A 72089-nucleotide genomic window follows, 5' to 3' on the forward strand; every position below is an offset into this window, starting at 1 on the left:
CGTCGTCAGGGTAGCGGGTTATATCCGAGTCATTCCAGTACTGCTTAAAGAGCACGTACGGGATGGTGGTGACCTGTGACCCGGTGTCAAGTAGGGCACTCATAGGAATGCCATCCAGTACTACAGGCAAGACTGGACGTCCTCCCACGTATTTGTCACGCCAGTTCGATGGGCCTGGTGATCTTATTCCTAGGGGTTGGCCCTCTACCCCAGGTTGTGCCAGTTTAAAGGACAGTACCTTGCCATATGTCCGGGTTGATTGCAGCGGCGGCAGATGGGTTGTCCGTCCTCGTTGTATCGGTCGCTGGGTCTTCCTCTGGCCGGTGGGGTCCTCCTTGGTCGACGCCACGGGATGTCCTCCGGTCCGGATGCTAGCTGGATCTTCCCTGGAGCAGCAACCTGTAAAGACTGCACAGTTCGGGTTAGCGCAGCTACGCTTTCAGCTAGCTCTTGGACCTGATGGTGCAGGTCTGGAGCCGGGTCATTGTTCAAAGCCTGCGCGTCAGCTCCCACAGGCCCTGCCGACAAGGGCGCCGCCTCCTGGTGGTAAGCGGTAGTAGGGCGCCTGTGGGTCACAACGCCACCCGGTGCCGGTTCTCGGAGCACCCGGATGGCTCTGTCCTTGAACTGTGCAAAGTCCAGATGAGGATCCTGTAAGGCCATTGCCCGCAACTGGGTTCGGTGGGCATTGCAATATAGTCCCTCTATAAATTGTTCGGTCAACAGCCTGTCCTCGTTTCCCACGCCGTCAGGGTCGGCCTGCTTAATGGCTCTCAGGGCCTCTTGTAGGTTTAGTGCATAGTCCCTTATATTCTCATGTGCTCGCTGTTTGCACCCGTAGAATATAAGCTTAATCTCAGCTGAGGTGCGGGTATCAAAGGTGTCCTTCAGCCGGGCTAGTATCTCTGCGACAGTCCTCCTCCCAGGTGGCCAGGACTTTACCTCCCTTTGGGCTGCCCCGGTTAGTTGGGCCACCAGGATGCTCACTTTTTGCTCTTCTGTGAGGGGGTACACCTGGAAGAGGCTATCCAGCTTTTCTCTAAAGTCATTCAGGGTATGTGACTCCCCTGAGTACTGGGGTAGCCAGGCTGCCCCCGGGATATAGGGCATCGTGAAAGGCATGACCGCTGCAGCGGTGGCGCTGGCGGTGGCTGTGGCAGTGAAGCTCTCCTCCGTATCCGACATCCTCCTCCCCCCTAGTGGACCGTGGCCTACCTTGCGATGATCCTCTTCCGTAGGCCGCGGCTCCGCAGTGGATCGTCAGGGTCGAGGACCTTCCGTCGCGCTCCTGTGACGTCGGCGTCTGCTGGGCTCCTTCCAGGACCTTACGCAACGTCCGGACGTGAGGCGGAGCTCCAGCTCTCGCGCGCTTTCGGAGTCCACGCCCCTCTTCTTCCCGCGCGGCGTCTTCAAGATGGCGTCCAACGGCGGGAAAACTCCACGGATGGCGGGAAGAAGGCAGAAGATGGCGTCCAACGGCGGGAAAACTCCACGGATGGCAGGAAGAAGGTAGAAGATGGCGTCGGATGGCGGGAATCTTCACCACAGGTAAGTTTAAAAGTCTCTTTTTCAGGCACGCAGTACCCGGTGGTTGCGGGCACGAAATCCTGCCGACTAAACCAAAAGTTGACGCGCCCCCTGGGCCTGTGCTGTGGTGCAGCGTTGCGCACGCGGGGAAATACCCGGAGCCGGATCTGTTGGGGGTAGTAGTCCTCGTGGCGGTGACCCGGTCCGTGCCCATGGTGTCAAACTAAATGGCAGTCTTTAGCAGTAGATGTTAGAGTGTTCGACTACGCCACCCGTTGAATGCGGCTATGAAGCCGCCGCTGCAGGGCAGACCGCTGAGGCCGGTGGTACGGATGTGCAGCGTGGAGGGTATAACCCCCAACGGGAGGGGTATGGCCTCAGGGCAGCCGACGTGAATGATGGGGTTAGCAGAGTTGCACGCAGGCACCAGGAACCACTCAGAGACGGTGCGGTGTAGTTCAGGGTCTTTACTGGTGGCAAAGGTAGACCCTCCCGGAGTACTGGCTAGCGATCGGGGCCTGGTCAGTCTGTGAGCAGATAGGATCTCCCCTGGCCAGGCGGAGTTGTAGGCCTCCCCAACTAATTGTACTCTTCTGGCTACCTTGCTAGAGGCGGGTAAAAGTAGCCCACGTCCCTGAGTGTACCGTGTGGTGCTCACCCGTATGGCCGGTGACTCGGGGCCTTCTGGTAGCTTCCGCTCCACGACGGCGGTGCTGGTCCCTTGCGTGTGACCGTGCCTTCGGGTTTCTGGGCCAGAGGACCTGAAATCCCCTGCCGGTCGGTTTCTGCTGCTGGGTAAGGATTAGTCCCCACAGCCTCGGACTCCGGGTCCGGTGAGAACTCTTCAATCAGGGCGAGCTCTACAGCTTCCAGCCCCTGACTCCTTTTAGCACTGCTCCCACTGAGCTCCTGATCTTTCTTTCCTTGCTTTTGCTACACTCCAGACCAGACTGTGTCTCTGTCTGGGACTCCTCTTCTTCTCCCTAACCCTGCCTCAGCCCTAGTTTTATATAGGGGAAGTTCTTCCCCTCCCAGGACTGGGCAGGAGGTGTGGCATGCATAGGATTCCTGACCAGGAGACCTCCCACCTCCCACCTGCTCACAGACGTAATATTGCTATTACTGTGGAAACCAGACCCCTGGGGTGCCACATTCCCCCCTAGTGAAATTTAGTACTCCCGGACTAAACATAACAGGGTATAAACAATAACAATTAAATACATGAGATGGTCACGGCGTGTCCGTAACCGGGAAGCAACAAGGGTGTCCATTTCACCAAAGAACAGGGAGCCGTAACCAGGTAGGGGTCTGTCCTGCCCCGAGTCTTTAACAGTCTGTAGTCCATTCCTGGGTTACGTTCCAAACATATTTACAACAGAGTTCCGGTTACTCACTGTCCATAACCTGTCAGTCCATATAAAGAAACCTGTAACTGAAAAACATAATTAGCAACGGCTACAACAAAACAGGTAAACATAAAATAGTTAAAGCAACTAGCCAACTTAGATTCTCCAACGTACGGGCATCTGGCCTCTGGTGGCCCTAGTAGACCTACGGAGCTTACTGACTGGTCCTGAGCTACAGGGTGTAGGAGCTGTCAAAGGTAAACTGGGCAGCTGTCTACGGGCTCTTTGGCTCACTAGGGGTATGGCAGGCTCACTATAAGCAGAGGGTTGATTCTCCTGGTCTGCTTGTGTGGGGTCTTCTGCCTCCTGGACCGGCTGCTCTTCCAGCTCTACCTGTTTTTCCGTAGGCACTTGGGATGCTGGCTGGAGGAAGGTGAGGACGGGTACCACAACAGCGCCATTTACCTGTGTCCAAGACCGAGGGAAGTCTCCGAGTACAGTACTGATCATCTCTTCCCTTTTCTCTGCGGGTCGAGGGTTTTCTTGATCTTCTTCGGGGTTTCGTAGCTGCTCGGGACACTTCTTCAGGTGATCTCGGGAGACAATGGCTGTGGTTTCTCCTCCATCCTTACTGATTGTGCAGACTTTCGGGTTCTCATGGCTTGAGGGCAGTACGGTGTACGGGTCCTTCTCCCACTGGTCGTCCAACTTGTGGAGCCGTCTCTTCCTCTTCAAGACCTGCTCTCCAGGTACCAGGGGAACAGCGGGAGCATACTGGTTGTAAGCCTTCTCCTGTCTTTCTCTAGCTTGACAGAGACTTCGCTCAACGCTCTCCTGTACTTTCCGGTACTGCTGCTGCCTCTCTGTGTCCCAGTCTGCTTCTGGTAAAGTGTCCTCGGGTGTCAGGACTCCCATATCCAGGTCAACAGGCAGCTTACCAGGTCTTGCTCTCATCAGGTAAGCCGGGGTACAGTTGGTAGAACCTACCGGGATGTGGTTGTATAGGTCCACCAGATCAGGCAGTTTCTCAGGCCACAGACTGCGTTCTTCCAGGGGCAATGTTTTCAGAAGATCTATCACCACCTGGTTCATTTTCTCGCAGAGTCCATTGGTTTGTGGATGATAGGGTGTTGTTCTTATCTTCCGGCAGCCATACAGAGTGCAGAACTCCTGGAAGACCTCCGCTTCAAAGGCAGGTCCCTGGTCCGTCAGCACCTGCTCTGGGTATCCGTGTGGACGGCAGAAGTGCTGCTGGAAGGCTCTAGCTGCTGTTTGAGCCCTTAAGTCCTTGACGGGGACGACAACCAAGAACCGGGAGTAGTGATCCACGATGGTTAACGCATAGACGTAGCCACTTCTGCTGGGGGTCAGTTTTACATGATCTAAGGCTACCAGTTCCAACGGCTGCTTGGTGACGATGGACTGCAGGGGAGTCTTCTGGCTAGCACGGTCATTCCTTCTTAGGTTGCATGGGCCACAGTCTCTGCACCACCTCTCGATGGTTCCTCTCATGCCTACCCAATGGAACCGCCCGCGCAGCAGGAACTCCAGCTTCTTCCATCCGAAGTGCCCAGCTCCGTTGTGGTATGCCTCCAGTACCATAGCCGCGTCTCTTCTTGGCACCACTACTTGCCAGATCAGTTCATGCGTCCGGGAGTTAACCATTCTGCGGCACAACTTCCCCTTGTAAAGGAACAGTCGACTCTTCTCAACCCACAGTTGCTTGGCCTCCTCCGGAGCGTCTGGGTCAAGGCGGGCATCCGGCTGAGTCAGCATCTCCTTCACTAGTCGGACGGCGGGGTCACTGTCTTGCGTTTCCGCCCAGTTGTAATGAGGTAAGGGGTTGAACGTAGCAGATTGCTTACCCCTTACACGGTGGGAATACTGGATAGTCCCATGACGGTGGAACGCGGGGAGTTCAACTTCTTCCAGTTCCTCTGGATCTTCCCCTACGTCCGGTAGGTTTGGCATTCTGGACAAGGCATCCGCGTTGGTATTGGAGCGTCCTGCCCGGTATTTGATCGTGAACTCATAGTTGGACAGGCGGGCCATCCATCTCTGCTCCAGGGCACCGAGTCTTGCCGTATCCAGGTGTGTCAACGGGTTGTTATCCGTGTACACGGTGAACCGGGAAGAGGCGAGGTAGTGCCTAAAGCGTTCGGTGACTGCCCACACCACTGCCAGGAACTCTAGCTTGAACGAGCTGTAATTCTCAGGGTTTCTTTCGGTGGGTCGCAGTTTTCGGCTGGCGTAAGCAATTACCCGTTCTTTCCCCTGCTGGATCTGGGACAGTACGGCTCCTAGCCCAACGTTACTCGCGTCGGTGTAGAGGATAAAGGGCTGGCTGTAATCAGGGTACGCCAGGATTTCATCCCCCGTGAGGGCCATCTTCAGCTGGCGGAAGGACTCTTCTTCCAGCTTCTCCCATCTGAAGGGTGGCTTCTGGTTCTTGGTCTTCCTGGACTGGCCTATCAGGAGGTCCTGCATAGGAGCTGCCTTTTTGGTGAAACCGGGAATGAATCTTCGGTAGTAGCCTACCAACCCGAGGAACTGCCGCACTTCCTTTACGCTAGAGGGGCTTGGCCATTCCTTAATTGCGGTGATCTTATCAGGGTCGGGAGCCACTCCGTCAGCACTCACCACGTGTCCCAGGTACTGCACCTTTGGTTTCAGGAGGTGACACTTGGAGGGTTTCACCTTTAGGCCGTAGTTTGCCAGGGCTTCGAACACTTCTGCCAGGTGTTTCAGGTGGTCCTCGTAGGTCTTGGAGTAGACGATGACATCTTCCAGGTATAGCAGGACCGTCTCGAAGTTTCGGTGTCCCAGACAGCATTCCATCAATCGTTGGAAGGTTCCTGGTGCGTTGCAGAGTCCGAACGGCATGCAGGTAAACTCGCTAAGTCCCATCGGGGTGGTGAATGCGGTCTTCTCCCGGTCCGCCTCTGCTACAGGAACCTGCCAGTACCTGCTAGTGAGATCCAAAGTGGAGAAGAAGTTAGCAGATTTTAAAGCAGCCAAAGACTCCTCTATCCTTGGTAAGGGGTACGCATCTTTGTGTGTGATACGGTTGATTTTCCGGTAATCTACACACATTCTCATGGTGTTGTCCTTCTTTTTAACCAAGACTAGTGGAGCTGCCCAGGGGCTACAGCTATCCCTGATTACTCCAGCCTCCTTCATGTCTCTAAGCATCCCCTTGGCGTGTTGGTAGTGTGCAGGGGGTACGGGTCGGTATCTCTCCTTTATGGGAGGATGGTCTCCCGTGGGGATATGATGTTCTACCCCCTTTACTCGCCCGAAGTCTAACGGGTGTTTACTAAACACTCTCTCGTACTCTTGAACCACCCGATAGACTCCCTGTTTCTGGTGTGAGGGAGTGGAGTCAGTACCCAAATGTAGTTGCTGACACCAGTCCTCTATTGTTTTCTTAGAGCCGTTACCTTCCTCTGGATGAGATGGAGGCAAGGGTTCCACGGACTGTACAGAATTTTGATTGATGGTATACAATTTGGCTAGCGTAGCATACCGGGGCAGGTACACTTCCCTTTTCCCGATGTTTATTATGCGAACGGGCTGTCAAAATGGTGGGCCTACTGTCTGAGTAGACGGGTTCTACCATTGCTTGGTAGTCTCTACCTCTTAGACCAATAGCTGCCCGGCACCAAATCATCATTTCACTTTTTGGGGGCATGGCAATAGGGAAAGGGTCACACATTCTCACGCTTCCAATCTCACCACCGGAGAGTTCCACCTGTTGCCGCCGCATTAGTGCCCGGATCTCTTTTTGGAGCACTCGCTGTTGGCCGGAGCTGGCGTTCTTGGCAACCTGCTGTAAAATGAAAATCACCTCTGCAAGACAATTTTCAATCACATTAGTTCCTAGAGTTATCTTTGGGTGACTCTCGCGCTTGTCAATGTCTACAATGATCAGTCCCTGTGCTGCCAGTTCGACTCTACCGACTTTAATGGTCATCTCTTTGAATCCGATCTGTGGCACGGGTTGACCATTGCTGGCGATGATACTCAAGTCGTCGTCAGGGTAGCGGGTTATATCCGAGTCATTCCAGTACTGCTTAAAGAGCACGTACGGGATGGTGGTGACCTGTGACCCGGTGTCAAGTAGGGCACTCATAGGAATGCCATCCAGTACTACAGGCAAGACTGGACGTCCTCCCACGTATTTGTCACGCCAGTTCGATGGGCCTGGTGATCTTATTCCTAGGGTTGGCCCTCTACCCCAGGTTGTGCCAGTTTAAAGGACAGTACCTTGCCATATGTCCGGGTTGATTGCAGCGGCGGCAGATGGGTTGTCCGTCCTCGTTGTATCGGTCGCTGGGTCTTCCTCTGGCCGGTGGGGTCCTCCTTGGTCGACGCCACGGGATGTCCTCCGGTCCGGATGCCAGCTGGATCTTCCCTGGAGCAGCAACCTGTAAAGACTGCACAGTTCGGGTTAGCGCAGCTACGCTTTCAGCTAGCTCTTGGACCTGATGGTGCAGGTCTGGAGCCGGGTCATTGTTCAAAGCCTGCGCGTCAGCTCCCACAGGCCCTGCCGACAAGGGCGCCGCCTCCTGGTGGTAAGCGGTAGTAGGGCGCCTGTGGGTCACAACGCCACCCGGTGCCGGTTCTCGGAGCACCCGGATGGCTCTGTCCTTGAACTGTGCAAAGTCCAGATGAGGATCCTGTAAGGCCATTGCCCGCAACTGGGTTCGGTGGGCATTGCAATATAGTCCCTCTATAAATTGTTCGGTCAACAGCCTGTCCTCGTTTCCCACGCCGTCAGGGTCGGCCTGCTTAATGGCTCTCAGGGCCTCTTGTAGGTTTAGTGCATAGTCCCTTATATTCTCATGTGCTCGCTGTTTGCACCCGTAGAATATAAGCTTAATCTCAGCTGAGGTGCGGGTATCAAAGGTGTCCTTCAGCCGGGCTAGTATCTCTGCGACAGTCCTCCTCCCAGGTGGCCAGGACTTTACCTCCCTTTGGGCTGCCCCGGTTAGTTGGGCCACCAGGATGCTCACTTTTTGCTCTTCTGTGAGGGGGTACACCTGGAAGAGGCTATCCAGCTTTTCTCTAAAGTCATTCAGGGTATGTGACTCCCCTGAGTACTGGGGTAGCCAGGCTGCCCCCGGGATATAGGGCATCGTGAAAGGCATGACCGCTGCAGCGGTGGCGCTGGCGGTGGCTGTGGCAGTGAAGCTCTCCTCCGTATCCGACATCCTCCTCCCCCCTAGTGGACCGTGGCCTACCTTGCGATGATCCTCTTCCGTAGGCCGCGGCTCCGCAGTGGATCGTCAGGGTCGAGGACCTTCCGTCGCGCTCCTGTGACGTCGGCGTCTGCTGGGCTCCTTCCAGGACCTTACGCAACGTCCGGACGTGAGGCGGAGCTCCAGCTCTCGCGCGCTTTCGGAGTCCACGCCCCTCTTCTTCCCGCGCGGCGTCTTCAAGATGGCGTCCAACGGCGGGAAAACTCCACGGATGGCGGGAAGAAGGCAGAAGATGGCGTCCAACGGCGGGAAAACTCCACGGATGGCAGGAAGAAGGTAGAAGATGGCGTCGGATGGCGGGAATCTTCACCACAGGTAAGTTTAAAAGTCTCTTTTTCAGGCACGCAGTACCCGGTGGTTGCGGGCACGAAATCCTGCCGACTAAACCAAAAGTTGACGCGCCCCCTGGGCCTGTGCTGTGGTGCAGCGTTGCACACGCGGGGAAATACCCGGAGCCGGATCTGTTGGGGGTAGTAGTCCTCGTGGCGGTGACCCGGTCCGTGCCCATGGTGTCAAACTAAATGGCAGTCTTTAGCAGTAGATGTTAGAGTGTTCGACTACGCCACCCGTTGAATGCGGCTATGAAGCCGCCGCTGCAGGGCAGACCGCTGAGGCCGGTGGTACGGATGTGCAGCGTGGAGGGTATAACCCCCAACGGGAGGGGTATGGCCTCAGGGCAGCCGACGTGAATGATGGGGTTAGCAGAGTTGCACGCAGGCACCAGGAACCACTCAGAGACGGTGCGGTGTAGTTCAGGGTCTTTACTGGTGGCAAAGGTAGACCCTCCCGGAGTACTGGCTAGCGATCGGGGCCTGGTCAGTCTGTGAGCAGATAGGATCTCCCCTGGCCAGGCGGAGTTGTAGGCCTCCCCAACTAATTGTACTCTTCTGGCTACCTTGCTAGAGGCGGGTAAAAGTAGCCCACGTCCCTGAGTGTACCGTGTGGTGCTCACCCGTATGGCCGGTGACTCGGGGCCTTCTGGTAGCTTCCGCTCCACGACGGCGGTGCTGGTCCCTTGCGTGTGACTGTGCCTTCGGGTTTCTGGGCCAGAGGACCTGAAATCCCCTGCCGGTCGGTTTCTGCTGCTGGGTAAGGATTAGTCCCCACAGCCTCGGACTCCGGGTCCGGTGAGAACTCTTCAATCAGGGCGAGCTCTACAGCTTCCAGCCCCTGACTCCTTTTAGCACTGCTCCCACTGAGCTCCTGATCTTTCTTTCCTTGCTTTTGCTACACTCCAGACCAGACTGTGTCTCTGTCTGGGACTCCTCTTCTTCTCCCTAACCCTGCCTCAGCCCTAGTTTTATATAGGGGAAGTTCTTCCCCTCCCAGGACTGGGCAGGAGGTGTGGCATGCATAGGATTCCTGACCAGGAGACCTCCCACCTCCCACCTGCTCACAGACGTAATATTGCTATTACTGTGGAAACCAGACCCCTGGGGTGCCACATTCCCCCCTAGTGAAATTTAGTACTCCCGGACTAAACATAACAGGGTATAAACAATAACAATTAAATACATGAGATGGTCACGGCGTGTCCGTAACCGGGAAGCAACAAGGGTGTCCATTTCACCAAAGAACAGGGAGCCGTAACCAGGTAGGGGTCTGTCCTGCCCCGAGTCTTTAACAGTCTGTAGTCCATTCCTGGGTTACGTTCCAAACATATTTACAACAGAGTTCCGGTTACTCACTGTCCATAACCTGTCAGTCCATATAAAGAAACCTGTAACTGAAAAACATAATTAGCAACGGCTACAACAAAACAGGTAAACATAAAATAGTTAAAGCAACTAGCCAACTTAGATTCTCCAACGTACGGGCATCTGGCCTCTGGTGGCCCTAGTAGACCTACGGAGCTTACTGACTGGTCCTGAGCTACAGGGTGTAGGAGCTGTCAAAGGTAAACTGGGCAGCTGTCTACGGGCTCTTTGGCTCACTAGGGGTATGGCAGGCTCACTATAAGCAGAGGGTTGATTCTCCTGGTCTGCTTGTGTGGGGTCTTCTGCCTCCTGGACCGGCTGCTCTTCCAGCTCTACCTGTTTTTCCGTAGGCACTTGGGATGCTGGCTGGAGGAAGGTGAGGACGGGTACCACAACAGCGCCATTTACCTGTGTCCAAGACCGAGGGAAGTCTCCGAGTACAGTACTGATCATCTCTTCCCTTTTCTCTGCGGGTCGAGGGTTTTCTTGATCTTCTTCGGGGTTTCGTAGCTGCTCGGGACACTTCTTCAGGTGATCTCGGGAGACAATGGCTGTGGTTTCTCCTCCATCCTTACTGATTGTGCAGACTTTCGGGTTCTCATGGCTTGAGGGCAGTACGGTGTACGGGTCCTTCTCCCACTGGTCGTCCAACTTGTGGAGCCGTCTCTTCCTCTTCAAGACCTGCTCTCCAGGTACCAGGGGAACAGCAGGAGCATACTGGTTGTAAGCCTTCTCCTGTCTTTCTCTAGCTTGACAGAGACTTCGCTCAACGCTCTCCTGTACTTTCCGGTACTGCTGCTGCCTCTCTGTGTCCCAGTCTGCTTCTGGTAAAGTGTCCTCGGGTGTCAGGACTCCCATATCCAGGTCAACAGGCAGCTTACCAGGTCTTGCTCTCATCAGGTAAGCCGGGGTACAGTTGGTAGAACCTACCGGGATGTGGTTGTATAGGTCCACCAGATCAGGCAGTTTCTCAGGCCACAGACTGCGTTCTTCCAGGGGCAATGTTTTCAGAAGATCTATCACCACCTGGTTCATTTTCTCGCAGAGTCCATTGGTTTGTGGATGATAGGGTGTTGTTCTTATCTTCCGGCAGCCATACAGAGTGCAGAACTCCTGGAAGACCTCCGCTTCAAAGGCAGGTCCCTGGTCCGTCAGCACCTGCTCTGGGTATCCGTGTGGACGGCAGAAGTGCTGCTGGAAGGCTCTAGCTGCTGTTTGAGCCGTTAAGTCCTTGACGGGGACGACAACCAAGAACCGGGAGTAGTGATCCACGATGGTTAACGCATAGACGTAGCCACTTCTGCTGGGGGTCAGTTTTACATGATCTAAGGCTACCAGTTCCAACGGCTGCTTGGTGACGATGGACTGCAGGGGAGTCTTCTGGCTAGCACGGTCATTCCTTCTTAGGTTGCATGGGCCACAGTCTCTGCACCACCTCTCGATGGTTCCTCTCATGCCTACCCAATGGAACCGCCCGCGCAGCAGGAACTCCAGCTTCTTCCATCCGAAGTGCCCAGCTCCGTTGTGGTATGCCTCCAGTACCATAGCCGCGTCTCTTCTTGGCACCACTACTTGCCAGATCAGTTCATGCGTCCGGGAGTTAACCATTCTGCGGCACAACTTCCCCTTGTAAAGGAACAGTCGACTCTTCTCAACCCACAGTTGCTTGGCCTCCTCCGGAGCGTCTGGGTCAAGGCGGGCATCCGGCTGAGTCAGCATCTCCTTCACCAGTCGGACGGCGGGGTCACTGTCTTGCGTTTCCGCCCAGTTGTAATGAGGTAAGGGGTTGAACGTAGCAGATTGCTTACCCCTTACACGGTGGGAATACTGGATAGTCCCATGACGGTGGAACGCGGGGAGTTCAACTTCTTCCAGTTCCTCTGGATCTTCCCCTACGTCCGGTAGGTTTGGCATTCTGGACAAGGCATCCGCGTTGGTATTGGAGCGTCCTGCCCGGTATTTGATCGTGAACTCATAGTTGGACAGGCGGGCCATCCATCTCTGCTCCAGGGCACCGAGTCTTGCCGTATCCAGGTGTGTCAACGGGTTGTTATCCGTGTACACGGTGAACCGGGAAGAGGCGAGGTAGTGCCTAAAGCGTTCGGTGACTGCCCACACCACTGCCAGGAACTCTAGCTTGAACGAGCTGTAATTCTCAGGGTTTCTTTCGGTGGGTCGCAGTTTTCGGCTGGCGTAAGCAATTACCCGTTCTTTCCCCTGCTGGATCTGGGACAGTACGGCTCCTAGCCCAACGTTACTCGCGTCGGTGTAGAGGATAAAGGGCTGGCTGTAATCAGGGTACGCCAGGATTTCATCCCCCGTGAGGGCCATCTTCAGCTGGCGGAAGGACTCTTCTTCCAGCTTCTCCCATCTGAAGGGTGGCTTCTGGTTCTTGGCCTTCCTGGACTGGCCTATCAGGAGGTCCTGCATAGGAGCTGCCTTTTTGGTGAAACCGGGAATGAATCTTCGGTAGTAGCCTACCAACCCGAGGAACTGCCGCACTTCCTTTACGCTAGAGGGGCTTGGCCATTCCTTAATTGCGGTGATCTTATCAGGGTCGGGAGCCACTCCGTCAGCACTCACCACGTGTCCCAGGTACTGCACCTTTGGTTTCAGGAGGTGACACTTGGAGGGTTTCACCTTTAGGCCGTAGTTTGCCAGGGCTTCGAACACTTCTGCCAGGTGTTTCAGGTGGTCCTCGTAGGTCTTGGAGTAGACGATGACATCTTCCAGGTATAGCAGGACCGTCTCGAAGTTTCGGTGTCCCAGACAGCATTCCATCAATCGTTGGAAGGTTCCTGGTGCGTTGCAGAGTCCGAACGGCATGCAGGTAAACTCGCTAAGTCCCATCGGGGTGGTGAATGCGGTCTTCTCCCGGTCCGCCTCTGCTACAGGAACCTGCCAGTACCTGCTAGTGAGATCCAAAGTGGAGAAGAAGTTAGCAGATTTTAAAGCAGCCAAAGACTCCTCTATCCTTGGTAAGGGGTACGCATCTTTGTGTGTGATACGGTTGATTTTCCGGTAATCTACACACATTCTCATGGTGTTGTCCTTCTTTTTAACCAAGACTAGTGGAGCTGCCCAGGGGCTACAGCTATCCCTGATTACTCCAGCCTCCTTCATGTCTCTAAGCATCCCCTTGGCGTGTTGGTAGTGTGCAGGGGGTACGGGTCGGTATCTCTCCTTTATGGGAGGATGGTCTCCCGTGGGGATATGATGTTCTACCCCCTTTACTCGCCCGAAGTCTAACGGGTGTTTACTAAACACTCTCTCATACTCTTGAACCACCCGATAGACTCCCTGTTTCTGGTGTGAGGGAGTGGAGTCAGTACCCAAATGTAGTTGCTGACACCAGTCCTCTATTGTTTTCTTAGAGCCGTTACCTTCCTCTGGATGAGATGGAGGCAAGGGTTCCACGGACTGTACAGAATTTTGATTGATGGTATACAATTTGGCTAGCGTAGCATACCGGGGCAGGTACACTTCCCTTTTCCCGATGTTTATTATGCGAACGGGCTGTCAAAATGGTGGGCCTACTGTCTGAGTAGACGGGTTCTACCATTGCTTGGTAGTCTCTACCTCTTAGACCAATAGCTGCCCGGCACCAAATCATCATTTCACTTTTTGGGGGCATGGCAATAGGGAAAGGGTCACACATTCTCACGCTTCCAATCTCACCACCGGAGAGTTCCACCTGTTGCCGCCGCATCAGTGCCCGGATCTCTTTTTGGAGCACTCGCTGTTGGCCGGAGCTGGCGTTCTTGGCAACCTGCTGTAAAATGAAAATCACCTCTGCAAGACAATTTTCAATCACATTAGTTCCTAGAGTTATCTTTGGGTGACTCTCGCGCTTGTCAATGTCTACAATGATCAGTCCCTGTGCTGCCAGTTCGACTCTACCGACTTTAATGGTCATCTCTTTGAATCCGATCTGTGGCACGGGTTGACCATTGCTGGCGATGATACTCAAGTCGTCGTCAGGGTAGCGGGTTATATCCGAGTCATTCCAGTACTGCTTAAAGAGCACGTACGGGATGGTGGTGACCTGTGACCCGGTGTCAAGTAGGGCACTCATAGGAATGCCATCCAGTACTACAGGCAAGACTGGACGTCCTCCCACGTATTTGTCACGCCAGTTCGATGGGCCTGGTGATCTTATTCCTAGGGGTTGGCCCTCTACCCCAGGTTGTGCCAGTTTAAAGGACAGTACCTTGCCATATGTCCGGGTTGATTGCAGCGGCGGCAGATGGGTTGTCCGTCCTCGTTGTATCGGTCGCTGGGTCTTCCTCTGGCCGGTGGGGTCCTCCTTGGTCGACGCCACGGGATGTCCTCCGGTCCGGATGCCAGCTGGATCTTCCCTGGAGCAGCAACCTGTAAAGACTGCACAGTTCGGGTTAGCGCAGCTACGCTTTCAGCTAGCTCTTGGACCTGATGGTGCAGGTCTGGAGCCGGGTCATTGTTCAAAGCCTGCGCGTCAGCTCCCACAGGCCCTGCCGACAAGGGCGCCGCCTCCTGGTGGTAAGCGGTAGTAGGGCGCCTGTGGGTCACAACGCCACCCGGTGCCGGTTCTCGGAGCACCCGGATGGCTCTGTCCTTGAACTGTGCAAAGTCCAGATGAGGATCCTGTAAGGCCATTGCCCGCAACTGGGTTCGGTGGGCATTGCAATATAGTCCCTCTATAAATTGTTCGGTCAACAGCCTGTCCTCGTTTCCCACGCCGTCAGGGTCGGCCTGCTTAATGGCTCTCAGGGCCTCTTGTAGGTTTAGTGCATAGTCCCTTATATTCTCATGTGCTCGCTGTTTGCACCCATAGAATCTAAGCTTAATCTCAGCTGAGGTGCGGGTATCAAACGTGTCCTTCAGCCGGGCTAGTATCTCTGCGACAGTCCTCCTCCCAGGTGGCCAGGACTTTACCTCCCTTTGGGCTGCCCCGGTTAGTTGGGCCACCAGGATGCTCACTTTTTGCTCTTCTGTGAGGGGGTACATCTGGAAGAGGCTATCCAGCTTTTCTCTAAAGTCATTCAGGGTATGTGACTCCCCTGAGTACTGGGGTAGCCAGGCTGCCCCCGGGATATAGGGCATCGTGAAAGGCATGACCGCTGCAGCGGTGGCGCTGGCGGTGGCTATGGCAGTGAAGCTCTCCTCCGTATCCGACATCCTCCTTCCCCCTAGTGGACCGTGGCCTACCTTGCGATGATCCTCTTCCGTAGGCCGCGGCTCCGCAGTGGATCGTCAGGGTCGAGGACCTTCCGTCGCGCTCCTGTGACGTCGGCGTCTGCTGGGCTCCTTCCAGGACCTTACGCAACGTCCGGACGTGAGGCGGAGCTCCAGCTCTCGCGCGCTTTCGGAGTCCACGCCCCTCTTCTTCCCGCGCGGCGTCTTCAAGATGGCGTCCAACGGCGGGAAAACTCCACGGATGGCGGGAAGAAGGCAGAAGATGGCGTCCAACGGCGGGAAAACTCCACGGATGGCGGGAAGAAGGTAGAAGATGGCGTCGGATGGCGGGAATCTTCACCACAGGTAAGTTTAAAAGTCTCTTTTTCAGGCACGCAGTACCCGGTGGTTGCGGGCACGAAATCCTGCCGACTACGCCAAAAGTTGACGCGCCCCCTGGGCCTGTGCTGTGGTGCAGCGTTGCGCACGCGGGGAATACCCGGAGCCGGATCTGTTGGGGGTAGTAGTCCTCGTGGCGGTGACCCGGTCCGTGCCCAGGGTGTCAAACTAAATGGCAGTCTTTAGCAGTAGATGTTAGAGTGTTCGACTACGCCACCCGTTGAATGCGGCTATGAAGCCGCCGCTGCAGGGCAGACCGCTGAGGCCGGTGGTACGGATGTGCAGCGTGGAGGGTATAACCCCCAACGGGAGGGGTATGGCCTCAGGGCAGCCGACGTGAATGATGGGGTTAGCAGAGTTGCACGCAGGCACCAGGAACCACTCAGAGACGGTGCGGTGTAGTTCAGGGTCTTTACTGGTGGCAAAGGTAGACCCTCCCGGAGTACTGGCTAGCGATCGGGGCCTGGTCAGTCTGTGAGCAGATAGGATCTCCCCTGGCCAGGCGGAGTTGTAGGCCTCCCCAACTAATTGTACTCTTCTGGCTACCTTGCTAGAGGCGGGTAAAAGTAGCCCACGTCCCTGAGTGTACCGTGTGGTGCTCACCCGTATGGCCGGTGACTCGGGGCCTTCTGGTAGCTTCCGCTCCACGATGGCGGTGCTGGTCCCTTGCGTGTGACCGTGCCTTCGGGTTTCTGGGCCAGAGGACCTGAAATCCCCTGCCGGTCGGTTTCTGCTGCTGGGTAAGGATTAGTCCCCACAGCCTCGGACTCCGGGTCCGGTGAGAACTCTTCAATCAGGGCGAGCTCTACAGCTTCCAGCCCCTGACTCCTTTTAGCACTGCTCCCACTGAGCTCCTGATCTTTCTTTCCTTGCCTTTGCTACACTCCAGACCAGACTGTGTCTCTGTCTGGGACTCCTCTTCTTCTCCCTAACCCTGCCTTAGCCCTAGTTTTATATAGGGGAAGTTCTTCCCCTCCCAGGACTGGGCAGGAGGTGTGGTATGCATAGGATTCCTGACCAAGAGACCTCCCACCTGCTCACAGACGTAATATTGCTATTACTGTGGAAACCAGACCCCTGGGGTGCCACACACACACGGAGCGAAGTGCTTTTTTTCACACAAGCAAGGGCATGTGTCATTGGCAGTGTATGTCACATGTCCTTGCCCTATAAGACCCAGCCATTTTCCCCGTCGCCACCATTTTCTCACTGCTGCAGCTGCGTGTTAGACGGCACCGCTGTTGCTGTGTGCGCTATACCTTGTTAATTTCAAGCCAATTTTCGCACAAATCTACAGATAGCTTGGGAGTAGGGAATAGTTGTGATTGCAGTCCTTTTAAGGACTAGGTTACAGCATTTCCTACGACTTTTATCAGGCAGGTCTGTGCTCTTAAATAGATAGGTTGTGGGAGTAAAGACTAATTGTAATTGCAGTCCTTTTCAGGACTAGGTTACATCAGTTCCTATCAGTTTTTGCCAGGTAGGTCTGTGCCAGTGCTGTGCAAGTTTTTTCACAGCATTTGGCTGAATCTAGCAAAGCTAATCCTTTTTGGCCTATTGCAGAGTGTGTTAGTCAGTGGAGTAGCCTATCTGTGTTGCAAGATATACTGTACCACCTGTGTATAGAATACCAATTTTTATTGGCTCTGAAAAAATATTTGGGCTTCTAGCAGTGTGTGGGACTTGTTCTATTAGTCCATCTATACTGACCTCCATCAGGTTGCAAACTGAATATAATTTTTTTCTGCATCTAGCTCTGAAAAAATATTTGGCCTTCTAGCAGTGTGTGGGACTTTCTCTATTAATCCATCTATACTGACCTCCATCAGGTTGCAAATTAAAAATAATTTTTTGTCTGCATCTAGCTCTGAAAAAATATTTGGCCTTCTAGCAGTGTGTGGGACTTTCTCTATTAGTCCATCTATACTGACCTCCATCAGGTTGCAAACTGAATATAATTTTTTTCTGCATCTACCTCTGAAAAAATATTTGGGCTTCTAGCTGTGTGTGGGACTTGTTCTATTAGTCCATCTATACTGACCTCCATCAGGTTGCAAACTGAATACAATTTTTTTATGCATCTACCTCTGAAAAAATATTTGGGCTTCTAGCTGTGTGTGGGACTTGTTCTATTAGTCCATCTATACTGACCTCCATCAGGTTGCAAATTGAATATAATTTTTTTCTGCATCTAACCCAGCCAATAGTTTTGGCCTAATACCACAGTTTGGCCACTCAGCTCTGCTCGGTTCCCATCCACTGTTTTTTTGTGCAAACAACTCCAGAGTTGTGAATTAGTTAACCACTAAAATGAGTGGAAAAAGGCCTGCTGCTGGTGGAAAGGGGAATAGGCGTGTTGGGAAGGGGAAAAAAGGTTGTGTCCGTGGGGTAGGTGTTAAAGCAACAGTAACATCTGCAGAAGAAAGACCATCTTCCAGACAAACTAAAATGTCTACTTCTTTTAGCGGTCAATGTGTTAAGATACCTTTCTTACGGCCACGCCAATCGCTACAAATTCCAGATGAGGCACAAAAACAGCAGGTGCTTCAATGGATATCAAGTGCTCCTTCAAGTGGGCTCTCCTCCACATCAACTTCAACATCACAAATACTCCAGTCCTCAAAGGTGTCACCCCAATCGCACTTGCTTCCTCACAGCTCCCAAATCTCCAGCTGCCCGTCTGAGTATGAGGTAGAACAGATGGTTGAGGCTGCAGAGCTGTTTACTCATACTATAGCCTGGGAATCAGAGGTCGACTCCAGCGCTTCTGTGAATCCAGACGAGGAAATGATCTGCACTGATGCCCAGAATCTTTATGAGTCGGATCCAGGACCAGACGCAGAAGGTTCTGACTAGAGATGAGCGTTGTTCTACTCGAACTGTTCGCCAATCTCAAATTCGAGCTGTTTTGGGAGGTGTTCGAGCCGTTCGGCGAACACGAACGATTTGAGAAAAATTCGGCTGTTCGAGGTTATGTTCGATAACTGTTCGTGCACCAAAATCATAACTGGATTTTTTCTCAGTAATGATGAAAATTAATGTTAATACGCAGTTTGAGTGTACAGCGGGGTGGGGGGAGGGGCAGGGGATGGATCTCTGCAGGAATAATGAAGATATCCATTTTTTTTTCTCTTTCCCGCATTTACAGTGGGGAGGTGCAATCTGTCAGCCTATCAGCAGCGCACACACGGAGCGAAGTGCTTTTTTCACACAAGCAAGGGCATGTGTCATTGGCAGTGTATGTCACATGTCCTTGCCCTATAAGACCAAGCCATTTTCCCCGTCGCCACCATTTTCTCACTGCTGCAGCTGCGTGTTAGACGGCACCGCTGTTGCTGTGTGCGCTATACCTTGTTAATTTCAAGCCAATTTTCGCACAAATCTACAGATAGCTTGGGAGTAGGGAATAGTTGTGATTGCAGTCCTTTTAAGGACTAGGTTACAGCATTTCCTACGACTTTTATCAGGCAGGTCTGTGTTCTTAAATAGATAGATTGTGGGAGTAAAGACTAATTGTAATTGCAGTCCTTTTCAGGACTAGGTTACATCAGTTCCTATCAGTTTTTGCCAGGCAGGTCTGTGCCAGTGCTGTGCAAGTTTTTTCACAGCATTTGGCTGAATCTAGCAAAGCTAATCCTTTTTGGCCTATTGCAGAGTGTGTTAGTCAGTGGAGTACCCTATCTGTGTTGCAAGATATACCACCTGTGTATAGAATACCAATTTTTTTACTGCACCTAGTGAAGAAAAATCTTTTGGGCATATCATCAATCTATTAGTCCATCTATACTGACCTCCATTAGGTTGCAAATTGAATATAATTTTTTTCTGCATCTAGCTCTGAAAAAATATTTGGGCTTCTAGCAGTGTGTGGGACTTGTTCTATTAGTCCATCTATACTGACCTCCATGAGGTTGCAAACTGAATATAATTTTTTTCTGCATCTAGCTCTGAAAAAATATTTGGCCTTCTAGCAGTGTGTGGGACTTTCTCTATTAGTCCATCTATACTGACCTCCATCAGGTTGCAAACTGAATATATTTTTTTTCTGCATCTACCTCTGAAAAAATATTGGGCTTCTAGCTGTGTGTGGGACTTGTTCTATTAATCCATCTATACAGACCTCCATCAGGTTGCAAACTGAATATAATTTTTTTCTGCATCTACCTCTGAAAATATATTTGGGCTTCTAGCAGTATGTGGGACTTGTTCTATTAGTCCATCTATACTGACCTCCATCAGGTTGCAAACTGAATATATTTTTTTTCTGCATCTACCTCTGAAAAAATATTGGGCTTCTAGCTGTGTGTGGGACTTGTTCTATTAATCCATCTATACAGACCTCCATCAGGTTGCAAACTGAATATAATTTTTTTCTGCATCTACCTCTGAAAAAATATTTGGCCTTCTAGCAGTGTGTGGGATTTTCTCTATTAGTTCATCTATACTGACCTCCATCAGGTTGCAAATTAAAAATAATTTTTTGTCTGCATCTACCTCTGAAAAAATATTTGGGCTTCTAGCTGTGTGTGGGACTTGTTCTATTAGTCCATCTATACTGACCTCCATCAGGTTGCAAACTGAAAATAATTTTTTGTCTGCATCTAGCTCTGAAAAAATATTTGGCCTTCTAGCAGTGTGTGGGACTTTCTCTATTAGTCCATCTATACTGACCTCCATCAGGTTGCAAATTAAAAATAATTTTTATCTGCATCTACCTCTGAAAAAATATTTGGGCTTCTAGCTGTGTGTGGGACTTGTTCTATTAGTCCATCTATACTGACCTCCATCAGGTTGCAAACTGAATATAATTTTTTTCTGCATCTAGCTCTGAAAAAATATTTGGCCTTCTAGCAGTGTGTGGGACTTTCTCTATTAGTCCATCTATACTGACCTCCATCAGGTTGCAAATTAAAAATAATTTTTATCTGCATCCAGCTCTGAAAAAATATTTGGCCTTCTAGCAGTGTGTGGGACTTTCTCTATTAGTCCATCTATACTGACCTCCATCAGGTTGCAAATTAAAAATAATTTTTATCTGCATCCAGCTCTGAAAAAATATTTGGCCTTCTAGCAGTTTGTGGGACTTTCTCTATTAGTCCATCTATACTGACCTCCATCAGGTTGCAAACTGAATATATTTTTTTTCTGCATCTACCTCTGAAAAAATATTGGGCTTCTAGCTGTGTGTGGGACTTGTTCTATTAATCCATCTATACAGACCTCCATCAGGTTGCAAACTGAATATAATTTTTTTCTGCATCTACCTCTGAAAAAATATTTGGCCTTCTAGCAGTGTGTGGGACTTGTTCTATTAGTCCATCTATACTGACCTCCATCAGGTTGCAAATTAAAAATAATTTTTATCTGCATCCATCTCTGAAAAAATATTTGGCCTTCTAGCAGTGTGTGGGATTTTCTCTATTAGTTCATCTATACTGACCTCCATCAGGTTGCAAATTAAAAATAATTTTTTGTCTGCATCTAGCTCTGAAAAAATATTTGGCCTTCTAGCAGTGTGTGGGACTTTCTCTATTAGTCCATCTATACTGACCTCCATCAGGTTGCAAACTGAATATATTTTTTTTCTGCATCTACCTCTGAAAAAATATTTGGGCTTCTAGCAGTGTGTGGGACTTGTTCTATTATCCATCTATACTGACCTCCACCAGGTTGCAAATTGAATATAATTTTTTTCTGCATCTACCTCTGAAAAAATATTTGGGCTTCTAGCAGTGTGTGGGACTTGTTCTATTAGTCCATCTATACTGACCTCCACCAGGTTGCAAATTGAATATAATTTTTTTCTGCATCTAGCTCTGAAAAAATATTTGGGCTTCTAGCAGTGTGTGGGACTTGTTCTATTAGTCCATCTATACTGACCTCCATCAGGTTGCAAACTGAATATAATTTTTTTCTGCGTCTAGCTCTGAAAAAATATTTGGCCTTCTAGCAGTGTGTGGGACTTTCTCTATTAGTCCATCTATACTGACCTCCATCAGGTTGCAAACTGAATGTATTTTTTTTCTGCATCTACCTCTGAAAAAATATTGGGCTTCTAGCTGTGTGTGGGACTTGTTCTATTAATCCATCTATACAGACCTCCATCAGGTTGCAAACTGAATATAATTTTTTTCTGCATCTACCTCTGAAAAAATATTTGGGCTTCTAGCAGTGTGTGGGACTTGTTCTATTAGTCCATCTATACTGACCTCCATCAGGTTGCAAACTGAAAATAATTTTTTGTCTGCATCTAGCTCTGAAAAAATATTTGGCCTTCTAGCAGTGTGTGGGACTTTCTCTATTAGTCCATCCATACTGACCTCCATCAGGTTGCAAATTGAATATAATTTTTTTCTGCATCTAACCCAGCCAATAGTTTTGGCCTAATACCACAGTTTGGCCACTCAGCTCTGCTCGGTTCCCATCCATTGTTTTTTTGTGCAAACAACTCCAGAGTTGTGAATTAGTTAACCACCAAAATGAGTGGAAAAAGGCCTGCTGCTGGTGGAAAGGGGAATAGGCGTGTTGGGAAGGGGAAAAAAGGTTGTGTCCGTGGGGTAGGTGTTAAAGCAACAGTAACATCTGCAGAAGAAAGACCATCTTCCAGCCAAACTAAAATGTCTACTTCTTTTAGCGGACAATGTGATAAGATCCCTTTCTTACGGCCACGTCAATCGCTACAAATTCCAGATGAGGCACAAAAAAAGCAGGTGCTTCAACGGATATCAAGTGCTCCTTTAAGTGGGCTCTCCTCCACATCAACTTCAACATCACAAATACTCCAGTCCTCAAAGGTGTCACCCCAATCGCACTTGCTTCCTCACAGCTCCTAAATCTCCAGCTGCCCGTCTGAGTATGAGGTAGAACAGATGGTTGAGGCTGCAGAGCTGTTTACTCATACTATAGCCTGGGAATCAGAGGTCGACTCCAGCGCTTCTGTGAATCCAGACGAGGAAATGATCTGCACTGATGCCCAGAATCTTTATGAGTCGGATCCAGGACCAGACGCAGAAGGTTCTGACTAGAGATGAGCGTTGTTCTACTCGAACTGTACGCCAATCTCAAATTCGAGCTGTTTTGGGAGGTGTTCGAGCCGTTCGGCGAACACGAACGATTTGAGAAAAATTCGGCTGTGCGAGGTTATGTTCGATAACTGTTCGTGCACCAAAATCATAACTGGATTTTTTCTCAGTAATGATGAAAATTAATGTTAATACGCAGTTTGAGTGTACAGCGGGGTGGGGGGAGGGGCAGGGGATGGATCTCTGCAGGAATAATGAAGATATCCATTTTTTTTCTCTTTCCCGCATTTACAGTGGGGAGGTGCAATCTGTCAGCCTATCAGCAGCGCACACACGGAGCGAAGTGCTTTTTTCACACAAGCAAGGGCATGTGTCATTGGCAGTGTATGTCACATGTCCTTGCCCTATAAGACCAAGCCATTTTCCCCGTCGCCACCATTTTCTCACTGCTGCAGCTGCGTGTTAGACGGCACCGCTGTTGCTGTGTGCGCTATACCTTGTTAATTTCAAGCCAATTTTCGCACAAATCTACAGATAGCTTGGGAGTAGGGAATAGTTGTGATTGCAGTACTTTTAAGGACTAGGTTACATCATTTCCTACGACTTTTATCAGGAAGGTCTGTGCTCTTAAATAGATAGATTGTGGGAGTAAAGACTAATTGTAATTGCAGTCCTTTTCAGGACTAGGTTACATCAGTTCCTATCAGTTTTTGCCAGGCAGGTCTGTGCCAGTGCTGTGCAAGTTTTTTTCACAGCATTTGGCTGAATCTAGCAAAGCTAATCCTTTTTGGCCTATTGCAGAGTGTGTTAGTCAGTGGAGTACCCTATCTGTGTTGCAAGATATACCACCTGTGTATAGAATACCAATTTTTTTACTGCACCTAGTGAAGAAAAATCTTTTGGGCATAGCATCATTCTATTAGTCCATCTATACTGACCTCCATCAGGTTGCAAATTGAATATAATTTTTTTCTGCATCTAGCTCTGAAAAAATATTTGGGCTTCTAGCAGTGTGTGGGACTTGTTCTATTAGTCCATCTATACTGACCTCCATCAGGTTGCAAACTGAATATAATTTTTTTCTGCATCTAGCTCTGAAAAAATATTTGGCCTTCTAGCAGTGTGTGGGACTTTCTCTATTAGTCCATCTATACTGACCTCCATCAGGTTGCAAACTGAATATATTTTTTTTCTGCATCTACCTCTGAAAAAATATTGGGCTTCTAGCTGTGTGTGGGACTTGTTCTATTAATCCATCTATACAGACCTCCATCAGGTTGCAAACTGAATATAATTTTTTTCAGCAATCAACCTCTGAAAAAATATTTGGGCTTCTAGCAGTGTGTGGGACTTTCTCTATTAGTCCATCTATACTGACCTTCATTAGGTTGCAAACTGAATATAATTTTTTTCTGCATCTAGCTCTGAAAAAATATTTGGCCTTCTAGCAGTGTGTGGGACTTTCTCTATTAGTCCATCTATACTGACCTCCATCAGGTTGCAAATTAAAAATAATTTTTATCTGCATCCAGCTCTGAAAAAATATTTGGCCTTCTAGCAGTGTGTCGGACTTTCTCTATTAGTCTATCTATACTGACCTCCATCAGGTTGCAAATTAAAAATAATTTTTATCTGCATCCAGCTCTGAAAAAATATTTGGCCTTCTAGCAGTTTGTGGGACTTTCTTTATTAGTCCATCTATACTGACCTCCATCAGGTTGCAAATTAAAAATAATTTTTATCTGCATCCAGCTCTGAAAAAATATTTGGCCTTCTAGCAGTGTGTGGGACTTTCTCTATTAGTCCATCTATACTGACCTCCATCAGGTTGCAAATTAAAAATAATTTTTTGTCTGCATCTAGCTCTGAAAAAATATTTGGCCTTCTAGCAGTTTGTGGGACTTTCTCCATTAGTCCATCTATACTGACCTCCATCAGGTTGCAAACTGAATATATTTTTTTTCTGCATCTACCTCTGAAAAAATATTTGGGCTTCTAGCTGTGTGTGGGACTTTCTCTATTAGTCCATCTATACTGACCTCCATCAGGTTGCAAATTGAATATAATTTTTTTCTGCATCTCACCCAGCCAATAGTTTTGGCCTAATACCACAGTTTGGCCGCTCAGCTCTGCTCGGTTCCCATCCATTGTTTTTTTGTGCAACCAACTCCAGAGTTGTGAATTAGTTAACCACCAAAATGAGTGGAAAAAGGCCTGCTGCTGGTGGAAAGGGGAATAGGTGTGTTGGGAAGGGGAAAAAAGGTTGTGTCCGTGGGGTAGGTGTTAAAGCAACAGTAACATCTGCAGAAGAAAGACCATCTTCCAGCCAAACTAAAATGTCTACTTCTTTTAGCGGACAATGTGATAAGATCCCTTTCTTACGGCCACGTCAATCGCTACAAATTCCAGATGAGGCACAAAAAAAGCAGGTGCTTCAACGGATATCAAGTGCTCCTTTAAGTGGGCTCTCCTCCACATCAACTTCAACATCACAAATACTCCAGTCCTCAAAGGTGTCACCCCAATCGCACTTGCTTCCTCACAGCTCCCAAATCTCCAGCTGCCCGTCTGAGTATGAGGTAGAACAGATGGTTGAGTCTGCAGAGCTGTTTACTCATACTATAGCCTGGGAATCAGAGGTCAACTCCAGCGCTTCTGTGAATACAGACGAGGAAATAATCTGCACTGATGCCCAGAATCTTTATGAATCGGATCCAGGACCAGACGCAGAAGGTTCTGACCATAATGTAGACCCTCATTCCCAAACTGTAACTCCTGTTGGTGGAGACAATGAGGAAGACGATGATGAGAATCAAATACCTGATTGTAGCGACAACTTTAGTTTTTTGTCAGGGCAGGAACAGGTTGGCTCTGAGGACGACGGGTGTGATAACGCACAGGGTGATGATGATGAGGTTGGAGATCCCACTTACTGTCAACCCACAATCAGCCAAGAGATGAGGTCAGCAGAGGAGGTGGAGGAAGATGCTAGTGACGACGAGGTCAGGTTGCGCCTTCCTGGACAGAGACGTAGTACTGGAAGCACGTCAACAACTGCATCCTCAAACACAACTCTGCCTCTCACCACAAGTCGTGGTGGCTCTTCAGGTCGCATGGGTGCTAAGCCTTGCATAGCCTGGGCATTTTTTCAGATCGATAAAGATGACCCAACTCATGTTATCTGTAACATTTGTCAGCAAAAGCTAAGTAGAGGCCAAAAAATACATAGTTTGAGTACTTCATGCATGAACCGGCACATGGACATGAAGCATAAGTTGCAGTGGGAAGCTCAGTGTGCTACAATGCGGCCTAGCCGGCCGGGCCAACCACCGTCTGCCATATCTTGTGCATCCGCGGCCTCTTCATCCTCTGTGACTGGAGGGACAGCAGTCACACCTGTTTTGGGGCGCAGACCTGCCACCTCTTTACCCGCAACAGCCAGCGTGATTGGCAGGTCATCATTTTCTTTGGAGGTGGTAACACCAGCTGGTGTTGAGCGCTGTCCGACATCGATAGCACCACCTTTGGATCAAGGCAACCTAACATGTCGCCTGCATCTTCCTCACAGACCGGCAGTTTGCCGGGGACACCCTTATCAACCCCGTCTAAGCACAATAGCCAGCCCTCGGTCCCTCAGATGTGGACAAGTAAAAGACCATTTCCTCCTAGCCATGAGAAAGCTAAGAGGTTGAATTTCACCATCTGCAAGCTCTTGGCTACAGAAATGCTGCCTTTCCGCCTGGTGGACACAGAGGATTTTCGAGACCTTATGTCCGTCGCAGTGCCCCAGTACCAGATGCCCAGTCGGCACTACTTCTCAAAGAAAGGTGTGCCTGCGCTCCACCAGCATGTCGCACACAACATCACCGCTTCTTTGAGGAACTCTGTGTGTGACAGGGTGCATTTCACCACAGACACTTGGACGAGTAGGCATGGACAGGGGCGTTACATGTCGCTGACTGGGCACTGGGTAACTATGGTGACAGCAGGACAAGGGGCTGCTGTCCAAGTCTTGCCGTCCCCACGAGTTGTGCGTCAATCCTCTTTATGTCAAAGTTCCTCCACTGCTTCTGCCTCCTCAACCTCCTCTCGGTCTTCCACCTGCACCCAAAGCCTGTCTGGTCATGCCACAAGCTTTCTAACTGCGCAAAAGGGATCCTGCACACCTCCTTACTATGCTGGCAGTAGGGCTTAACGTCATCAGGCGGTTTTTACTTTGAAATATCTGGGAAATGTGAGTCACACAGCTGAGGAGTTGTGGTCAGCTCTGGAGAACCAATTTCATGAATGGTTGTCTCCACTGGACCTGAAACCAGGGAAGGCCATGTGCGACAATGCTGCAAACCTGGGTGCGGCCCTTCGCCGGGGCAATGTCACACACGTGCCTTGTATGGCTCACGTGTTGAACCTGGTTGTCCAGCAATTTTTAGCCCACTATCCCAGACTAGATGGCCTTCTGCAGAGGGCACGGTCGCTGTGTGCTCACTTCCGCCGTTCGCATCCCGCAGCTCAGCGACTTACATCTCTACAGAAGTCGTTGGGCCTGCCACTTCACCGGCTAAAATGCGATGTGCCTACCCGGTGGAATTCAACTCTGCACATGTTGCAGCGACTGTGGCAGCACCGACAAGCCCTGGTGCAATACGTTCTGACGTATAGCCTGGGCCAACGAGATCCGGAGGTGGGGCAAATCACGCTGGAGGAGTGGTCTCAGATCAGGGACCTATGCACCCTTCTGCACAGTTTTGAAATGGCGACGAAGATGTTTAGTGCTGACGATGCCATTATCAGCATGACTATTCCGGTGATTTACATGCTGGAGCACATGTTAAACAGAATTCGGAGTCAGGTGGTGGCACAAGAGGAGGTGGAGGAAGTAGAGGAGGAGGAGTTGTATGCGGAAGGGCTAACATCTGCAAGGTCCAGACGGTCGGCAGCACCAAGGCGGCAGGCATGTGAGGGTGGGGGAGATGGTTTTACCAGGGCGCATGGTAGCAGCCAAACTAGTGAGGAAGGTGCAGGAGCCCAGGAAGAAGTGGAGGACGAACTGATGGAAGACTCATCAGATGAGGGAGACCTTGATCACATTTCTGTTGTGCGAGGTTGGGGGGAGAGGACAGAGGAAGGAAGCATGATTGTTACCTCGCCACCAACACAACAGGGACTTGGTGCTCCTGGATGCGCAACACACATGAGTGCCTTCTTGCTGCACTACCTGCAACATGACCCTCGAATTGTGAGAATTAGAAATAATCCTGACTACTGGGTTGCCACACTGTTAGATCCCCGGTACAAAAGTAAATTTGCAGAAATTATTCCTGCCATAGAAAGGGATGCACGCATGCAGGAGTATCAGCAGAGACTGTTGCAGAATCTTACATGTGCTTTTCCACAAAACACCAGTGGTGCACGTAGTGAATCTCACAGTTCCAACTTGCCAACCGTGGGACCGTCAAGTGTTCAGCACTCAAACCGTAACAGAACCACAGTATCTGCTGGTATCATCAATTTTGCGGAATCATTTCACCACTTTTTTAGCCCATCCTTTGCAAGGCCACAGGAGACAAGAAGTCTGACACATAGTCAACGCCTAGAGACGATGGTACAGGAGTATCTCCAAGTAAACATTGAAGCCATGACTGTGTCACTGGACCCTTGCTCTTTTTGGGCTTCCAATCTGGATAAATGGCCGGAGCTAGTCACTTACGCCTTGGAGATCTTGTCATGCCCCGCAGCCAGCGTTTTGTCTGAACGTGTGTTCAGCGCTGCTGGTGGTGTGCTGACAGATAAGCGCACGCGGCTCTCCACTGATAATGTAGACAGACTCACGTTCATAAAGATGAACAAATCATGGATCCGAAATGACTTTTCTACCCCTGTGTCATCCTGGGGAGAGTAAAAGCTTGATGATTGGTTAAAATCACCCTACCAACCGTTTTAAGCTTTCAAATTACTAATCATGTTTATCTGTATCTTGGCTGGAAAATAATTTGGGCTTTGTAACAGTGTGCAGCACTGATCCTATTAGCAAATCTATACTAAGCTCCACCAGATTTAAAATTAATAATAATTTTTAGCTGCATCTAGCCCGGAAAATAATTTTGGGGCTCCGAGATGCGCAAGACACATAAGTGCCTTCTTGCTGCACTGCCTGCAACATGACCCTCATATTGTCAGAATTCGAAGTAATCATGACTACTGGGTTGCCACACTCTTAGATCCCCCAAACTTTTCGATCAACCTTTTCATTTTAATAAAGACCAAAAAAATGGTCATTTTTGAAATTATAAGCATTAGCAGGTTATTAGAAACTGAAATCAAACAGTTTTCAACTCAAAACTTTATTCTAGGTGATGTTACATTTTCACATAGGACCCCTTGTTCGAAAGGAGCTTCTGAACTCTCTCGTCCATTGAATTTGTCAGGTTTTGGATGGTTTCTGCTTCAATTGTTTTGCATGAGGACAGAATACCCTCCCAGAGCTGTTGCTTAGATGTGAACTGCCTCCCGCCATCATAGACATTCCTTTTGATGATGCTCCAGAGGTTCTGAATGGGGTAGAGGTCAGGGGAGCATGGGGGTCACACCATAAGTTTGTCCCCTTTTATGCCCATATCAGCCAGAGATGCAGATGTTTTATGTGCAGCATGAGATGGTGCATTATCATGCATAAAAATGATCTTGCTGTGGAATACACGGTTCTTCTTCTTGAACCATGGCAGGAAGTGCTGTTTGAGAAACTCCACATACATTATGGAGTTCATCTTTACCCCTTCAGGGATCCTAAAGGGGCCGACAATCTCTCTCCCCATGATTCCAGCCCAAAACATTACTCCACCTCCTCCTTGTTGGCGCTGTAGCCGTGTTTGCGTGGGGTGTCCATCAACCAGCCATCCTCCACTCCATCCATCTGGACCATCGAGCGTTGCACGGCACTCATCCGTGAACAAAACAGTTTTGAATCAGTCTTCATGTAATGTTTGGCCCACTGGAGCCGTTTCTGCTTGTGTGAAGTGGATAGAGGAGGTCGACAGGATGGCGTATGCACAGCTGCAAACCTCTGAAGGACCCTGCATCTTGTTGTTCGGGGGACGTTGGAGGCACCAGCAGCTTCAAAAACTTGTCTGCTGCTATGACAAGGCTTTTTTGCCGCTGCTCTTTTAACCCGACGTAATTGCCTGTAGGACAGAGTCCTCAATTTGGCCTTATCAGCACGCAAACGTGTGTATTGTGAATCAGCTACATACTTCTTGATTGCCAAGACACTTCATCCTGATCATCGCACAATGTTGATTGTAGTCATGCCTTGACCTAAACACTCCACAATTTGTTGCTTCTCAGCAGCCGACACATCCTTTTTCTTTCCCATTTTGGCAGAAAATGTAGGCTGCTTAATAATGTGGGACAGCCTTCTTAAGTAGTTTTGCCTTTCATTGGACACACCTGCCAAACTAATTAGCACAGGTGTCTGCAATGCTTACAGTGATATAAAGAGCCCTGACACACATCACCATCAATGAGTTTAACTGACAAACAAACAAATTCTTCCCTTATCACTCCTAAACACTTTTTGCATAATAATTTGGAACACAGTGTACATGTGCTTTTCCACAAAACACCAGTGGTTCACGTAGTGAATCTTACAGTTCTATCTTGCCAACCGTGGTCTGTATGGAGTTGTTCAATAAAGGGCCCAAAATTAAGATAACATAGATGGGAGAGGTCTCTATGAATAGGAATTCCTAAGTATTTGATACCCTGTGAGGGCCAGGCAAAGGGAAAGTTGGACTGGATGGAATCCTGTATGGATTTGGGGAGGGAGACATCGAGGGCCTCAGACTTCGCTGCATTGATTTTAAAATTTGACCATGTAACAAAGTGATCTATTTCAGCCATAACAGCATGGATGGATATATGTGATTGAGTGATATATACTAGGACATCATCAGCAAATAGAGAGCACTTGTACTCGGTGCCTCCCACCTCAATCCACCTAATATGGGGGTTATGGCGAATTGATGAGAGCAGGTGCTCCGTCACTAGGATGTATAAGAGAGGGGACAGAGAACATCCCTGCCTTGTCCCATTGGTGATTGTGAAAGGTGATGAAAATGTTCTGATGCACCCCCTGGGCCTTGGGACACCCGGAGCCGGACCCTTTTTGGTGGATGCTGGTGGTTGTAGTCTCCGTGGCAGCGACCCGGTTCCGTGGCTCAGGGCGGTCAAACCAGTGGCAGAACTATTTATGTGGTTTTGATGTTTAAATGTCCGACTACGCCACCCGTGGATTGCGGTCAGAGTGAACCGCCGCTGCAGGGCAGACCGCTGAGGCTGGTGTTGTGGGTGCAGCAGAGCGTAGCATAACTCCCCACGGGAGGAGTATAGCCTCAGGGCAGTGTATGCGGAGGATGGGGGTGATGGTGCCCCTGCTCCCTGCCACTTCTGCTCAGACTTCTCTGCACTGAACTAAGATGGTGCCCACCTTTTATACTCCCTTCTCAATGCACCCAGGAACTGCTTCCTCCCTGCTCCTGCACTACAGGGTTCCCCTTCCTCAGTGTTCCCTCCCCCCACTCCAGCCAGGGACAGGGACTGTCGTGCCCATCTCAGAGGCATATTGGTCGCCCTGCCCCACGGCAATGTGGTGTAATGCATGCAGGTGTCGGGTCCTGATCCACACTCCATCCTTACCTGAGAGTGAGATATCACACCTCTGGGTGGCAATACCTCTGTAGCAACCGAGCCCTCAGGGTGCTACAGTTCCATTTATCTTCAGCCTAGATGACGTATTGTGATACAGGGCCGTGATTTTGGCTATAAAAGGGTCCCCTAGACCCCTACCCCAAGCTTTTTAAGAGAATCATATATGGCGTGCCAGGAGACTCTATGGAATGCTTTCTCAGCATCCAACAAGAGTATCTAATTACAAATTTTTAACTGCATCTAGCCCAGGAAATACTTTGTGCCTAGTAGCAGTGTCTGCTAGTCAGCGGATTATCCCGGCTGTTAAGCAAGCTACACCACCTGTAGTTTGGACACTTAATTTTTTCAAAGGAAATGCTTCGGGGCCACGGGATACTCAGTGAAGAGCATCAGGAGGCACCCCAAGGCATAGGGGCTGGGACTGGCAGTAGGATGCCTTGCGGTGGACAGCCGAGCTCGATCCTTATAAAAGCTTTTTAACTGCAGCAGCTTTAGTAGACGCTACTGGAGCTGGAATTACGCGGCTGCTGGCATTAGACTTGCCCTCCAATAGATCCTTGTAAATGGATTTAAAGTGTATTCATTCAAATTAGAGAGACAATTTAAATTAAAAAGCTTAGAGCTGCCTCCACCACAGGGGGGCTCGCTCGACCCACCAGCGGACAGGCACCTGTATTGGGAGAGGGGGGCTGGCCGTCAGGGTTCACCGCGGCTCTGGCACAAACCCGGCGACACGGAGGTGGCACGGGCAGGAGCGGACTGGCCGTATCGGCTTCTCACTTTTTGGATTTTAGAAGGGCATGACATGCCTATATCTGTGTCTCCCCCTCCTTTTACTCCTCCACCTCTTTTCTTTTCTCATGACTATATGTACTTGTCACTTTTCCATGTGTTAGTTGTGTCTTCTGAGCAGTTTGTCAGCTTTTGGACACCTTTGAAGGTGTTTTCTATGTGTTTCTATGTGTTTTTGTTTGCCTCCCATTGGTTTTAACGGTGTTCGAAGGTGTTCGACTAACAGTTCGACGAACAGTTCGGCGAACACACGGGTGTTCGACAAACCGAACCGAACTCGAACACTACGGGGGTGGCTCTACACTAGGAAGGAGCACTGTTTGACTTTTGAAGCGCAATTTTTGCTAGAGTAGATTGTGGGAGCCATGTCACATTAGGAGAGCCTCTGGCATACCAAAACAGCAAGAATCCCCTGCAAGAGACTCCATTTTGGAAACTACACTCCTCGATCAATTAATTTTAGTGTTTAATGCTTATTTTAACCCTTTCCCGCCAATGCCAGGTTTCACTTTCCTGACCAGGCCAATTTTTTTAAATTTGACATATGTCACTTTATGTGGTAATAACTGAAATACTTCTAAATAGCACAATGATTCATGACACATTGTACTTTATGTTAGATGTAAATGTAGGTTTATATGATTTGCAAAACTGCGATTTATTAAAATATCTGAAATTTTACGAAAAAAATTGAGAAATTCTCAATTGTTGAACTTTGAATATTTATGCCCTTAAAGCAGATAGACATACCGCACAACATAGTTAATATATAACATGTACCATATGACTACTTTACATCCCCATTATTGTTTGAATAACTTTTTTTACTTGTTAGTATGTTAGAATTGTTAAAAGTTTTGCAGTAATTTTTTTCATTTTTTCAATGAAATGTACAAAATGGATAACTTTACTTTTGATGTGACTCTAAGGGGCCTGTATGTCTGAAAACCCCCATGAAAGGTCCCATTTTAAAAACTGCACCCCTCAAGATATTCATAATCTGATTCAGAATGTTTGTTAACCCTTCATAAGCTCCACAGAAATTAATGCAAAGTGAAATGAAAAAAAAAAATGAATTTTTTTTTTCTATGAAAATGTTAATTTAGCCCCAAATTTAAAATATTCATGAGGGTAACAGGAGAAAATATACCACATATGTTGTTGGAAATCTATTCTGAGTACACAGATTCTCCACTACTGTTTGGGCACATGGCAGGGTTTAGAAGGGAAGAAAAGCAATTTGACCTTTGGTTTCAAAAAAGCAGGAACCCAGGACAAGTCACCCCATTTTGGAAAAAACACACCTCAAGTATTTCATCTCAAAATGCGGTGAGCACCTACAAGTGATTCATAGAGTTTTATAACACTTTTTGGTTTAAATGTTGCTTTAGCCTCAAATTTTATATTTTCACAAGGGGTAATAGGAGAAAATGTACTGTTGAATTTGTAACGCAATTTTCTCATGAGTCTGCCCATACCCAATATGTGGTCAGAATCTACTGTTCAGGCACACAGATTTAACTGGAAATGTTTGCGGGTGCCATGTCACATTGGCAGAGTCCCTAAGGTACCAGAACGGCAGAATCCCCGATAAGTGACACCATTTTCAAATTTTACAAACTACACGTCTCAATGAATTTATTTAGGGCTGCAGTGAGTATATTGACACCACAATGGTGTCACAGAACTTGATACCAATGGGCGATGAAGATAAAATTATTTCATTTTTGCCACTAAAATTTTGTTTTAGTCCCAGATTTCACATTTCATTCTTCTAACATTAAATAGGTAAAAAATTGCCTCATTATTTCTTATGCCATTTCTTATAAATGTGGCACTACCTCATATGTGGCTGTACAGTAATATTTGGCCACACAACAGGGCTTGATTGGCTTCCATGGGTGTTTTCCAGAAACAAGCACACAATGGAGGTTGCACAGCTTAGTACATTGTGCCCATTTTTTGCTCCTGGAGCCATGTACTGTATAAGTGTTAAGTGGGATCTTGCAACAGTAGTGCTACACATGTGGATCCTTCCATGTTTATAGAGCAGGTCCTTATAGACGCTACAATGCCGAATATGAGCGGCTTTTTTTAGTTATTTTTTGTTTTGCATAAATATGCATATTTATTATTGTGATATTTTTTGCATTTTTTTGTTCTTTATTATATATTTTTTTATATATATATTTTTTTACTTTTTTTTTACTTTATTACTTAGTCCCTCTATGGGACTTTAAGTTTTATTTGTCTGATCACTGGTCTAATACCCTGCAATACTCATGCACCGCAGGGTATTAGACCTGTCAATGTCACACTGACAGAACGTCTGTTAGACCCTGCTTATAGCAGAGCCTAACTGACCACTATGCTTGGCTGACCCATGACAACCATTAATTTCCCACAATCGAAAGGGTATTGATGAAGTGAAAAATTCAGCCCCCCCCCCTCCAAATTTCTAAATGCTGTGATCTCTATTGATTGCAGTACTTAGATGGTTAAAAGGCCAGTAGTAAAGCTGGCATTGGCCCTTTTTATTACAGCAAGAGCTTGACTATCAGTTGAGCCAAACTCCTGGTGGTGATTGTGGGGGCACAGCCCCTGTGTCCACATAATCACCTGGATGCACTAGTACATGCATTTAGCTGAACTCCCTGCAAAATAGGACATACTGATACGTCCAATATCAGGAAGGGGTTAAAGAGCTGTAAAACATTTTCTCATTTGGATATTTACATAATATTTGCATCTTTTTTATTTTTTTTCCAATATCGAAAATATAAGAAATGTGTCTGTATTTCACATTTTTTTATTTCTTTACATGACAACAAAGAGTCACTAAAATACATCCTAAAATATTGTTCCCCTTTCCATAACAATTATTCTTATATATTAGATACATTTTATTTTATTTTTAACGAGGCAGACCTAGTACCAGTGACCTGAATTGGCAGATCTGGATTTTTATAAATTTATTTTTAAATTACTTTACACATTATTCCCCCCATGATGTTATAAAAGACCTTTGGGGGAATTTTCAACATTTAAATGCTTTTTTATTCCCGATTTTCCCTGTAACTTGTACTGGTATATTAGCCCTAGTTACAGGGGAAACTGCCTCCTGGCTGAATATAATGGCTAACTTGGTCTCTTAGGACTCAGCAGCTCCTGCTCTCTACTTATATTCAACAATCACATGATCACTGGGTCCAGAGGAGGAAGCATTATAAATACTTCCTATACTTTGCCTTCTCTATGGGGAGCATGGCTGTGTTTCACAGCTCACTCCCTGCTCCGGAAGCTACGCAATCTCATTTCAGAACATCACTGCAGAGTATAATGCACTGCATTTGCAAAAATGCAGTCATATTCCAACAAGATGTGCAATCAATGCATGTGAATTGAGCGAGGCCGAGCACGTCTAGTCAGAAAGTAGCCGCAAGTATGCAAATCACATACTTGCATTCACAATTCAGAAGACTGCAGGCACATAGAGTGACTGCAGACTTTTAGCAGAAGACCCGGCAACCCCTTTAAAAGAAAATCTGTCAGAAGAGTCAACCTTTCAATGTCATTTATATTGGTATGCAGGTCATAGAAAGTTGCAAAAACTGAAACTGTCTTGTCTGCGAGCTTTGATTTATTTCAGAAAAATCCACATTTTTGTTAATATGTATATGATGGGTCAAGATCTCTGGGCGAGACAGAGCATTTTCTAGGACTCTGCCTCTAGAGCTTATTTAATTGCTCAGTGTTTTGCCCTTCTATGGGCACTGGCTTCAACTTCCTTATCCGCGGCTGGTTGGTGCCTCCACAAAAGTACGTTGAAGCAAGGACAGTGGCGATCTGCGCACGCCCAATATTCCATGAATGAAGCAGTGAGGGGATCAATTTACATACAGAGGTGTCACTAAGCTTTAAAATAAGCTCTTGGGGCAGACTCTCAGAAAGAGCTCTGTCCCGCCCGAAGATCTTAACACCATATTTACTTTATTAAGGAAAACGTGGATTTCTCTGTATTGGGTCAAGGTATCATTTTATTCAACTTGCTATGACCTGAATGCCCATATAGACGTCTTAGGAGGGTTGATCCTTCTGATAGATTCCCTTTAAAATGTAAAATGCTTAGAAAAGCAACTTTGCAATTTACCGCTTATGAGCATATTAATCCTTTCCATTCTCAAGAACAGAAGGATTTTTGATTCCATAGTGTACTGCTTGTTGTCAAGATTGTGAGCCACCTATGCAACCTTGCAAACGCTTTGCTTTAAAGCTTGCAAGCGCCGCTCTGGCCAACTTCAATGCCCCTGTTCTCCTCCGATGCTGCAGAGGCAAATCTGCCTCTGCTTGAAGTATGAGAGAACACACAGTTTGAACCAGATTTGTGACCATGACACTAGCTCTAATGGTCAATCTTCATGAGAACATCATCCCCTGGCAAACAGGAACCCAGGAGGCAAGGGAACAGCGGACTCCTGAAGAAAGAAGATGAGACAAACCTATTAAAGTTCCCATGTTTTACTTTCTTTTCCATGCAGAAGTTTACACTTTGAACAATTTCAATTTATAATCTCAAATTTATTTTTCTGCCGCTTCACCACAGGAGAAATCAAGCGTTACACAGTGACTATTGAAATCAATGGATTGTCTGTGTATTGTATTAGTATGCTGGTCCTCCAGAGCAAAAAAACACTCTTTATAACCTCTCTCCACTCCGGTAAAGAGGTGGTGATGCTGTAAGGAGGACCCTACTGTATTAACTCGGAATTTCCTTATATATGAAAATGGCTTTTCTGAATTGAACAATCCCTTTACTTTTTATTAAAACACAACACACAAGTAGAAAAAGCTAATTGCTTCTCTCAGAATTCTGCCCAGCAGTTGTCAGGGACGGCTATGTAACTATACTCGACTGATAGACAAGAAACCTAAGTGACAGAAAAAATTAGGCTATGAGCAGTAACATGGCGGATGAGGTGCTCCAGAAGCCAAAGTCTTCAGATGTTGTCTGGGGAACAAACAACCTAGACTGTAGAAAGCAAATGCACATAATCAAGTGACAATTACTTTTTCTTTTTTTCTTTTTAGGTAGTAATGCTTCAATTCCACAAATTTTAACTCAAGTGAAATGCTATACAATGTGAAAAATAAAACTAAGTGCAACTATTATAAAGTACTAGGTTTTTAGATTTTTGTCTGAAAATTTTATTTCTATGCTATTCTCTTATGTTTTATATTCCTTTTTAATGGCTTTTGCAGTTATACAGTTTCAGCGCTCACTGCAGTCACTTCATATGTCGGAGTAGTCAGACAAGAGCTGATTAGTCTGTTCTTTTTGGTACAGTATGCAAAGTGGATTGTAAAGTTTGGTTATGAAATAAAGAATACATTGTTGTTTTATGTGTTTTATGCTTATGGAAAGTCACAATTAAAGGAGTTATCCTAAGCTCTTCGGCAGGAGGGCAACGCTCTCAGCCGCGGCTTCCTGCTTGTTGGATGCAGTGTGCTCCTACTTGATTGACCGTTTGGATCAGTGGCAGCGATGTGCTGCTGGTCTGAACTGTGCAATCTCTAATGCCGCTATGTGAGGCTGCTTTTTTACTGCAGTATTGGTGGAGTGTGATAAATTTGAAGCTGTCCAGGATAAGGAGCTAACACTGCGCTTAGAGCTCAATTGTGAGGAGATGGTAACCATTGGACATGTTTGTCCACTATTGACTGCAGAGTTGGCCGATAACCTAAGAAATGAGTGATACATTTTTCTGCTGCAAACCCTGAACATGTGCACACACCCTAAGGCCATGTGCACATACCCTAAGGCCATGTGCACATACAGTAAGGCCACGTGCACACATTGTATAATTGGTTAGTATTTTACATTAGTATTTGTAAGCCAAAACCAGGAGTGGGTGAGAAATGCAGTAGTGGTGACGTGTTTCCATTACACTTTGCCTCTGATTGTTCCACTTCTGAAAAAATGAGCCATACTGGCAGTCAGCTGATCACTATGGCAATGTCTTTTTTAATCTCTGGCCACATTTGGGCCGACATTTCTTTTGCAGAGGCTGCTGGAGGTAACACGTAATTGTATTTCTTATATTGTATCACTTTTTGTAAGTGTCTCTCTGCTCTAGATCATAGAAGTGGGGGAAAGCTAAACACTGGAGCCTGTGACGTCCATATATATAACATGATAGGGCACATGGACAGGGATTGTCCTTATGAGACAACACTTATACCTTATTAAACACTGCAGTTAATGCTAATTCCCTATTATTGTTAAGTAAGGGAGGAGACTTTTTGATGCTTCACCATAAACTCACTATCACAATCAGCGGGGTTCACCTGAGATATAACTAGGCTTTTCACCAACATTTCAGTTACCCATATTGATTCATTAAAACCCTGCCCAAGGAATGATAAAGGATCACCCCGAGAATGCTCATGAATACCCACTTTTGAGCAATATTTGCATGTACCATCACCCCTACCATTTGTCATTTATTTGGTAAGATTGCCCTAGCAAGAACATGACCTTATGTTTCCTTCATCATGGACAAGATTAATCTCCCATTGGCAAATTTTGTTTCTAAGTATTTTCACTGCCATCACAATATGAGGCGCCTTTGAGACGTCCAGATATTTCCGGTACTGGAAAAAACAGTACCGGAGACATTCATGTCCACCTGTGTGGCAATCGTGTGCCGCATCAGGATCACACGCATCAGCGCTTGGGAATCAGCGGTACAGATAGTGCTGTTCCCAAGCGCCGGGTGCTGAACGCTACCCTCATCATTGTCCCCTGCTTGCGATGCGAACAGCACCAGCAGGTGACAATGTTGGGAGTAGTATTCTGCTCCCGCTATGTCCTGGTGTAAAAATAAGAATAAAATAAAAAAATCATTATACTCACCTGTCCGAAGGTGTCCCCCGCTGTAATCCATCTGGGAAGAATGACTGCCTTTTGGTTAATGTTATACATTGTTCACCATCTACATCCCTAAAATAAATAAATAAATAATAAACAAGGTCTCAAAATCGCAGTTTTAAAATACAACTCATCCAAAGGAAAAAAAAGGCCACATGTATTTGACTAAAAAAAAGTTTAGGCCCTCAGAATGCAAAGCCAAAAAGAAAAATAACATGTCATGTTCTTAAAAGAAATCTGTCACCAGGTTTTTGTCACCTAATCTGAGAGTAGCAAAATGTAGAGACAGAGACCATGATTACAGCGATGTGTCAATTACTGGGCTGCTTACTGTAGTTTTGATAAATCAGTGTTCAGCAGGAGATTATCACAAGAGGATTAGTAAACCTGCTGCAATGTAGTCCTCCATATTCATGAGCTCTGTATAATCCTCCCCATCACTGGCAGCTTTCTGCCTATTATGGTAGATCACTCAGTCAGCTGCACATGGAGGTAGACACAGGTACGCTGTCTCTTTAAATCTCTTGCTGGTTTATTAGAATGTGGCATAAACCAACATTGAGTCCATGAAAATAAACACAGCCCTTTGAGCAAAAACCGGAAACATACAAAAACAAAGCGATCACGCATAACACAGTCCATGTGTTAGCAGGGGTTTGCCTGCTCAAAGTTTAGCAACTCCACATGGTTCAGGTCAGCTCAACACAAACATGTCTGGAGTTTGCCTCCCCAGACTCACTGAACACTAATGCCTCAGCATGCCATGTATTTAAATCCCAGACCACACCCTGAGGTGGAGATATGGAGAACAACCTCCTGCCCGCTCTATGGTTGTTCTCATAAAAACATGCCCTTTTACAAATGGTGGATTAAACCCTCTCAGGAAATAACATGCTGGAGGAAATTTAACGTTTTTAAATCACTGAAGCCAATACCCTCAGGGAAATATATCTCCCTTTACCAGTGACTTTGTCACACTATGCATAGTGGCGTGGGTTGGGATATACAGAGCTCAGCGTTCAGAGAACTGGTAGATTTTCAGCACATAAAATTGTGATTTTATCAAAGCTGCAGGAAGCAGCACAGTAAGTGATACATCGCTGTAATTAGGGTCTCAGTCGATATATCATGCTGATCTCCTGCAGGTGATAGATTCCCTTTAAAATGTTGAAAGCATATGTCCGTTGTCCATATTCCCTTATTTGTACATATCCACATATTTTCCCTTCTAACTTCCTGGTAATTATCCTTCCATTCTTACCTTGTGTAAAAGCTGTATCACTGTTCAAGTATTTTTTATGCATTTTGCTTCATTAAAAAGACCTGTCTGCAGAGTTTAACATTGAGATTTGATCATGCAGTAAAGTCAGCCTTTCTATCGTATTGGTATTTGATCATTTGCATTTCCTAGCAGCCAGTGCAGTAGGTTGTTTCTTTAAACATTCAGAAAATGTGAGTAAAGATGACAAGACTTTCTATTTAATTACATGTAATTCAGGCATTTCTTGTAAAATAATTTGTGCAAGGGCAGACATATTTTTCAGAATTTTAGAATGAAAGGACGCATAGAATGTGTTTCATGCATTGCCAAGTTACATTTCAATCATATTAGTTCAAACAGCGCTTTCTTTATCTATGTTACAAGTCTCTCATGAATTCAAGGTACTTCACGCAGCCGAAATTCCAAAATGTGACTTTATATTATTCAATTTAATGCAAAAGTGAGTAAACTGAACCCAATCTAACAGCGCCATTTACTAGTGCTTTAAAATGAAAAAAATCTGGACTTGACATTGAGTCTGCCAACGTTCACCCTGGTAAATCTAAACATTAAAGATGTGATCTATTATTGTATTTGCATATTTTTTAATAATTTTTTATGTTTTTCACCTGTTTTTTTATTTTTGACTTTTTTTCCTATTTCACACTGCCTGCTTATGATTGATTACAATCATGCAGGAGAAAAATAAAATCCTCCATCCCCTTTGTAAATAATCTGTGCAAATGCCCAATTGGTTATAGTCGAAATTAGCATATAAACTTTACAAGCTAAAATCTCCACAACAGAGATGATAAATTACAGAAAATAAAAACTAATCTTTATTCAGCTCTGCAGCCACTATTTTGTGATGTGGCCAGTTTCACTAGCTCAAACTGGTGAAAGGTTCTCTAGAACGGATTCAAAATGCATTTTGAGAAATTAAACATTGTTACCTATGACAAACGGTTTTCATACTATTCTCAAAAAGTTATGTTTGACTGATCCTATGGTCACATGCGCAAAGCCATGATAGGGCTCCAATTGTAATGCTTGAGGCCTATACAGGTGTATGTGACGCGCCCCTGGGCCTGCTGTGTCGCGCAGTGTCTCGCGCACGGGGGGTTACCCGGAACCGGATCAGATGAGGGTTGTAGTCTCCGAGTGGCGGGGACCCGGTCCGTGCCCAGGGGGTCAGACTCAGTGTGTGGCAGTCTTGATAGATGTTATTTGAGTGTCGACTACGCCACCCGTTGATTTGCAGCTATGGAGCTGCCGCTGCAGGGCAGACCGCTGGGGCCGGTGTAGAATTGTGCAGCGTGATAGTATAACCCCCAACGGGAGGGGTATGGCCTCAGGGCAGCCGACGTGGAAGATGGGGGTAGCAGGAACCACTCAGAGACGGTGCGGTGTAATTCAGGGTCTTTACTGGTAACAACGATAGACCCTCCCGGAGTACTTGCTAGCGAACGGGGCCTGGTCAGTCCTTGAGCAGATGGGATCTCCCCTGGCCAGGCGGAGTTGTAGGCCTCCCAAACTGACTGTACTCTTCTGGCTACCTTGCTAGAAGCGGATATAAGTAGCCCACGTCCCTGAGCCTCGGACGCCGGGTCCGGTAAGAAAGCTTCTCAGTCAGGGCGAGCTCTGCAGCTGCCAGCCCCTGACTCGTAGTAGTATTGCTCCCACTGAGCTCCAGCTGTTTCTTCCTATGACTGTCTCTTGTCTCTACTCTCCTAGACTCCTAACCCTGCTTCAGCCCCGGGTTTATATAGGGGAAGTTCTTCCCCTCCCAAGACTGGGCAGGAGGTGTGGCATGCACAGGATCCCTGACCAAAGGACCTCCCACCTGCTCTCAGACATAACATCTCTATCACTGTGGCAACCAGACCCCTGGGGTGTCACATTCCCCCCTAGTGAAATTTAGTACTCCGGGACTAAACATATTTTAGAAAAACATAACAAGATAAAAACAATAATAATACAATAAGAAAAACATATAAAGATGGTTACGGCATGTCCGTAACCGGGTGCAGTCTTTGAAGAAAAGCAAGGTGTCCATTTCACCAAAACAGGGAGACGTAACCAGGTAGGGGTTTGTCCTACCCCGAGTCCTTAACAGTCTTTAGTCCGTCCTGGGTTACGCTCCAACTATGTACAAGGATTCCCGGTAAATCCACCAAGGACTCCTACAAATAACTAGAAACACAAAATTATACACAAGCAACAATACACAGGTAAACATAAATAAAACAATTTATACACTTCAAATCCTCCACCGTGCGGGTAACTGGCCTCTAGTGGCCCTAGTGGACCTACGGAGCTGACTGCCTAGCCCTGAACTACAGGGTGTAGGAGCTGTCAAGGGTAAACTGGGCAGCTGTCTACCGGCTCTTTGGCTCCCTAGGGATATGGCAGGCTCACTGCAAGCAGAGGGTTGATCCTCCTGGTCTGCGGGTGTGGGGTCTTCTGCCTCCTGGACCGGCTGTTCTTCCAGCTCTACCTGTTGCTCCGTAGGTGCTTGGGATGCTGGTTGGAGGAAGGTGAGTACGGGTACCACAACTGCACCATTGACTTGAGTCCAAGACCGAGGGAAGTCCCCGAGCACAGTACTAACCATATCTTCCCTTTCCTCTACGGGTCGATGGTCTTCTTGTTCCTCTTCAGGATTCCTCAGTTGTTCGGGACACTTCTTCAGGTGGTCCCGGGATACAATAGCTGTGGTTTCCCCTCCGTCTTTACTGATGGTACAAACCTTCGGGTTCTCATGGCTTGAGGGCAGTACGGTGTACGGGTCCTTTTCCCACTGGTCGTCCAACTTGTGGAGCCGTCTCTTCCTCTTCAAGACCTGCTCTCCGGGTACCAGGGGAACAGCGGGAGCATACTGGTTGTAAGTTTTCTCTTGTCTTTCCCTAGCCTGACAGAGACTTCGCTCCACGCTCTCCTGTACTCTCTGGTACTGCTGCTGCCTCTCCGTGTCCCAGTCTGTTTCTGGTGAAGTGTCCTCGGGTGTCAGGACTCCCATTTCCAGGTCAACAGGTAACTTACCAGGTCTTGCCCTCATTAGGTAAGCCGGGGTACAGTTGGTGGAACCTACCGGGATGTGGTTGTATAGGTCCACCAGATCGGGCAGCTTCTCAGGCCACAGACTGCGTTCTTCCAGGGGCAACGTTTTCAGAAGATCCATTACCACCTGGTTCATTTTCTCACAAAGTCCATTAGTTTGCGGATGATAGGGTGTCGTCCTTATCTTCCGGCAGCCATACAGATTGCAGAATTCCTGGAAGACCTCCGCTTCAAAGGCAGGTCCCTGGTCCGTCAGCACTTGGTCCGGGTACCCGTGTGGACGGCAGAAGTGCTGCTGGAAGGCTCTAGCTGCTGTTCGAGCTGTTAAGTCCTTGACGGGGACGACAACCAAGAACCGGGAGTAGTGATCCACGATGGTTAGTGCGTAAACGTAGCCACTTCTGCTTGGGGTCAGTTTTACATGATCCAAGGCTACCAGTTCCAACGGCTGCCGGGTGACGATGGACTGCAGGGGAGTCTTCTGGCTGGCATGGTCCTTCCTTCTTAGGTTGCACGGGCCACAGTCTCTGCACCACCTCTCGATGGTTCCCCTCATGCCTACCCAGTGGAACCGCCCGCGCAGCAGGAACTCCAGCTTCTTCCATCCGAAGTGTCCAGCCCCGTCATGGTATGCCTCCATCACCATGGCTGCGTCTCTTCGTGGCACCACTACTTTCCAGATTAGTTCATGCGTCCGGGAGTTAACCATTCTGCGGCACAACTTCCCCTTGTAAAGGAACAGTCGACTCTTCTCAGCCCACAGTTGTTTGGCTTCATCCGGAGCGTCTGGGTCAAGGCGAGCCTCTGGCCGAGTCAGCATCTCCTTCACCAGTCGGACGGCAGGGTCGCTGTCTTGCGTTTCCGCCCAGTTGTAGTGAGGTAAGGGGTTCAACGTAGCAGCCTGCTTACTCCTTACCCGGTGGGAATACTGGATAGTCCCATGACGGTGGAACGCAGGGAGTTCAACTTCTTCCAGTCCCTCCGGATCTTCTCCTTCGTCCGGCAGGTTGGGCATCCTGGACAGGGCATCCGCGTTGGTATTGGAGCGTCCGGCCCGGTATTTGATTGTGAACTCGTAGTTGGACAGACGGGCCATCCACCTCTGCTCCAGGGCACCGAGTCTTGCCGTGTCCAGGTGTGTCAACGGGTTGTTATCCGTGTACACGGTGAACCGGGAAGAAGCGAGGTAGTGCTTAAAGCGTTCGGTGATTGCCCATACTACGGCCAGGAACTCTAGCTTAAATGAGCTGTAATTCTCGGGGTTCCTTTCGGTGGGTCGCAGTTTTCGGCTGGCGTAGGCGATTACTCGTTCCTTCCCCTGCTGGATCTGGGACAGTACGGCTCCTAGCCCGATGTTACTGGCGTCGGTGTAGAGGATAAAGGGCTGGCTATGATCCGGGTACACCAGGATTTCGTCCCCCGTGAGGGCCATCTTCAGCTGGCGGAAGGACTCTTCTTCCAGCTCCTCCCATTTGAAGGGCGGCTTCTGGTTCTTGGCCTTCCGGGACTGGCCTATCAGGAGGTCCTGCATAGGTGCTGCCTTTTTGGTGAAACCGGGAATAAACCTTCGGTAGTAGCCTACCAACCCGAGGAACTGCCGCACTTCTTTTACGCTGGAGGGGCTTGGCCATTCCTTAATTGCGGTGATCTTATCAGGGTCGGGAGCCACTCCGTCAGCGCTCACCACGTGTCCCAGGTACTGCACCTTTGGTTTCAGGAGGTGACACTTGGAGGGTTTCACCTTTAGGCCGTAACTCGCCAGAGCTTCGAACACTTCCGCCAGGTGTTTCAGGTGGTCCTCATACGTCTTGGAATATACGATGACATCGTCCAGGTACAACAAGACCGTCTCGAAGTTTCTGTGGCCCAGACAACACTCCATTAGTCGTTGGAAGGTTCCTGGTGCGTTGCAGAGTCCGAACGGCATGCAGGTGAACTCGCTAAGTCCCATCGGGGTGGTGAATGCGGTCTTCTCCCGGTCCGCCTCTGCTACAGGAACCTGCCAGTACCCGCTAGTGAGATCCAAGGTAGAGAAGAAGTTAGCAGATCTTAAAGCAGCCAAAGACTCCTCTATCCTTGGTAAGGGGTACGCATCCTTGTGTGTGATACGGTTGATTTTCCGGTAATCTACACACATCCTCATGGTGTTGTCTTTCTTTTTGACTAAGACTAGTGGAGCTGCCCAGGGGCTACAGCTATCCCTGATCACCCCAGCCTCCTTCATGTCCCTAAGCATCCCCTTGGCGTGTTGGTAGTGTGCAGGGGGTACGGGTCGATACCTCTCTTTTATGGGAAGATGGTCTCCCGTGGGGATGCGGTGTTCTACCCCCTTGACTCGCCCGAAGTCTAACGGGTGTTTACTAAACACTCTCTCGTACTCTTGAACCACCCGATAGACTCCCTGTCTCTGGTGTGAGGGAGTGGAGTCAGTACCCAAATGTAGTGGCTGACACCAGTCCTCCATTGTTTCCTTAGAGCCGTTACCTTCCTCCGGGGAAGATGGAGGCAAGGGTTCCACAGATTGTATAGAATTTTGGTTAATGGTATATAATTTAGCTAGCGTGGCATACCGGGGCAGATACACTTCCCTCTCCCCGATATTTATTATGCGAACGGGCACCCTCCCATGGTGTACATCAACCACCCCCCGTGCTGTCAAAATGGTGGGCCTACTGTCCGAGTAAACTGGTTCTACCATTGCCTGGTAATCCCTACCTCTCAGACTAATAGCTGCCCGGCACCAAATCATCATTTCACTTTTTGGGGGCATGGCAATAGGAAAAGGGTCACACATTCTTACGCTACCAATCTCACCGCCGGAGAGTTCCACCTGTTGCCGTCGCATCAGTGCCCGGATCTCTTTCTGGAGCACCCGCTGCTCGCCGGAGCTGGCGTTCTTGGCAACCTGCTGTAAAAGGAAAATCACCTCTGCAAGACAATTTTCAATTACATTAGTTCCTAGAGTTATTTTTGGGTGACTCTCATGTTTGTCAATATCTACAATGATCAGTCCCTGTGCTGCCAGTTCGACTCTACCGATTTTGATGGTCACCTCTTTAAATCCGATCTGTGGCACGGGCTGGCCATTGCTGGCGATGATACTCAAGTCGTCGTCTGGGTAGCGGGTAATATCCGAGTCATTCCAGTACTGCTTAAAGAGCACGTACGGGATGGTGGTGACCTGTGACCCGGTGTCCAGTAGGGCACTCATGGGAATGCCATCCAGTACCACAGGCAAGACTGGACGTCCTCCCACATATCTGTCGCGCCAGTTCGATGGGCCTGGTGATCTTTTTCCTGGGGGTTGGCCCTCTACCCCAGGTTGTGCCCGTTTAAAGAACAGTACCTTGCCATATGTCCGGGTTGATTGCAGCGGCGGCAGATGGGTCGTCCGTCCTCGCTGTATCGGTCACTGGGTCTTCCTCTGGCCGGTGGGGTCCTCCTTGGTCGACGCCACGGGATGTCCTCCGGTCCGGATGCCAGCTGGATCTTCCCTGGGGTGGAAACCTGTAAAGACTGCACAGTTCGGGTTAGCGCAGCAACGCTCTTAGCTAGCTCTTGGACCTGATGGTGTAGGTCTGGAGCCGGGTCATTGTCCAAAGCCTGCGCATCAGCTCCCACAGGCCCTGCCGACAAGGGCGCCGCCTCCTGGTGGTAAGTAATAGCTGGGCGCCTGTGGGTCATAACGCCACCCGGTGCCAGTTCTCGGAGCACCCGGATGGCTCTGTCCTTGAACTGTGCAAAGCCCAGATGGGGATCCTGTAAGGCCATCGCCCGCAACTGAGTTCGGTGGGCATTACAATACAGTCCCTCTATAAATTGTTCGGTCAACAGCCTGTCCTCGTTTCCCAATCCATCAGGGTCGGTCTGCTTAATGGCCCTCAGGGCCTCTTGTAGGTTTAGTGCATAGTCCCTTATACTCTCATGCGCTCGCTGCTTGCACCCGTAGAATCTAAGCTTAATCTCGGCTGAGGTGCGGGTATCAAAGGTATCCTTCAGCCGGGTTAGTATCCCTGCGACAGTCTTCCTCCCAGGTGGCCAGGATTTTACTTCCCTTTTAGCTGCCCCGGTTAGTTGGGCCACCAGGATGCTCACTTTTTGCTCTTCTGTGAGGGGGTACACCTGGAAGAGGCTATCCAGCTTTTCTCTAAAGTCATGCAGGGTATGTGACTCCCCTGAGTACTGGGGTAGCCAAGCTGCTCCCGGGATATAGGGCATGGTGAAGGGCATAACTGCAGCAGCGGTGGCGCTGGCGGGGGTTGAGGCAGTGAAGCTCTCCTCCGTATCCGACATCTTCCTCCCCCCTAGTGGACCGTGGCCTACCTTGCGATGATCCTGTTCCGTAGGCCGCGGCTCCGCAGTAGATCGTCAGGGTTGAGGACCTTCCGTCGCGCTCCGGTGACGTCGGCGTCTGCTGGGCTCCTTCCAGGACCTTACGCAACGTCCAGACGTGAGGCGGGGCTTCAGTTCTCGCGCGCTTTCGAAGTCCACGCCCCTCTTCTTCCCGCGCGGCGTCCTCAAGATGGCGTCCAATGGCGGGAAAACTCCACGGATGGCGGAAAGAAGGCCGAAGATGGTGCCGGATGGCGGGAAAACTTCGCGGATGGCGGGAAGAAGGCAGAAGATGGCGCCGGATGGCGGGAAACCTCACCACTGGTAAGTTTGAACAGTCTTTGCTTTTCAGGCACGCAGTACCCGGTGGTTGCGGGCACGCTATCCTGCCGACTACGCCAAAGTTGACGCGCCCCTGGGCCTGCTGTGTCGCGCAGCGTCTCGCGCACGGGGGCTTACCCGGAACCGGATCAGATGAGGGTTGTAGTCTCCGAGTGGCGGGGACCCGGTCCGTGCCCAGGGGGTCAGACTCAGTGTGTGGCAGTCTTGATAGATGTTATTTGAGTGTCGACTACGCCACCCGTTGATTTGCAGCTATGGAGCTGCCGCTGCAGAGCAGACCGCTGAGGCCGGTGTAGAATTGTGCAGCGTGATAGTATAACCCCCAACGGGAGGGGTATGGCCTCAGGGCAGCCGACGTGGAAGATGGGGGTAGCAGGAACCACTCAGAGACGGTGCGGTGTAATTCAGGGTCTTTACTGGTAACAACGATAGACCCTCCCGGAGTACTTGCTAGCGAACGGGGCCTGGTCAGTCCTTGAGCAGATGGGATCTCCCCTGGCCAGGCGGAGTTGTAGGCCTCCCAAACTGACTGTACTCTTCTGGCTACCTTGCTAGAAGCGGATATAAGTAGCCCACGTCCCTGAGTGTACCGTGTGGTGCTCACCCGTATGGCCGGTGACTCGGGGCCTTCTATTGGCTTCCGCTCCACGATGGCGGTGCTGGTCCCACACGTGTGACCGTGCCTTCGGGTTTCTGGGCCTGAGGACCTGAAATCCCCTGCCGGTCGGCTTCTGCTGCTGGGTAAGAGTTCGTCCCCACAGCCTCGGACGCCGGGTCCGGTAAGAAAGCTTCTCAGTCAGGGCGAGCTCTGCAGCTGCCAGCCCCTGACTCGTAGTAGTATTGCTCCCACTGAGCTCCAGCTGTTTCTTCCTATGACTGTCTCTTGTCTCTACTCTCCTAGACTCCTAACCCTGCTTCAGCCCCGGGTTTATATAGGGGAAGTTCTTCCCCTCCCAAGACTGGGCAGGAGGTGTGGCATGCACAGGATCCCTGACCAAAGGACCTCCCACCTGCTCTCAGACATAACATCTCTATCACTGTGGCAACCAGACCCCTGGGGTGTCACATTTGCAGAAAGCAGGCTTGGACTGGACCACGGGTGAGCAGGTAAATTCCCTGGTGGGCCTCTTTTCAGAAGTGGGTCCCTTACCTCCTTACATGAGCAATAGTTACACAATGCACTTGATTCAATTTATACAGCCAAAAACAGCATCTCAACATTCATTTAAAGGGAACCTGTCAGGTCCCTCGTGCTCCCAGAACCACCAGCAGTTGTCTGCCTATCTAAATTCCCTGCCTAACAGTCCCTTTATTACATTGGATACATAAACAGATCTCTAGAAAAAGTATTTCTAAAGTCCGATTCTGATATGTAAATGAACCCTTTGACTAGTCGATGGGGTGTTGGTTTCCCCAGACTAGTTGGCCCACTTAACATGTTATCAAGCCCCTGTGGGCATGATAACATGTCTTGCAAGAGCAAGCATCATTTCCAGTGCTATACAAATTTTGCGTGTGTGCCCTCACATCATTGAGCCTCTGAAGCTGGGTGTATGCTTTAGAGAGGCAGAGAGTAATCTCAATATTAGTGCTGTCACCCTGCAGCATCACACCTGTACTGACACCTGGCATCCTACTCTGCTCCTCTGCATGGGTCATGCTCCTGATTTGGGGTTCGCTCACACTGGTGAGTAGCCAGCATTTAACTCGGATGAGTGCTATCCGATGTTTCATCAGATAATACTCACTCCAATGTTATACTATGGAGCAGTGCTGACTAGCGTTTTTTTTCTCATGCCGAGTTGGCATGAGAAAAAAAATAACTGCATGCTGCAATTGGCAGCATATATCGCACGGCGCACACCCATACAGGTCTATGGATGCATGCAAAACTACACTCCAATATATGCCAACTCACACAATGGAAAAGATAGAGAAGTTCTCCATCTTCTCCACACCTCTGATCCGATTCTTGCATGAGAAAGAATCGGATCACAGTAAAATGACACTCGGATCACGCCTTGCAGCAGAGTTTGAGCCAAGGTCATTTGCATAAAGCGTCCAATTCTGTCACAGTAGAGAACCATCGGATGCTGTACGCTAGTGTGAGATTATCATTAATCAAGTTTTTGGGTGCCCAGGCTCTTTAACCCCTTAATGCAAAATCATGTGGTTGCTGGGGCATCTGTGTTAGGAAAGGTCTCAGGAGTAGAGATGAGCGTACCCAAGCTTAAAAGTTCAGGGTTTGTACCAGACAGTTAGTGTCCGATGCTAAATGCCGAACACTGATGTCTCCTGGAAGTCCGTTGCAATATTTGGAGTTGCGGGGGAAGTCCGGGAGCAGAGAGAGAGAATTTTCCAGCTCAAAAGTTTGGGTCCCCATTCATTTCAATGGGGTTTGGGTTCTGGTTGAAGTTCGGGTACAGTTCTGGCACCCAAATTGAACTTTGGAATGAATTTTGCGTCGGGTACCAGAACCCGAACTTCCACAGGTCCACTCATCACTATTCAGGACATGAGTTCTCTAAATAAGCATGAGGCTACTTCTGTGTCTAATAACTGAGCTCTGATTACTGCTGTTAACCACTTAAATGCTGCTATCAATCACTATTAGCAGCATTTAAAAGGCGCATTTGCTGGTAATCGTGAGGTGTCTATGGGTTATTATGGCAGCCAAGGGCATGCTATAGGCTCTTGTCACTGCCATCTTGGTATTCCTGGGAAGGACAGCAACAGGCAGAGTTTCATAAGAAACTGTGATATTGCAATATATAGTATAAGCAATTGGGCAATTGCAGGTTCAAATCCCCTAAGGCAGGGTTCCCCAACTCCAGTCCTTAAGGCTCATCAACAGGTCATGTTTTCAGGATTTCCTTACTATTACACAGGTGATGGGATTATTGCCTGTACAGGTGATGGAATTATCACGTGAGCAATACTAAGGAAATCCTGAAAACACGGCCTGTTGGAGGGCCTTGAGGACTGGAGTTGGGGAACCCTGCCCTAAGGCCGTGTTCCTCAACTCTGGTCCTCAAGAACCACCAACACTGCCCTAAGGAAATAAAAAAAAAAACATAAAGGAAAAAATGAAAAAAAAAAAAGTTTTAAAAAATATGAAAATTTGAATCACCCCCACTTTTTCCCCATTAAAAATTTATAAAATAAAAAAAAAACAAATTTGTTATTACCACATCAGCAAAAGTCCAATACAAATCTAAACTTATTGACCAATATAGCAAAAGTGATATAAGCGAAAATAAATGCCAGATTTACCGTTTTTCAACCACCTCGCCTCCTTAACCACTTCGCACCAGAGCCTGTTTTTGCCTTCGTGACCGAGCCAATTTTTTCAATTCTGACCACTGTCACTTTATGAAGCAATTACTCTGGAACGCTTCAATGGATTCCCCTGATTCTGAGATAGTTTTTTCATGACATATTGTACTTCATGATAGTGGTAAAATTTCTTTGATATCACTTGCGTTTATTTGTGAAAAAATCGGAAATTTGGCAAAAATTTTGAAAATTTTGCAATTTTCAAACTTTGAATTTTCATGCCCTTAAATCAGAGAGATATGTCACACAAAATAGTTAATAAATAACATTTCCCACATATCTACTTTACATCAGCACAATTTTGGAACCAAAATTTTTTTTTGTTAGGGAGCTATAAGGGTTAAAAGTTGACCGGCGATTTCTCATTTTTCCATCAAAATTTACAAAAACATTTTTTTAGGGCCCACATCATATTTGAAGTCACTTTAAGGGGTCTTTATGACAGAAAATACCCAAAAGTGACACCGTTCTAAAAACTGCACCCCTAAAGGTGCTCAAAACCACATTCAAGAACTTTATTAACCCTTCAGGTGCTTCACAGGAATTTTTGGAATGTGGAAGAAAAAAATGAACATTTAACTTTTTTCACAAAAATGTTACTTTAGACCCAATTTTTTTATTTTCACAGGGGTAACAAGAAAAAATGGACCTCAAAATTTGTTGTGCAATTTCCCCTGGGCACGCAGATACCCAATATTTGGGGAAAAAACACTGTTTGGGCGCACGGCAGGGCTCGGAAGGGAAGGAGCGCCATTAGACTTTTTGAATGTAAAATTTGTCTGAATAATTAGCAGACACCATGTTGCGTTTGGAGAGCTCCTGATGTGCCTAAACAGTGGAAACCCCCCACAAGTGACACCATTTTGGAAACTAGACCCCTTAGGGAACTTATCTAGATGTGTGGTGAGCACCTTGAACCCCAAGTTGATTCACAGAAGTTTATAATATTGAGCTGTAAAAATAAAATTTTCAATTTTTTCCCACAAAAACGTATTTCATCCCTTAATTTTGCATTATCATAAGGGTAATAGGATAAATTGCACCATGAAATTTGTTGTGCAATTTCGCCTGAACACGCCGATACCCCATATGTGGGGGAAAACCACTGTTTGGGCGCACGGCAGGGTTTGGAAGGGAAGGAGCGCCATTTGACTTTTTGAATGTAAAATTTGTCTGAATAATTAGCAGACGCCATGTTGCGTTTGGAGAGCCCCTGATGTTCCTAAACAGTGGAAACCCCCCACAAGTGACACCATTTTGGAAACTAGACCCCTTAGGGAACTTATCTAGATGTGTGATGAGCACCTTGAACCCCAAGGTGCTTCACAGAAGTTTATAATAATCAGCTGTAAAAATAAAATTTTCACATTTTTCCCGCAAAAACGTTTTTCATCCCTTAATTTTGCATTATCATAAGGGTAATAGGATAAATTGCACCATGAAATTTGTTGTGCAATTTCTCCTGAACACGCCGATGCCCCATATGTGGGGGAAAACCACTGTTTGGGCGCACGGCAGGGCTCGGAAGGGAAGGAGCGCCATTTGACTTTTTGAATGTAAAATTTGTTTGAATAATTAGCGGACGCCATGTTGCATTTGGGGAGCCCCTGATGTGCCTAAACAGTGGAAACCCCCCACAAGTGACACCATTTTGGAAACTAGACCCCTTAGGGAACTTATCTAGATGTGTGGTGAGCACCTTACACCCCCAGCTGCTTCACAGAAGTTTATAATATTGAGCCATAAAAATAAAATTTTCACATTGTTCCCACAAAAAATGTTTTTCATTCCCTAATTTTGTATTATCATAAGGGTAACAGGATAAATTGCACTGTGAAATTTGTTGTTTAATTTCTCCTGAACACGCCGATACCCCATATGTGGGGGAAAACCACTGCTTTGGTGTACGGCAGGGTTCGGAAGAGAAAGGAGCGCTATGTTGGCTGGGATAGGCAGCAGACACCATGTCACATTTGAAGAGTTGCTGACATGCCGAAACAGCAGAAACCCCCACAAGTGACCCCATTTTGTAAACTACACCTCTCAAGGAATTCATCTAGGGAAGTAGTGAGTATTTTTTAATTTTTACATTTATACCATTGGGCAGTGAAAAAAGCATAATTATATTTTTACCACAAAAAAATGTTTTGCCCTCAGAATTTACATTTTCACACAGGGCAATGGTAAAAATGGTGCCGAAATGTGTCACACAATTTCTTCTAAAAGTGGAAATACCCCATATGTGGCTCAGCCATACGGTGAGATCTGGGGGGACGGAGTGCTATTTGACAATTGGAGAACAAATTATTGTAGAATAGGCATTTGGATTTGGGAGCACAACATTTTCTGAATTTCTTTTGGGGGGCAAGGTTCATTTCGCTTTTCCAGAGCCTTTCTGCTACCAGTAACTTGGAAGTCCCTTATATTTTTAACAGATGACGGACCTGAGTGGGGACTAGCTTTTTTTGAGGACTGAGTTGAAGCTTTTATTGGGAACATTTTATGTAACATTTATCCGGCGCTCTAGGCTGAGCACTTACATCGGGGTTTCCATCTAAATTTCCAAGTGATGTAATTCAGATGAAACCCCTGCGGGATCCATTCACTGTAATGAGGCAGCAGAGTTACTCTGGACTCCGTCTGGCCTCTGTTTAGCGGTGTCCTTTTTTTCAGAAGTGCACAAAACTGTAGCCATCCGCACTTTTATGCACGCCCCAAACAAATGACACCGTGGGATCACAGGCCAGACGGCATCCACAGTGGCATATATCTGCCTCATTACAGGGAATCTTCCGTCATGGGTTCCGGCTGAATCACGTATTTCAGAGATTTACACGGAAACTCTGGCGTAAGTGCTCAGCGCAGAGCGCAGGATAAATGTGTGCTGAGCCATACTGCGATCTTTGGGAGACATAATAAACAAATCAGTAGCAGGTGAAGAATTGGTTTTATTTATTTTTTTACGCCGCTCCTAGTGTGATATAACTTATTAGATTACTTTATTCTTCGGGTCGGTGCGATTACAGAGATACCAGATTTATAACGGGTTTTTATGACTGACAGCTGTCACACACTAAGAGATGCTTTTTTTTTGCAAAATCTAGTTTTTGCATCGCCATATTTTGAGAGCTATAATTTTTCCATATTTCGGCCGACAGAGTCATGTGATGGCTTGTTTTTTGCGGGACGAGTTGACATTTTTATTGGTACCATTTTTGGGTACGTGACATTTTTTGATCGCTTTCTATTCCGTTTTTTGGGAGGTAAAATTAACAAAAACCAACAATTCAGGAATTGTTTTTTGTTTTTTTTTATGCCGTTCTGCGTGTAGTAAAAGTGATCAGGCAGCGTTATTCTTCGGGTCAGTACGTTTACAGCGATACTACACGTACTGTATATTTTTTTATGTTTTGGCGCTTTTACACAATAAAACAATTTTATAGAAAAAATATTTTTTTGCATTGCTTTATTCTGAGCGCTATAACTTTTTTATTTTTTGGCTGATGGAGCTGTATGGCGGCTTGTTTTTTGCGGAACAAGATGACGTTTTCAGCGGTATCATATTTATTTCCATTTTGCTTTTTGATCGCATTTTTTTCCACTTTTTGTTTGGTGATATGAGGAAAAAGCATAGTTTTTTGCTCCGTTTTTTATTTATTTTTATTACGGTGTGCACAGAAGGAGTTAATTAGTGTGACAGTTTTATAGCTCGGGTTGTTTCGGATGCGGCAATACCAAATATGTGTACTTTTTTTTATTTTTGCATAAATATATGGATTTATCGGTTTAATATTTTATTTATTTATTTCTATTTATTTTGTATTTTTTTTTAACAGTTTCAAAACATTTTTTTTACTTTTTTTTACATTTTTACTTAGTCCCTGTATGGGACATTAATTTTTATTTTTCTGATCCCTGATCTCATGTAATGTAATAGACATGTATTACATTATATGAGATCTTCACTGACTGTTTCACAGTCTCCTGCCTGGCATCAGCTTGCAGGCTGAAGCCAGGCAGGAAGGACACCATATATGGCAGAGCTGGAGGCAGTCATGTGACCTCCAGCAGCCATAGCAACGCCAGGTCCTGAAAGGAATCAAGGGGTCGTTGGAGAGGTAAGTGGACGACCCCCTCTCCTCCTGCTGTCTTCTATATGCCGCGATCACTATAGATCGCGGCATATAGAAGACAGCAAAGGGTTAACATCACTGGGACCTGATCCAGTCAGGTCCCGATGATGTTCCCTGTCAGAGCTAATGCTCTGCACTGCTCCCGCAGCACTTGCAGGATCCTGGGGGTCCTGAGCGCTGCGAGACCACCCACCGTTTTTAAACGTCGGCGTTGGAGAAAATGAAATGATAATTTGCCCGGTCCTTAAGGGGTTGTTCCTGCTTCTTCTGATTCGGATCCAGCTTGCTTGTACCGTGTCTGCCCTTCTCCTGCCTGTCCTGACCCTTATTTACCGTGTCTGTTGAGCCATGACTCCGGCCTCCTGTTTTGGTAAGCCTGCCTTGCTGTCCATCGATGTATCATCTTTTGCTAATGGAGTCTTCTCTGGGTGTAACAACCTGGGAAGTGTAGAAAATGTATAATCTTTTAAAATCTGCTTCCCAGTTTAGCCATAAGGTAAAACCTTTAGGGTATGTTCACACGAGTTTTTTCAGGTGCATTCCACATAGAACCCGTCTGAAAATGCATTCACTAAATGTTTAAAATAATGAACATATGCACAACAATGTCAAAACGACTTGTGCTGCAATTTTTTTTGTCTTTTTAATTTCTTATAACTTTCTTAAACTTTGAAAGTCATGAAGCGGCTGAAAGATATGATCGATCCATTTTTCATGTGGTTTCACTTGGAAGCCGCCACTATTTTATATATAAAGTTGAAAAGAAAAGATACCAGCAGCAAAGATGCCGCTAAAAATGACAAAAGACGATGCGTCAGTAAAAATACAGCTGTGTTTTCAAGAAGCGTTTTCTGCTTCAAAAACTCAGTGTGTACACCAGCATCTACAAGATACGCACATACAGTGGATCTATATCTGCCACAGATGTATAAGCGATCTGTGGAAGATTGGTTCTGCAGGAAGAGTTAAGCAGTGCCACCTGTCTGAGTATAAAAATATACATAAGAATGTGCTCATTCTTCAAATATCATTTATAGACTTAATGTTTAAAGCATAATTTTTATTTCATAAATCAACAGTACACATGAAAGTAAGCAACTCTGTAATATATCTTATCTTAGAATTGATCAGTCAATATCAAAATTCTCAATTCTGAGGTAAAATCTGAATTCAGTGAAGACAGATTATTACATTACTGAGATAGGAGATGGCAGCTGCTACTGACAAGATTATATGTAGATGGAAGGAGGAGGGAGGAGGGCGGAGCTCTGCCTGTAGCTCCTCCCTGCTCCCATCTACATAGAATCTTATCAGTAGCAGCTGCCATCTCCTATCTCAGTAATGGGAAAGTCTTTCTACATTGACTTCAGGTTTTACCTCAGAATTGGAAATTTTGATAATGACTGATCAATTCTGACAGAAAAAAGCAGATTTCTGTGATAAGATATATTACAGAGTTACTTACTTTCATGTGTACTGTTGATTTATGAAATAAAATTAAAACGACGGTTACTCTTTAATAGTGTTGAGCCCCCCCGTAGTGTTCGGGTTCGGTACGGTTCGTCGAACACCGGCATATTCGTCGAACACCGTTAAAACCAATGGCAGGCAAACAAAAACACATAGAAACACATAGAAAACACATAGAAAACACCTTCAAAGGTGTCCAAAAGCTGACAAACTGCTCAGAATAGAACAGAATAGAATAGAATAGAGCATCACACATGGATTAGATAGATAGAAACATGTCAGTCACATATATAAGTACAGCGACAGTGTTGGTTACTGTTCTTGTCATTTAGTGTTAAAATAAAGGATTTATTAATAAAAAAAATTGGCGTGGGGTTTCCCGTAATTTTAGTCTCTAGCAGAGGTTAAGCAGATGGCTGAGGCAGATGTTTGAAGCCTTGGAAGGGGGTAATACCCCCGGAGCTTCCCAGGCTACTAATAACAGCCCCCAGCTGAATACCTAGCCTTTACTAGCTATTAAAATGGGGGACCACAAAAAAAAATTACGTGGGGTCCCCCCTATTTTAATAGCTAGCAAAGGCTAGGCAGACTGCTGGGGCTGATATTAATAGCCCAGGAAGGGTACCATGAATATTGGCCCCCTCCCAGGTTAGAAACACCAGCCGTTAGCCACCCCAGAAATGGCGCATCCTATGGATGCGCCAATTCTGTCACTTAGCCTCCCTCTGCCCACTGCCCTGTAGCGGTGGCAGTGTGGTAATAGGGCTGGGGTTGATGTCAGCTTATAATGCCAGCTGACATCAAGCCCAGGTTAGTAATGGAGAGGCGTCTATAAGACGCCCTCATTACTAACCCCATAGTGAAAGTTAAAAAAAGCACAAACACCCAGAATAAAGTCCTTTAATTGAAATAAAGACACAATCCTTTAATGTTCTAAATTAAACTCTACTTACCCTCACGCCCATTCAATCTGAAGCCAATGTCTTCTGCAATAAAAGTAAAATAATAAACCAACCTCATCCTTACCTTTCCATGGTTCCCAGGACGGCTTCAGTTCTGCTACATTGACATGACAGGCTGGATCGCAGCAGAAAGCTGCCATCCAGCTTGCCATGCCACAGACACTGAGAAGCGCAGGCATGCTTGCGCTCCTCAGTGTCTCGCTGTGACGGCATCCAGATGAGCCGAGTTCATGTCCAATGAACTCAGCTCACCTCACGCACGTCACTTACAGCGTGAGAGAATTCTCCTGCGCATGCGGTGCCGGCAAATGAAGTCACCGCTTGAGCAGGAGAATTTTCCCATGCTTGGACGACATTGAGATGGCAGGCTGGACGGTAGCAGAACGCTGCCATCCAGCATGCCATCCTTCAGAGACACTGCAGAGCGCAGGCAATATCTCTGAAGGATGACAAGCTGGATGGCAGCGTTCTGCTACCATCCAGCCTGCCATCTCAATGCCATCCCAGCGTGGGAGAATTCTCCTGCTCAAGTGGTGACGTCATTTGCCGGCACCGCATGCACAGGAGAATTCTCCCACGCTGTCAGTGACGTGCATGAGGTGAGCTGAGTTCATTAGACATGAACTCGGCTCAACTGGATGCCGTCACAGCGAGACACTGAGGAGCGCAAGCATGCCTGCGCTTCTCAGTGTCTGCGGCATGACAAGCTGGAGGCTGCGATCCAGCCTGTCATGTCAGTGTAGCAGAGCTGAAGCCGTCCTGGGAACCATGGAAAGGTAAGGATGAGGTTGGTTTATTATTAGTGTTGAGCCACCCCCGTAGTGTTCGAGTTCGGTTCGGTTCGTCGATAACCCGTGTGTTCGCCGAACTGTTCGTCGAACTGTTCGTCGAACACCTTCGAACACCGTTAAAACCAATGGCAGGCAAACAAAAACACATAGAAACACATAGAAAACACCTTCAAAGGTGTCCAAAAGCTGACAAACTGCTCAGAAGACACAACTAACACATGGAAAAGTGACAAGTACATATAGTCATGCGAAAAGAAAAGAGGTGGAGGAGTAAAAGGAGGGGGAGACACAGATATAGGCATGTCATGCCCTTCTAAAATCCAAAAAGTGAGAAGCCGACACGTTCAGTCCGCTCCTGCCCGTGCCACCTCCGTGTCGCCGGGTTTGTGCCAGAGCCGCGGTGAACCCTGACGGCCAGCCCCCCTCTCCCAATACTGGTGCCTGTCCGCTGGTGGGTCGAGCGAGCCCCCCTGTGGTGGAGGCAGCTCTAAGCTTTTTAATTTAAATTGTCTCTCTAATTTGAATGAATACACTTTAAATCCATTTACAAGGATCTATTGGAGGGCAAGTCTCATGCCAGCAGCCGCGTAATTCCAGCTCCAGTAGCGTCCACTAAAGCTGCTGCAGTTAAAAAGCTTTTATAAGGATCGAGCTCGGCTGTCCACCGCAAGGCATCCTACTGCCAGTCCCAGCCCCTATGCCTTGGGGTGCCTCCTGATGCTCTTCACTGGGTATCCCGTGGTCCCGAAGCATTTCCTTTGAAAAAATTAAGTGTCCAAACTACAGGTGGTGTAGCTTGCTTAACAGCCGGGATAATCCGCTGACTAGCAGACACTGCTACTAGGCACAAAGTATTTCCTGGGCTAGATGCAGTTAAAAATTTGTAATTAGATACTCTTGTTGGATGCTGAGAAAGCATTCCATAGAGTCTCCTGGCACGCCATATATGATTCTCTTAAAAAGCTTGGGGGAGGGGTCTAGGGGACCCTTTTATAGCCAAAATCACGGCCCTGTATCACAATACGTCATCTAGGCTGAAGATAAATGGAACTGTAGCACCCTGAGGGCTCGGTTGCTACAGAGGTATTGCCACCCAGAGGTGTGATATCTCACTCTCAGGTAAGGATGGAGTGTGGATCAGGACCCGACACCTGCATGCATTACACCACATTGCCGTGGGGCAGGGCGACCAATATGCCTCTGAGATGGGCACGACAGTCCCTGTCCCTGGCTGGAGTGGGGGGAGGGAACACTGAGGAAGGGGAACCCTGTAGTGCAGGAGCAGGGAGGAAGCAGTTCCTGGGTGCATTGAGAAGGGAGTATAAAAGGTGGGCACCATCTTAGTTCAGTGCAGAGAAGTCTGAGCAGAAGTGGCAGGGAGCAGGGGCTCTGCATGAGCTCTGCTCCGGAGGCGGGCCTAGTAACAGAGGCCCAGGCCTGGAAGAGGGAGAAGGAAGGAAGAGGAGCGGAGAAGGCTCCAGGAACGAGGAATGAAGGGATCCCAGGGGTGCGGACGGGCGAGTCGCCACCGCACGCCCGAATCCACCTGCGTGGAGGGGTCAGGCCAAAGGGGGAGACCGGTCCCCGAAACTAGTGGAAGCAGGAAACGACCCTCAGCTAGAAACCGGAGGCTGTGACATTTTATGTGGCGCAGCCCCTCGCTACACCCGCTAGGAAGGCACCACATAGGGTCAGGGAAACTGGCGCCAAGTTTACCAAGAGGAGGCCCGAGGCAGCCGGACAGAAGGGTTGGTAAGAAAGGCCAGACAAAGGACACACAAAGGGGGTCCTGTGAAGCGCTCCAAAGTTATCTGGGAGTTGTCTGAGCCCCTCACCTGGTGAGCACAGTACGACGTGGGCAGCCGTTACCTGCACACGTGGTCTGGATAATAAGAACTGTGAGTAAAGGCCCTGGACTGCATCACTGACTCCGTGTCGTTACTGCTGCTGCCCTGCACCATCACCCCCATCCTCCGCATACACTGCCCTGAGGCTATACTCCTCCCGTGGGGAGTTATGCTACGCTCTGCTGCACCCACAACACCAGCCTCAGCGATCTGCCCTGCAGCGGCGGTTCACTCTGACCGCAATCCACGGGTGGCGTAGTCGGACATTTAAACATCAAAAACACATAAATAGTTCCGCCACTGGTTTGACTACCCTGAGCCACGGAAACGGGTCGCCGCCACGAAGACTACAACCAACAGCATCCACCAAAAAGGGTCCGGCTCCGGGTGTCCCAAGGCCCAGGGGGTGCATCAGAACATTTTCATCACCTTTCACAATCACCAATGGGACAAGGCAGGGATGTCCTCTGTCCCCTCTCTTATACATCCTAGTGACGGAGCACCTGCTCTCATCAATTCGCCATAACCCCAATATTAGGTGGATTGAGGTGGGAGGCACCGAGTACAAGTGCTCTCTATTTGCTGATGATGTCCTAGTATATATCACTCAATCACATATATCCATCCATGCTGTTATGGCTGAAATAGATCACTTTGTTACATGGTCAAATTTTAAAATCAATGCAGCGAAGTCTGAGGCCCTCGATGTCTCCCTCCCCAAATCCATATAGGATTCCATCCAGTCCAACTTTCCCTTTGCCTGGCCCTCACAGGGTATCAAATACTTAGGAATTCCTATTCATAGAGACCTCTCCCATCTATGTTATTTTAATTTTGGGCCCTTTATTGAACAACTCCATACAGACCACGGTTGGCAAGTTAGAACTGTAAGATTCACTACGTGAACCACTGGTGTTTTGTGGAAAAGCACATGTACACTGTGTTCCAAATTATTATGCAAAAAGTGTTTAGGAGTGATAAGGGAAGAATTTGTTTGTTTGTCAGTTAAACTCATTGATGGTGATGTGTGTCAGGGCACTTTATATTACTGTAAGCAATAGCTGATTCACAGTACACACGTGTGCGTGCTGATAAGGGCAAATTGAGGACTCTTTCCTACAGGCAATTACGTCAGGTTAAAAGAGCAGCGGCAAAAAAGCCTTGTCATAGCAGCAGACAAGTTTTTAAAGCTGCTGGTGCCTCCAACGTCCCCCGAACAACAAGATGCAGGGTCCTTCAGAGGTTTGCAGCTGTGCATACGCCATCCTGTCGACCTCCTCTATCCACTTCACACAAGCAGAAACGGCTCCAGTGGGCCAAACATTACATGAAGACTGATTTCCAAACTGTTTTGTTCACGGATGAGTGCCGTGCAGCGCTCGATGGTCCAGATGGATGGAGTGGAGGATGGCTGGTTGATGGACACCCCACGCAAACACGGCTACAGCGCCAACAAGGTGGAGGTAGAGTAATGTTTTGGGCTGGAATCATGGGGAGAGAGATTGTCGGCCCCTTTAGGATCCCTGAAGGCGCTAAAGATGAACTCCATAATGTATGTGGATTTTCTCAAACAGCACTTCCTGCCATGGTTCAAGAAGAAGAACCGTGTATTTCACAGCAAGATCATTTTTTTGCATGATAATGCACCATCTCATGCTGCACATAAAACATCTGCATCTCTGGCTGATATGGGCATAAAAGGGGACAAACTTATGGTGTGACCCCCATGCTCCCCTGACCTCTACCCCATTCAGAACCTCTGGAGCATCATCAAAAGGAGTGTCTATGATGGCGGGAGGCAGTTCACATCTAAGCAACAGCTCTGGGAGGATATTCTGTCCTCATGCAAAACAATTGAAGCAGAAACCATCCAAAACCTGACAAATTCAATGGACGAGAGAGTTCAGAAGCTCCTTTCGAACAAGGGGTCCTATGTGAAAATGTAACATCACCTAGAATAAAGTTTTGAGTTGAAAACTGTTTGATTTCAGTTTCTAATAACCTGCTAATGCTTATAATTTCAAAAATGACCATTTTTTTGGTCTTTATGAAAATGAAAAGGTTGATCGAAAAGTTTGGGGGATCTAAGAGTGTGGCAACCCAGTAGTCATGATTACTTCGAATTCTGACAATATGAGGGTCATGTTGCAGGTAGTGCAGCAAGAAGGCACTTATGTGTCTTGCGCATCTCGGAGCCCCAAAATTATTTTCCGGGCTAGATGCAGCTAAAAATTATTATTAATTTTAAATCTGGTGGAGCTTAGTATAGATGGCCTAATAGGATCAGTGCTGCACACTGCTACAAAGCCCAAATTATTTTCCAGCCAAGATACAGATAAGCATGATTAGTAATTTGAAAGCTTAAAACGGTTGGTAGGGTGATTTTAACCAATCATCAAGCTTTTACTCTCCCCAGGATGACACAGGGGTAGAAAAGTCGTTTCGGATCCATGATTTGTTCATCTTTATGAACGTGAGTCTGTCTACATTATCAGTGGAGAGCCGCGTGCGCTTATCTGTCAGCACACCACCAGCAGCGCTGAACACACATTCAGACAGAACGCTGGCTGCGGGGCATGACAAGATCTCCAAGGCGTAAGTGGCTAGCTCCGGCCATTTATCCAGATTGGAAGCCCAAAAAGAGCAAGGGTCCAGTGACACAGTCATGGCTTCAATGTTTATTTGGAGATACTCCTGTACCATCGTCTCTAGGCGTTGACAATTTGTCAGACTTCTTGTCTCCTGTGGCCTTGCAAAGGATGGGCTAAAAAAATGGTGAAATGATTCCGCAAAATTCATGTTACCAGCAGATACTGTGGTTCTGTTACGGTTTGAGTGCTGAACACTTGACGGTCCCACGGTTGGCAAGTTGGAACTGTGAGATTCACTACGTGCACCACTGGTGTTTTGTGGAAAAGCACATGTAAGATTCTGCAACAGTCTCTGCTGATACTCCTGCATGCGTGCATCCCTTTCTATGGCAGGAATAATTTCTGCAAATTTACTTTTGTACCGGGGATCTAACAGTGTGGCAACCCAGTAGTCAGGATTATTTCTAATTCTCACAATTCGAGGGTCATGTTGCAGGTAGTGCAGCAAGAAGGCACTCATGTGTGTTGCGCATCCAGGAGCACCAAGTCCCTGTTGTGTTGGTGGCGAGGTAACAATCATGCTTCCTTCCTTTGTCCTCTCCCCCCAACCTCGCACAACAGAAATGTGATCAAGGTCTCCCTCATCTGATGAGTCTTCCATCAGTTCGTCCTCCACTTCTTCCTGGGCTCCTGCACCTTCCTCACTAGCTTGGCTGCTACCATGCGCCCTGGTAAAACCATCTCCCCCACCCTCACATGCCTGCCGCCTTGGTGCTGCCGACCGTCTGGACCTTGCAGATGTTAGCCCTTCCGCATACAACTCCTCCTACTCTACTTCCTCCACCTCCTCTTGTGCCACCACCTGACTCCGAATTCTGTTTAACATGTGCTCCAGCATGTAAATCACCGGAATAGTCATGCTGATAATGGCATCGTCAGCACTAAACATCTTTGTCGCCATTTCAAAACTGTGCAGAAGGGTGCATAGGTCCCTGATCTGAGACCACTCCTCCAGCGTGATTTGCCCCACCTCTGGATCTCGTTGGCCCAGGCTATACGTCAGAACGTATTGCACCAGGGCTTGTCGGTGCTGCCACAGTCGCTGCAACATGTGCAGAGTTGAATTCCACCGGGTAGGCACATCGCATTTTAGCCGGTGAAGTGGCAGGCCCAACGACTTCTGTAGAGATGTAAGTCGCTGAGCTGCGGGATGCGAACGGCGGAAGTGAGCACACAGCGACCGTGCCCTCTGCAGAAGGCCATCTAGTCTGGGATAGTGGGCTAAAAATTGCTGGACAACCAGGTTCAACACGTGAGCCATACAAGGCACGTGTGTGACATTGCCCCGGCGAAGGGCCGCACCCAGGTTTGCAGCATTGTCGCACACGGCCTTCCCTGGTTTCAGGTCCAGTGGAGACAACCATTCATGAAATTGGTTCTCCAGAGCTGACCACAACTCCTCAGCTGTGTGACTCACATTTCCCAGACATTTCAAAGTAAAAACCGCCTGATGACGTTGAGCCCTACTGCCAGCATAGTAAGGAGGTGTGCAGGATCCCTTCTGCGCAGTTAGAAAGCTTGTGGCATTACCAGACAGGCTTTGGGTGCAGGTGGAAGACCGAGAGGAGGTTGAGGAGGCAGAAGCAGTGGAGGAACTTTGAGATAAAGAGGATTGACGCACAACTCGTGGGGACGGCAAGACTTGGACAGCAGCCCCTTGTCCTGCTGTCACCATAGTTACCCAGTGCCCAGTCAGCGACATGTAACGCCCCTGTCCATGCCTACTCGTACAAGTGTCTGTGGTGAAATGCACCCTGTCACACACAGAGTTTCTCAAAGAAGCAGTGATGTTGTGTGCGACATGCTGGTGGAGCGCAGGCACACCTTTCTTTGAGAAGTAGTGCCGACTGGGCATCTGGTACTGGGGCACTGCGACGGACATAAGGTCTCGAAAATCCTCTGTGTCCACCAGGCGGAAAGGCAGCATTTCTGTAGCCAAGAGCTTGCAGATGGTGAAATTCAACCTCTTAGCTTTCTCATGGCTAGGAGGAAAAGGTCTTTTACTTGTCCACATCTGAGGGACCGAGGGCTGGCTATTGTGCTTAGACGGGGTTGATAATGGTGTCCCCGGCAAACTGCCGGTCTGTGAGGAAGATGCAGGCGGACATGTTAGGTTGCCTTGATCCAAAGGTGGTGCTATCGATGTCGGACAGCGCTCAACACCAGCTGGTGTTACCACCTCCAAAGAAAATGATGACCTGCCAATCACGCTGGCTGTTTCGGGTAAAGAGGTGGCAGGTCTGCGCCCCAAAACAGGTGTGACTGCTGTCCCCCCAGTCACAGAGGATGAAGAGGCCGCGGATGCACAAGATATGGCAGACGGTGGTTGGCACAGCCGGCTACGCCGCATTGTAGCACACTGAGCTTCCCACTGCAACTTATGCTTCATGTCCATGTGCCGGTTCATGCATGAAGTACTCAAACTATGTATTTTTTGGCCTCTACTTAGCTTTTGCTGACAAATGTTACAGATAACACGAGTTGGGTCATCTTTATCGATCTGAAAAAATGCCCAGGCTATGCAAGGCTTAGCACCCATGCGACCTGAAGAGCCACCACGACTTGTGGTGAGAGGCAGAGTTGTGTTTGAGGATGCAGTTGTTGACGTGCTTCCAGTACTACGTCTCTGTCCAGGAAGGCGCAACCTGACCTCATCGTCACTAACATCTTCCTCCACCTCCTCTGCTGACCTCATCTCTTGGCTGACTGTGGGTTGACATTAAGTGGGATCTCCAACCTCATCATCATCACCCTGTGCGTTATCACACCCGTCGTCCTCAGAGCCAACCTGTTCCTGCCCTGACAAAAAACTAAAGTTGTCGCTCCAATCAGGTATTTGAGTCTCATCATCGTCTTCCTCATTGTCTCCACCAACAGGAGTTACAGTTTGGGAATGAGGGTCTACATTATGGTCAGAACCTTCTGCGTCTGGTCCTGGATCCGACTCATAATGATTCTGGGCATCAGTGCAGATCATTTCCTCGTCTGGATTCACAGAAGCGCTGGAGTCGACCTCTGATTCCCAGGCTATAGTATGAGTAAACAGCTCTGCAGACTCAACCATCTGTTCTACCTCATACTCAGACGGGCAGCTGGAGATTTGGGATCTGTGAGGAAGCAAATGCGATTGAGGTGACACCTTTGAGGACTGGAGTATTTGTGATGTTGAAATTGATGTGGAGGAGAGCCCACTTAAAGGAGCACTTGATATCCGTTGAAGTACCTGCTGTTTTTGTGCCTCATCTGGAATTTGTAGCGATTGGCGTGGCCGTAAGAAAGGGATCTTATCACATTGTCCGCTAAAAGAAGTAGACATTTTAGTTTGGCTGGAAGATGGTCTTTCTTCTGCAGATGTTACTGTTGCTTTAACACCTACCCCACGGACACAACCTTTTTTCCCCTTCCCAACACGCCTATTCCCCTTTCCACCAGCAGCAGGCCTTTTTCCACTCATTTTGGTGGTTAACTAATTCACAACTCTGGAGTTGTTTGCACAAAAAAACAATGGATGGGAACCGAGCAGAGCTGAGCGGCCAAACTGTGGTATTAGGCCAAAACTATTGGCTGGGTTAGATGCAGAAAAAAATTATATTCAATTTGCAACCTGATGGAGGTCAGTATAGATGGACTAATAGAACAAGTGCCACACACAGCTAGAAGCCCAAATATTTTTTCAGAGGTAGATGCAGAAAAAAATTATATTCAGTTTGCAACCTGATGGAGGTCAGTATAGATGGACTAATAGAGAAAGTCCCACACACTGCTAGAAGGCCAAATATTTTTTCAGAGCTAGATGCAGACAAAAAATTATTTTTAATTTGCAACCTGATGGAGGTCAGTGTAGATGGACTAATAGAGAAAGTCCCGCACACTGCTAGAAGGCCAAATATTTTTTCAGAGCTAGATGCAGATATAAATTATTTTTAATTTGCAACCTGATGGAGGTCAGTATAGATGGACTAATAGAGAAAGTCCCACACACTGCTAGAAGGCCAAATATTTTTTCAGAGCTAGATGCAGACAAAAAATTATTTTTAATTTGCAACCTGATGGAGGTCAGTATAGATGGACTAATAGAACAAGTCCCACACACAGCTAGAAGCCCAAATATTTTTTCAGAGGTAGATGCAGAAAAAAATTATATTCAGTTTGCAACCTGATGGAGGTCTGTATAGATGGATTAATAGAACAAGTCCCACACACAGCTAGAAGCCCAATATTTTTTCAGAGGTAGATGCAGAAAAAAAATATATTCAGTTTGCAACCTGATGGAGGTCAGTATAGATGGACTAATAGAGAAAGTCCCACACACTGCTAGAAGGCCAAATATTTTTTCAGAGGTAGATGCAGACAAAAAATTATTTTTAATTTGCAACCTGATGGAGGTCAGTATAGATGGACTAATAGAGAAAGTCCCACACACTGCTAGAAGGCCAAATATTTTTTCAGAGCTAGATGCAGATATAAATTATTTTTAATTTGCAACCTGATGGAGGTCAGTATAGATGGACTAATAGAGAAAGTCCCACACACTGCTAGAAGGCCAAATATTTTTTCAGAGCTAGATGCAGAAAAAAATTATATTCAGTTTGCAACCTGATGGAGGTCAGTATAGATGGACTAATAGAACAAGTCCCACACACAGCTAGAAGGCCAAATATTTTTTCAGAGGTAGATGCAGATAAAAATTATTTTTAATTTGCAGCCTGATGGAGGTCAGTATAGATGGACTAATAGAGAAAGTCCCACACACTGCTAGAAGGCCAAATATTTTTTCAGAGCTAGATGCAGACAAAAAATTATTTTTAATTTGCAACCTGATGGAGGTCAGTATAGATGGACTAATAGAGAAAGTCCCACACACTGCTAGAAGGCCAAATATTTTTTCAGAGCTAGATGCAGAAAAAAATTATATTCAGTTTGCAACCTGATGGAGGTCAGTATAGATGGACTAATAGAACAAGTCCCACACACAGCTAGAAGGCCAAATATTTTTTCAGAGCTAGATGCAGATAAAAATTATATTCAATTTGCAACCTGATGGAGGTCAGTATAGATGGACTAATAGAATGATGCTGTGCCCAAAAGATTTTACTTCACTAGGTGCAGTAAAAAAATTGGTATTCTATACACAGGTGGTATATCTTGCAACACAGATAGGCTACTCCACTGACTAACACACTCTGCAATAGGCCAAAAAGGATTAGCTTTGCTAGATTCAGCCAAATGCTGTGAAAAAAAACTTGCACAGCACTGGCACAGACCTGCCTGGCAAAAACTGATAGGAACTGATGTAACCTAGTCCTGAAAAGGACTGCAATTACAATTAGTCTTTACTCCCACAATCTATCTATTTAAGAGCACAGACTGCCTGATAAAAGTCGTAGGAAATGCTGTAACCTAGTCCTTAAAAGGACTGCAATCACAACTATTCCCTACTCCCAAGCTATCTGTAGATTTGTGCGAAAATTGGCTTGAAATTAACAAGGTATAGCGCACACAGCAACAGCGGTGCCGTCTAACACGCAGCTGCAGCAGTGAGAAAATGGTGGCGACGGGGAAAATGGCTTGGTCTTATAGGGCAAGGACATGTGACATACACTGCCAATGACACATGCCCTTGCTTGTGTGAAAAAAAGCACTTCGCTCCGTGTGTGCGCTGCTGATAGGCTGACAGATTGCACCTCCCCACTGTAAATGCGGGAAAGAGAAAAAAAAATGGAGATCTTCATTATTCCTGCAGAGATCCATCCCCTGCCCCTCCCCCCACCCCACTGTACACTCAAACTGCGTATTAACATTAATTTTCATCATTACTGAGAAAAAATCCAGTTATGATTTTGGTGCACGAACAGTTATCGAACATAACCTCGAACAGCCGGATTTTTCTCAAATCGTTCGTGTTCGCCGAACGGCTCGAACACCGCCCAAAACAGCTCGAATTTGAGATTGGCGAACAGTTCGAGTCGAACAACGCTCATCTCTATTTATTGTTTTACTTTTATTGCAGAAGACATTGGCTTCAGCTGGAATGGGCGATACGGTAGGTAGAGTTTAATTTAGAACATTAAAGGAATACGTGTTTATTTCAATTAAAGGACTTTATTATGGGTGTTGCGTTTTTTTTAAATACTTTACTAGAAATTCATGGCGGTCATGTCTAATATTGGCATGACCCCATGAATTTCGGGCTCAGGGCTCGCTGATAATACCAAGCTGGCCCTAACCCCTTTATTACCCAGTCAGCCACTGCACCAGGGCCCTGGATGAGTTGGGTACAGAGCCAGAAGTTGGCGCTTCTATGAAAGCGCCATTTTCTGGGGTGGCTGCGGACTGCAATTTGCGTCGGGGGGGGGGCCAGAAAGCTTGGGCCACCCTACGCTGCGGATTCCAGCCCCCAGCTGCTTAGTTGTACCTGGCTGGACACAAAAATAGGGCGATGCCCCACGTCAATTTTTTTTTTATTATTTCATGAAATTCATGAAATAATTAAAAAAAGGGCTTCCCTGTATTTTTGTTTCAAGCCAGGTACAAATAGGCATCTGGGGGTTGGGGGCAGCCCGTTCCTACCTGCTGTACCTGGCTGAACACAAAAATATGGCGAAGGCCACGTCAAATTTTTGGTGAAAAATTCATTAAAAAATTTAAAAAAAAACACATTTAGGGACTGCATCTTTACTAACCCCTCCACTTGAGGGGTTAATAAAGATGCAGTCCCTGAACTATTTTTTTTTTCATTTTTTAATTAATTTTTCCCAAAAATTTTGACATGGGCTTTGCCATATTTTTGTATGCCAGCCAGGTACAGCATCCAGGAACAGGTTGCCCCAAACCTCCAGCTGCCTATTTGTACCTGGCTGGACACAACAATATAGGGAAGCCCTTTTTTTTTATTATTTCATGAATTTCATGAAATAATTTTAAAAAAATACATGGGGCTTTGCCATATTTTTGTGTCCAGCCAGGTACAACTAGTCAGCTGGGGGCTGGAATCCGCAGTGTAGGGAGGCCCAAGCTTTCTGGGTCCCCCCCCCACTGCTAATTGCAGTCCGCAGCCACCCCAGAAAACGGCGCGTTCATAGAAGCGCCATCTTCTGGTGCTGTACCCAACTCATCCAGGGCCCTGGTGCGGTGGCTCACTGGGTAATAAAGGGGTTAGGGCCAGCTTGGTATTACCAGCTGGCCCTAAGCCCGAAATTCATGGGGTCACGCCAATATTAGATATGACCGCCATGAATTTCTAGTAAAGTATTTAAAAAAAAACACAACACCCAGAATAAAGTCCTTTAATTGAAATAAACACACATTCTTTTAATGTTCTAAATTAAACTCTTCTGCAATAAAAGTAAAATAATAAACCAACCTAATCCTTACCTTTCCATGGTTCCCAGGACAGCTTCAGCTCTGCTACATTGACATGATAGGCTGGAGCGCAGCAGAAAGCTGCCATCCAGCTTGCCATGCCGCAGACACAGTGAAGCTCTTCAGTATCTGGCTGTGACGGCATCCATATGAGCCGAGTTCATGTCCAATGAACTCAGCTCACCTCATGCACGTCGTCACTGACAGCGTGGGAGAATTCTCCTGTGCTCACCGCTTGAGCAGGAGAATTCTCCCACGCTGGGATGGCATTGAGATGACAGGCTGGATCGCAGCAGATCGCTGCCATCCAGCTTGTTATCATTCAGAGACACTGCAGAGTGCAGGCATGCTTGCGCTCTGCAGTGTCTCTGAAGCGCTACCTGCAGTGTCTCTGATGCGCTGGATCGCAGCAGAGTACTACCATCCAGCTTGTCATCCTTCAGAGACACTGCAGAGCGCAAGCATGCCTGCGCTCTGCAGTGACTCTGAAGGATGGCATGCTGGATGGCAGTGTTCTGCTACCATCCAGCCTGCCATCTCAATGCCGTCCCAGCATGGGAAAATTCTCCTGCTCAAGCGGTGACGTCATTTGCCGGCACCGCATGTGCAGGAGAATTCTCCCACGCTGTCAGTGACATGCATGAGGTGAGCTGAGTTCATTGGACATGAACTCGGCTCATCTGGATGCCGTCACAGTGAGACACTGAGGAGCGCAAGCCTGCCTGCGCTTCTCAGTGTCTGCGGCATGGCAAGCTGGATGGCAGCTTTCTGCTGTGATCCAGCCTGTCATGTCAATGTAGCAGAGCTGAAGCCGTCCTGGGAACCATGGAAAGGTAAGGATGAGGTTGGTTTATTGTTTTACTTTTATTGCAGGAGATCGTTGGCTTCAGCTGGAATGGGCGTGAGGGTAAGTAGAGTTTAATTTAGAACATTAAAGAATTGTGTCTTTATTTCAATTAAAGGACTTTATTCTGGGTGTTTGTGTTTTTTTGTAACTTTGACTATGGGGTTAGTAATGGGGGTGTCTTATAGACGCCTCTCCATTACTAACCTGGGCTTGATGTCAGCTGGCATTATAAGCTGACATCAACCCCAGCCCTACTACCCCACTGCCACCACTACAGGGCAGTGGGAAGAGCGAGGCTAAGTGCCAGAATTGGCGCATCCTATGGATGCGCCATTTCTGGGGCGGCTGACGGCTGGTGTTTCTAGCCTGGGAGGGGGCCAATATTCATGGCACCCTTCCTGGGCTATTAATATCAGCCCCAGCTGTCTGCCTAGCCTTTGCTAGCTATTAAAATAGGGGGGACCCCACGTCATTTTTTTTGGGGTCCTCCATTTTAATAGCTAGTAAAGGCTAGGTATTCAGCTGGCGGCTGATATTAGTAGCCTGGGAAGCTCCGGGGGTATTACCCCCTTCCCAGGCTTCAAACATCTGCCTCAGCCATCTGTTTAACCTCCGCTAGAGACTAAAATTATGGGGAACCCCAGGATATTTTTTTTTTAATAAATCCTTTATTTTAACACTAAATGACAAGTACAGTAACCAACACTGTCACTGTACTTATTATATATGTGACTGACATGTTTCTATCTATCTAATCTATGTGTGATCCTCTATTCTTTCTGTTCTAAATTGTCTGGTACCGATGTATGCCGCTGATAAATTGCTGGCTTTTCATGTTTCACTGTGAGCACTGTTCCCATCGATTT

Source organism: Phyllobates terribilis, unplaced genomic scaffold, assembly GCF_046119375.1.
Source record: "Phyllobates terribilis strain yellow unplaced genomic scaffold, ASM4611937v1 Scaffold_4__5_contigs__length_816908805, whole genome shotgun sequence".
Classification (NCBI taxonomy): domain Eukaryota; kingdom Metazoa; phylum Chordata; class Amphibia; order Anura; family Dendrobatidae; genus Phyllobates; species Phyllobates terribilis.